This window comes from Mus musculus, chromosome 1 (genome assembly GCF_000001635.26).
Source record: "Mus musculus strain C57BL/6J chromosome 1, GRCm38.p6 C57BL/6J".
Taxonomy (NCBI): Eukaryota; Metazoa; Chordata; class Mammalia; order Rodentia; family Muridae; genus Mus; species Mus musculus.
In genome coordinates, this window is record NC_000067.6 from 88,964,141 (window position 1) to 89,036,229 (window position 72,089).

At 44.5% G+C, this 72,089-nt stretch overlaps 2 long non-coding RNA genes across 8 annotated transcripts; one reads left to right on the top strand and one right to left on the bottom strand.

The window, feature by feature from the left end:
- Positions 1-15,604: 15,604 nt before the first annotated feature.
- On the bottom strand, positions 15,605-52,038 carry Gm34194. Of its 7 annotated transcripts, none has more exons than XR_003947920.1 (10): positions 51,833-52,038; positions 50,768-50,871; positions 38,872-38,994; positions 37,056-37,276; positions 26,870-27,638; positions 25,972-26,019; positions 25,263-25,334; positions 19,814-19,984; positions 16,989-17,086; positions 15,605-16,336 (listed from the first exon to the last, which is right to left on the bottom strand). It is a non-coding gene; the product is annotated as a predicted gene, 34194 (long non-coding RNA). The 7 variants fall into 7 exon arrangements; XR_003947918.1 differs by having other exon boundaries at positions 38,872-39,003; XR_003947921.1 differs by lacking the exon at positions 50,768-50,871.
- 1700067G17Rik (RIKEN cDNA 1700067G17 gene) lies at positions 51,973-58,070 on the top strand. The gene is made up of 3 exons (NR_040471.1): positions 51,973-52,232; positions 52,406-52,509; positions 57,832-58,070. It is a non-coding gene; the product is annotated as an RIKEN cDNA 1700067G17 gene (long non-coding RNA).
- The last annotated feature ends 14,019 nt before the right edge of the window (positions 58,071-72,089 follow it).

Below are 72,089 nucleotides of genomic sequence, written 5' to 3' on the forward strand. Positions count from 1 at the left end.
CCCCAAATAATAAATAGGTCTAGTTGAAACAACAGTTACAACCTCTTTAGAGTTCTGCTGCCATCTAGACTCTGAGTTCAGCCCCATTTGTGGCTTCGCCAATATGCATTGGGCAATTCATGAATATTCATAGCTTCTCTCCACACAAACTCTGGTACCACTCCCAGAAGCAAGCACTGTACTTTCATTAAAAACAAACCTAAGAGATAGAAAGCCTAAGAGTTTACCCTCAAATCTTTGAAGGTTTCCCTGAAAAAAAAAATTAGATAAAATGGCAAAGTCTAAGGATGGCTGGATATCAGCACAGAAAAAGCAGCCCAGGATGCCCAGGAGCAGGCAAGTCCCTCCGCCCCCATAGATGCTGGCGGTAAGTCCCACCCACAGGCTTGATTGGCAGGATGAGTGGGCTGAAACTACTAATTCTACTCGAAATAGCCTTTTAATTGATGGGCCTCTGCGTCAAAGCACAAAGACGTGCTTCAAAAACAGATGACTACCGCGCATAGACGCCTGACTATTTTGTAACGCAAATGTCAGCTCAGTTTCCCTTATGCAAATTACAGGCTCTGAGGTATTTCAAATTCACGGACAGATATGACCTTTCATCATCTAAATCCTTCTTCCCGGAAGTCGGTCCCTCTGAGTGATTGGCCTCCGTTAGATTAAGATGTACTGCGAGCCTTAGTTTCCAGATGCTCATCATCCCTTAAATAACTTGTTTTTAAAGTCATCCAGAAGGCCATCTCGTGCCGTTTGTAATATATCAACCATTTACGAAACATGCTTAGTAGACACAGATATATCATCTTTTCACAGATTTTAAGAAACAAAGAATTCTTGAGTTTATACTTGGCCAACGTTTTACTATTTTAACGGTTTACAAATGACTCCAATTTCCTTCATCTGTATGACATGTGTGTGAGCATTTATCACATTCCATATTCACTTTAATATTTTTAAAATGTGTATTTATTTTTATTTTATGTCTGCATATGTCATCTGTGTACCATGTGCATGCAGTGCCCATAGAGGCAAAATAAAATAGAATAAAACAAAACAAAAACATAAACAAACAAACGAACGGTGTTGGATCCCCTGGGACTGAATCATGATCTGCTGCTATGTGGGTGCTGGGAATTGAACCCAGGTCCTCTGCAAGAATAGCAAATGCTCTTACCTGCTGAGCCACCTCTCTAGACCCCACTCCATTTTTAACAGTTTTAGCCCTACCTGTGAAATTTAATGTATCAGACAAGGATAACCGACACCTCTCTCCATTTCTTTGCCAAGTGAGAACACCCTAGTGTTGCTGTTCTTGAGATCCAGCATAGGGCAAAGCTTGGTTGCAACATGAAATCAGTAGACCCCAAGCAGACAAATCCAATTCAAATTATACTTACAACAAAAGGATGCGAGCTCAAGCCACCCGGCTGTGTGGCCAAGCTTTAAAAACCACTGGCTTTATAATCGCAAACCCAAATTTTACATAGCAGTAACTTGATTTGCCTAAGACATGTTATGAATCCTTTTATCTTCTCCCCTCCATGCCCCACCCCCACCTCAATAGTCTGTCTTTTGGAGTCTGTATTCCTGCCAGGACTGAATTCCAATCCTAATAACAGGTTATCTTACCAGAAAAGAAAAACAGATAGGGAGAGAAAGAGCCAAAACCCTACAATCAGACAAAACAATAACACATATTAATCTATGTGCACAAAACTAAAAAGTGAAATTATCAGGGGAAAAGAAACAAGAACAATTTAAAAAAAATTGCTGGGCTGAAAAAAAAAAGGAAGCTATCTAAGCAGCTATGCTTAACTTGGTGGACTGTCCTTTGCATGTCCCACGTGGCAACAAGGAATCAGAAAGAAAGAAAACAAAAGAAAATGTCTTCGGGAGTTGCAAGCAGAAGCCACTCTTCCTGTTCTCCTGCAGACAGCAGGCCCCACGCATCTGCTGCCCTAAGCCTCACCAACAGCTCTGAGACTCCAAATCTTTTTGTCAAACAATGGTTTGGTAAGAACTCTGATTCCGCTTCAGAAATGAATCCGGGAGGCTCAAAAGAGGTCAGAAACTGGCTAAACGTCACAGACACCAGACCAGTGTGTGCAGCCAGCAAGGGTTTACCAGGGAGACAAGTTCTAGATCTGTGGGTTTTAGAACCTTAGTTCTCCCACTTTGTATCAAGTAGGAAGGGCCATTGTCATTGATTAAAAGGGACAAGAACATCCTAAAACCAAACTGTGTTCCACAGCTACAAGGACTAGCTTCCTTCTCCCCTTCTATCCAGGGCCTGTGAGCAGGAGGAAGACCTATGAACGTGTTGCTGAAGACACCAGCAAACACTGTCCCTTCAGGATTGTCTTATTCTGTACTGGAATCTCTTACTCCATTGGGTTCAAATCCAGCAGGATAGGGAAACCTTCGGGAGCTGACAGAGGCCTTTCAGCAGCTAAAGGCTGCCTGCATTCCTTGGCTCATGGCCCCTGGGGATCTCTCAAGCCAGTGATATTGGCCTGAGTCCTTCTTGTAGCTTCTCACCAGACCTTCCTCAGCAATCACATCTCCTCCTTTCCTTCTGAGCTCTTTTCTGCTTCCTTTTCTCATGTTTGAGGTTCTTTATGATAACATTAAGGCCAATTAATCAAATGTAGTATCCTTATCTTAAGGCTGCCTGATGAACCACCTGCAGTTTGGCGTGGAACTTCAGTCACCCTTTGTCATGCAATGCCATGGGCAGACAAGTCAGGAATTCGGATGCCACATCTTCAAGGGGTTATTATTCTGTGTATACAAGCCAAAGAGTCCTACACAGAGACAACACACACACACACAGAGACACAATGCACCCATGCACACACACAAAATGCTCCCATGCATACACACACACAATGCACCCATGTATACATACACAATGCACCCATGCACACACATACACACACAATGCACACATGTGTGCATGCAAGCACACACACATACACACATTACACACTATTTTATTCTGTGTGCCTGTGAGATGGTAAAGGTATATCATGTTATGCATGTGGAGGTCAGAGGACAACTTGTGGAAGTCAGTTCTCTCCTTCCACCATGTGGGGGCTTGGGACTAACTCAGGCTCTACAGCAGGTACCTTTAACCAGTGAGCCATCCCTGGCCCAAAATAAGTATGTGCTGTGACACCTTCAATACAACAGAATCTTAGTTAGGGTTACTATTGTAGTGATGAAACACCATGAACAAAATCAACTTGAAGAGTGTGGGAAGCCACATGTGCCGTTGCAGGGTGGCGTTGGTTACTGCTGGCCACCACACATACATAGGCAGTAAAGTGTTTTTTGCCAAGATGAGGTTTTGAGAATTAACCAATCAGATGAAAGACAAGTTAACCAATCAGATGAGAGACAAGTTAACCAATCAGATGAGAGACAAGTTAATTAATCAGATGAGAGACATGTTAATCAATCAGATATGAGACATGCAAATGAGGTTGTAAGCATAACCCATGCATAACCAATCCGGGTGTGAGACATGCCTCTCCTAGGCCTATATAAGCAGCACCAGTTCTGGGCTTGGGGTCTCTTCGCCTCTGCAATCAAGCTCTCCCAATAAACGTGTGCAGAAGGATCCTGTTGCAGCATCATTCTTGCTGGCGAGTCAGGTGCGCGCAAGAGAAGAGAAAAGGGTTTATTTGGCTTAAAATTCCACATTGTAGTCCATCAGTGAAGGAAGCTGAGACAAAACTCAAACAGGGCTGGAACTTGGAGTAGTTCTGCTCCGAGGCTCAAAGCCTCATATTTTAAAAATTACACCAATGGCTCCCTAGGACCCCTCTCAGCTTGATTATTTATGTTAGGCAACAGAAAGATCTTCAGTGAGAACAAAATTCCATTACACATCTTGGCAAAGGGCCACTTTCATTTTTAAGGGTGTGTGTGTGTGTGTGTGTTTGTGTGTGTGTGTGTGTATGTGAGATGGATGGTTCTGGTTGTATCATGTGATGCAGTCTCTCGTGGTGTTTTGCTGTACCCGTGGGAGGACATGGGCTGTTTGGAGAGATTTTAAATAGGACTCAACAGACACTGATAGGGCGCTTATGTAGCTAGCCTTGCAACCGCTTTGTTGGTCTCGAGCCTTTGCTGATCTTTGTTGAGAGAGGTGCAACAGAGAACTTCTGGCTTTCTGGCTGATCCTGGTCACACCAGCTGACTCTTGCTGGTTTTGCCACAGAGGTCTGGCGGTTTCTGCTGGATGGTGCCAGTGCTGCTGATTCATGTTTGGTATCCTGACACTTCTGAACTGGACTGCTGCTATCCTGACAATCAGAGATTGGAATCTCCACTAAGAATTACTTCCAAACAGGTCCACACCCCCTTGTCCTATTTACTGTCGTTTCTCTTGTACCTTTGGACAGCAGGGCTAAAAGTAGGTTTTTTAAAAATCTAAGCCTCTGTGTGTGTGTGTGTGTGTGTGTGTGTGTGTGTGTGTGTGTGTGTTGATTGCTTTATGTGTGCAAATACTCTAGTAAACCAGAAGAGGGCATTGCATCCCCTGGATCAGAAGTGGTTGTGAGATACTTGATGTAGGTGCTGAGAACCAAACTCCAGTTGCTTTTAATGACTGAGCCCTATCTCCAGCCCCCTAGGTACCAGTATTCTGTTTGTTTGTTTGTTTGTTTGCTTGTTTGTTTGTTTCTTTGTTTGCTAAGACAGGGTCTCACTATGGAGCCTTGGATGTCCTGGAACTCACTATGTAGATCAGACCAGCCTCAAATTCAGAGTTCTACCTGTCTTGGCCTCCCATGTACTGAGATTAAAGGCATTCAACACCATACCCAGGTATAACATACCACTCTTAATAGGACAACATAACCCACAGGATTTGATATTTTCTGTTGCTCAGAGTGTTTAAAATGCAAACTGCAGGATCCCCTGAGCAGTGACTGTGGCTTCTTCCATAACCACGGCTCCTTGCTGCACTGTCTCGGAGACAGGCATGTGTGTCTGGTGGAAGATTTATCTTCTGTTTAATCCTCTTGTAATCTCAGTGGATAACAAGGTGCTGAGGGCCCAGTGTGACTCACACCAATTATCTTTTCTGGGTGGCCCACATCAGATCCATGAGAAGCACTTACGGGATTGTTTGAACACCATAGGCTGTGGGGCTGAAAAGACAGCTCAGTGGGTGTGAGCATTCGCTGCCCTTGCAGAGGACTTGGATTCAGTTCCAAGCGTGGCAGCTCGTGACCATTTGTAATTCCAGTTCCGAGGGGTCCATTGTCCTCCTCTGGCTTCCTTGGGCACCAGGTATACACATGATGAACATACATATATGCAGATACTAACACAAACATGTAAAATAAAAATAAGTTAATTTTAAAAAACACAAAAAGTCATAGGATGTGTTGTTGCTCAGGTGTGGGAAAGGTGGAAGACCGGGTGACTCTTATGGGAAATGGGTGGTTAGTTACCCACAGTCTGTCAGTTGTGGTGCGGTATGCCATGCCATGCAGAGACCCAAGGGGGCACCACCATCAGCAGGGTATCAGGAGGCAGAAAGAGTGGAAAATCACTTGTTTTCAAGGGAAAGACAAGCTGAAGCAAGTTAAATGTAAGCTGGTCTAACTTAAATAATTTCCTCAGGTTCCTGACGTAAGCCTTGTCCCCAGCCACCTGTTGCCTGGCCTGGGCTCAATAGAATAGGGGACATTTGCTGGACTGGGAGAAACAGACATGGATATGGTTAGGGTGGGGACTTTTGAATGCCTTGTGGGTGGAAGGCACATTCCCAAGAGAAGTGTTAGCTACGTGTTAGAACCAGCTACCTAGGAAGGAGAGCTGTTCCCAAATCAGCAAGGCCCAAAGATGTCAAGCATTATAAAATACAAAAGACAAAATATAATCTCAGCACTCTGCAAGAGGAGTTCAAGGATATCCTAGGCAACATAGTAAATTTGAGGCCAGCCTGGGCTACATGAGATCTTATCTTATAGTAGGCAAGACCCAAAACACAACGAGTATGTGCAGAGCTTCTCATTCTGAACTCACTGGCGTTCCTTTGACCCAGCCTGGCTTCCTCTGTGGCAGTTCCAGGCTCCCCAGAGCTTCCTCTGGATCTCTCAGATACAGAAAACACCTCTGGATTGGCCTCATGAGACTACATGGAAATATTCCCACCACTCCCACAGAGGATTACCGTAGGTTAGACAGGCGTGACCCCCAGTCCCAGTGTGCACCTGTACACTTCGGTATCTGCAAAGTAATCATCTCAGCTCTTTCCCCACTCCCATTTTCTGTTTCTATTTTCTATTTGTTGTGGTTCCCTTTTCAAGGCTTGCTTTTATGAATGGAGACTTTGAAGAGCTGGCTTTGCATGCTCTTTGGTACACAGCACCTATCATATTGGAATGTCTTGGTAAATTTCAGTTTTTGTTGTTGTCACTATAGACACAGAAGCAAAGCTATCAGAAACATAGGAAGTGGGAGCTGTGTGTAGCCCACCCCACTGCCCATCTGATAGCTTCCTGAACCCATCCTTGCTGACAGAGTTCACACTTGATTCAGAAACAAACAAACAAACAAACAAACAAACATGTGTGTGTGTGTGTGTGTGTGAAAATATATGAAAAGAACTATACAGAATGCATACAAGCTTGAAAACATTACAAAAGAGAAGACACCAGACACAGAAGCCCACAGTCTCTATGATTCTGTTTCAGAGGTGTCGAGGCTCTAAAGACTGGAAGTAGATATTAGCCCAGAAACTTAGGATATCCAAGATATAGGATACAATTTGCTAAACGCATGAAACTCAAGAAGAATGAAGATCAAAGTGTGGACACTTTGCCCCTTCTTAGAAATGGGAACAAAACACCCATGGAAGGAGTTACAGAGACAAAATTTGGAGCTGTGACGAAAGGATGGACCATCTAGTGATTGCCATATCCAGGGATCCATCCCATAATCAGCTTCCAAACGCTGACACCATTGCATACACTAGCAAGATTTTGCTGAAAGGACCCAGATATAGCTGTCTCTTGTGAGACTATGCAGGGGCCTAGCAAACACAGAAGTGGATGCTCACATTCGGCTATTGGATGGGTCACACGGCCCCCAATGGAGGAGCTAGAGAAAGTACCCAAGGAGCTAAAGGGAACTGCAACCCTATAGGTGGAACAACATTATGAACTAACCAGTACCCCCCGGAGCTTGTGTCTCTAGCTGCATATGTATCAAAAGATGGCCTAGTCAGCCATCACTGGAAAGAGAGGCCCATTGGACTTACAAATTTTATATGCCCCTTACAAAGGAACGCCAGGGCCAAAAAGGGGGAGTGGGTGGGTAGGGGACTGGGGGGGTGGGTATGGGGGACTTTTGGGATAGCATTGGAAATGTAAACGAGGAAAATACCTAATTTAAAAAAAAGAGAAAAAACAAAACAAAACAAAACAAACAAACAAACAAAGACTGGAAGCAAGTAGTGATTGCCAGTGGCTAGGAGTAAGGGCTGGAGAGAGCTTTGTCATTAGAGTGCAGACTTCCTTTGAGGATGGGGACATTGTTAATGGCTCCAAAGGTTGAGAAGGTATCTCTGAACCCAGCTTTGAGTGGGGGCTTTATGTCATGAGAAGAAAGAGAATCCACATGGGATGGATGCCTCTCTCTGTGTGGTAGCAGGGAGACACATGATGCAGTCCTTGGAACTGTCCTGGAACAGGGACAGACCAGGGGCTCAGAGAAATGCTCTTGATTGGCCGGGCTCAACTGTGGTACTGCAAGCACTGGGACCCAGGTAAGAGAGATGCAATGCTCCATGAGATGCAGGCACTGCTAGTGTGGTCCACCTCCGTTCAGACCTCTGTCTATTTCCAATGGACACCTCAGTAAAAGACTGAGGTTTAATTGCCCCTGGAATCCTCAAAGGGCAAGTTGCTTCCTTCCTGTCTCCTTCAGAAAGCCCCCATCACACAGCAGAAACAAAGAACAGGCTTGACTCCACCTCTGCCCCAGAAGAGAGAAGCCGACTTGGTTCCTGGGTAACAGCCGGAACCCCATTCCTGCACCATTTCCCTGGAGGCCTGTGACCCTTCTGAGATATTAATCTACCTCCAGCAATCATGGAGTAAGCAGTATCCTTGTGACCAAGATTTCAACAGACATGGTTCTCTGCAGGGTTGACACAGACCAGCCACCAGCCACCAGCTATACCAAAGGTCCCTGTTGAGGACTGAGACTGTTTTAACTGTCTGATATTCATTAAAAAATAGTTTTGTGACATTTAAATTTGGAAATAAACATTAAACTTGCAACAGGAAGGTCATAGAGGAAGAATAAAAGGTTTGCTCCCACAGGAACCCACCGGAAATGATGAAGATTCAGCCATGTGGAAGGAAAGGGACACAGACTACAGAGACCACAAGGAGCCATGTGTGGTGGAGCATGCCACAAATCCCAGAACTGGAGAGACAGCGGCTGGAGAGTTAGGAGATCAAGGTCACCTTTAGCTTTGTAGTAAGTTTGAGCCCAGGCCCCGGGCTACATGAGATCTTGTGTCAAAACAATAAACTAAGGCTTTGGAAGGAGCTGCCTTGGTTGTTTTCCTGTTGCTGTGATAAAAACAACAGAGCAAAAGCAACGTTAAGGGAGAAAGGCTTTGTTTGGTTCCCACTCCCAGATTACAGTCCGTTGTCATCTCTGAGCCCGTCAGGGTAGCAGGAACTGAGAGCACTTGATCCACAGTCAAGGGCAGAGAGCAGTGAATTAACTAACACAAGTACTTCACATAGTGAGCAGGTCTCTCACATCAATTAGCATAATTAAGATAATCCCTCGAAGACATACTTAGAGTCCCTTCTCCTATGCTAGGTTACATTGACAACAAAACTACCACAGAAACCCCAGGAATCACTTGCCCACCTGCAAAGGGACACACACACACACATGCACCACCCTCACTCATACACAATCACACACATTCATACACATCCAAATTCACACACATCTGTATACACACACACACATATCACACACATTCATATACATTAATACACACACACATTCACACACATCTGTACACACACACATTCACACACATTCATACACATTTACACACACATACATACATACTCACATCTGTACACACACACATTCACACACATTCATACACATTTACACACACATACATACATACATACTCACATCTGTACACACACACATTCACACACATTCATACACATTTACACACACATACATACACACACACATCTGTACACACACACATTCACACACATTCATACACATTTACACACACATACATACACATACACACACATCTGTACACACACACATTCACACACATTCATACACATTTACACACACATACACACATCTGTACACACACACACATTCACACACATTCATGCACATTTACACACACACACACACACACACACACACACACACTCCCATAATGCCTAAGGACCAGCCACTGGGAGAAATCCGCATGTTCAATGGGATCTGAAATCTCTGCAGACGTCGTTATCCTTTGGGATTTTTGGCTCTGAGTCTGCACTATTTTCTGCAATGAAGAAGTATTATTTTCCAAATAAGAAGCTGGTGCTTGCTTTTTAACATACTTCTAAGTTCACACTGCTCATGAAGCACTGTAAGAGGAAGTTCTCAAAGGCAAAGCCTTCTGACTCCCTCTCAGAGTTTTAAGCTTCCCCAGGCATGCCTGAAACGGTCCAGACTACCATGGAGTGTTTCCCTGGCATCTTTAGGTGGCGACTATTCTGAGTTCTCAGGCAGTAATTGGTTCTCTTAGTGGCTCCACTGTTAGTTTAACACCTGTGGCTCTGACTGAAATGGCTGCCAGTCTTTTGCCAAAAGTGACAGTTTTCAGCTCGTTGAGAGGAGTCTAGGGAAATGCGTGCCTTGGAGTTTGAAACTTCAGCAAAGCTCGGCGAGTTTCTACACTGGAGAATGAAGAACTAGCTTTGTAATTTGCACTGAGGTACTTGAAGTTCAAGGTGTTTTCTTGTGGAGATTGTCAGGGCTTCTGGGCCTGTGAACATTGCAGATGTCTTCTGCTTTGTCTCCAGTCGCATGGTGTGGAAAAGAGCCCAGGCGCTCCCATTGCCAGCTTCACCACACCGAAGCTGAAAGGAGAGGGCCTTGACTGGCAAGGGGATGTTTCTCTCAAAGCTTTCTCTTCTTTCCAGTTTTAATTTTTTAAAACAAATGTGTGTATGGTGTATGTGGTTGTGGTTGTAGGTATGTTTTGCATATATATTTGTGTGTGTAAAATATGTGGTTGTATGTATGTTTTGCATATATATACATACATATGCAAATATGAGTGTGGTTGTGTGTATGTTTTGCATGTGTGTATATGGTATATGTGGTAGTATGTGGTAGTATGTATATTTTGCATGTGTGTATATAGTATATGTGGTTGTATGTATGTTTTGCATGTATGTGGGGGGCACACATGAATATAGTGTACATGGATTCATATGTATATGCATGTGTGTACAAGCAGAGGCCCAAAGTTGATGTCCAGTGTCTTCCTTCATTGCTTCCCCCACTTTCCCTTGAGGCAGGGCCTGCTAATTGAACCCAAATCTCACCAATCAGTTTGTCCTCCCTAACTTGCCTGTCAGGAGACTCTCATGTCTATTCTAGGATTACAGATGGACTTCCACACCTGCTTAGCATTTATATGGGTGCTGTGAATCTGAACTCTGGTCCTCATGTTTTTATAACGAAGGGTTTGCTCACTGAGCCATCTCCTCATCCCTAAAACTGTGTACATTTCCATGAAGACATAAAGCTACCCACTTATTCCATTTGGATAAAGAATTTCCCTCTTGAGGCTTTCTGGGCTTCCCATCCACTTCTCTTCTCCATAGTAGATGTCCCAACCACACTGGCTTCATTTCCTAGCATATGGCACTGGCACAGCTTGTACAATGCTCTTTGGGTTTCTACCTTCATGGCTGGGATAGGCCAGTATCTTGATGTCCCCTCCTGACTCAGGATGGAGGCTCAATTGAATCAGGGTGGACAGAGCTTTATGCCTGGCTTTGTCTTGCTCTAACCAAATGCCCATAACTGGGTAATATAAGAAGCAAGAACTCTGAAGGCATGACACAGGCATCTGCTCTTTCTCCTTCAAATGCCTCTCTGCTGCACTGTAACTCTATGGACACACCTCATGCTGAGATAGGGCAAGCTGATAGAACCCTGGGGTGACCAATGTTGGCCTGAAACAGGTATGCATGTAGTGCAAGTGTAATCCTTTGTAGGGGAAAGGAAGCCATTTTCATTCACCAAAATCCCCAGTTCTAATTTTCCCTTGAGCCATTTGGAATTCAAGCACTGTAACAGTTAATGCTGATCGTCAACTTGACAGAATCCAGAATCACCTGATAGCTGGGTCTTTAGGCATGTCTATGGGTGCTCATCTTGATTATATTAATGGAAGTGGGAAGACCTGCCCACTGTGGGTGGCACCATTCCCTGCCTGGGATCTTGGACTGATAAAGAGAGCTGAGGAGCAAACATTGCTCTCTTTCCTGAGCAAGCTCCTGCCACCTTGAGCTCCCTTCCACGATGGATCCCAGCACTCAACAAGCAGAAACATGATTTTTCTCTATTGGCAACCTGGCCAGCTAGGGGAACTGACTGGTGAACTCTAGGTTCAACTGATAGATCCTGGCTTAGTGAATAAGAAGGATAGAAATGGATGACACTGGATATAAATTTTGGGCCTTGACTTATGAGTTAAAATAAGTCCTTTCTCTCTTAAGTTGATTTTTCCAGGGTATTTTATCACAACAATGGGGAAAGAATCAGGCCAAGCACCTTCCTTGTTAGCACAATTTCCACAAAGAGGCTAATCTAGAACTGACTGGCAGCCTCTGAAGTATCTTAAATACTTGTAAAAATGAAACTGGCATTTTTATGGCCTGATTTTTCTTCTCAATAATGATTAACATTCATTTAAACCGAAGTCGAAGTTCAAATACCTGCAACCTGTACATGGAGCAAATGCCCTACCTCCCCCACATCTTATTGCAACCGATGTCATAAGAGCAGTGACCATGAGGAATCCTCTCCCCGGAGCCTCATTCTAGAACAATGACTCCCACGAAGGTCCAAACTCAGTCCTAAAATTAGAATTAGGCATGTTGAATTAGATCAAGGTTTGGCAAAGAAGTGATTCCTGCCTCCCTATTTCAACTCTCCAAACAAACAAAGAAGCCACCCAAGGCATGTGACTCCTTCTTGCTAAGACTGCCCGACTCCGTTGCTGGCCATGTTTGTGAATCAGAGGTAGCATCCGATCCTCAGCCAGCTGGGTTTTCCCAATGCAACACCCACGACCCGTCTTAATGATTAGCCATTATCCATTCCCCTCCTCCTCTCACCACCAGCTCTCTTTAGTGAGGTCCAGAGTTATCCCACGGATGCTGGCATTGAGGCGGATGACGTGAAAGCCAGATGAGAAGAACAGCCCTGAAGAGAAGGAAGTGAATTGGTTTGACAACACAGGACATCAGTGCACATGTGGTACAGGGACATCATTATGTCATAACACCCCCAAGGGAAGTGTGCAAAGGGATCAGAGAGCAGAAATACATGGCTGAAGAGACACACGTGTCTCTTCCATGGCATGTGTCTATTCCCTGATGCTAGAATGAGCTAGTTTCTGAGCACGTCCATGCGTACGTCTCATGGCTAGGGAGTTCTAATGCACTCACAAGCCTTTGTGACTCTTTCACGCGTGCTTGTTGTGAGCAGAATTTAGATGGGGACTGTCAGGTTGGGTGAGCAAGCTCCATGGTACAGAGATACCATAAGGAATGGCTGGGGATGGGGAGACGGCTCAGCTAATGAATGAAACACTTGTTGCCTAAGTATGAAGTCCTGAGTTCAAATCTCCAGCATACAAAAATTAAAAGCCAAGTGTTCTAATTTGCATTGTATTGCTGTGAAACACACCATGACCATAAACTACTTGGGGAAAAAAAGAGTTTATTTCATCGTTATAGGTTTTAGGGAAATTGGAACAGGAATTCAAGCAGGAACCGAAACAGAGGCCATGGAGAAACACTGGCTGCTTCCTGGCTGGCCCTCTAAGGCTCACTCTGCTTGATTTCTTACAGCATTCAGGACGACCAACTCAAGGGTGACGCCACCCACAATGGACTGGAACTTCCCATGTTGAATACAAATCAAGAAAACGTTCTATAGCCCTACCCTCAGGCCAATATTGTGGGAAGCCGCCCCCACATTCGCCGTTACAAGATGGCGCTGACAGCTGTGTTCTAAGTGGTAAACAAATAATCTGCGCATGTGCCAAAGGTAGTTCTCCACCCCATGTGCTCTGCCTTCCCCGTGACTACAACTCGGCCATGGGCTGCAGCCAATCAGGGAGTGATACGTCCTAGGCGAAGGATAACTCTCTTTAATAGGGACGGGGTTTCGCTTTCGCTTGGGCTTTGGGCTTGGGGCTTGGGGCTTTGGGCGCTCTGGCTCTCTTGCTCCTAAAGATGTAAACAATAGAGCTCTCGCTCTGGCGCTCTGGCGCTCTGGCGCTCTGGCGCTCTGGCTCCTAAAGATGTAAGCAATGGGGGGTTTGAGGCTTGCACGCTTGCTCCTGAAGATGTAAGCAATAAAGTTTTGCCGCAGAAGATTCTGGTTTGTGGTGTTCTTCCTGGCCGGTCGCGAGAACGCGTGTAAGACAATATGATGGAAGCAATTTCTCAAAAGTATGTGGCTGGCACACTAGACCTGGTGCAGATGTCGTTGGAGACTCAGCTTTCTGGCATCCCCCTTGGGAAATGTCTCAGTTAGGGTTTTATCGCTGTGAAGAGTCACCATGACCAAGGCAACTCTTATAAAGGAAAATATTTAATTGGGGCTGGCTCACAGTTTCCAGATGTTTAATCCATTGTCATCATGGTGGGAAGCATGGCAGCATGCAGGCAGACATGGTGCTGGAGGGGACAAGAGTTTTACATCTTGATGCACAGGCAGCAGAAAGGGGACTGTCTGCTACACTGAGCATTGCTTGATCATATATAAGACCTCAAAACCCAACTCCATAGGAACTTACTTCCTCCAATAAGGCCACACCTCCTAATAGTGCCATTCCCTATGGCCAAGTATTCACACACATGACTCTATAGGGGCCATAACGATTTAAACCACCACAGAAAAACTAACTAGCACACCAGGCAAGAGAACAGATAGATACCTATAATTCCAGGGCTGGGGAGGTAGAGACAGGCAGATCCTAGGAATTCACTGGCTATCTGGAACAGGAATATCCTTATCTCAAAATGTAAGATGCAGAGCAACTGAGAAGACACTTACCATCTACCTGTGGCCTACACACATATGTGCACCCTTGTACACATGCATACACATCATATGTGTACACACTCACAAAGACCAAAGAGATTATAACCAAAGTTATTTACTTCCAAGGTTCCACCTTGAATTAGCTGACTTCCAATTACCTCTGTCTTCTATATATTCATTCATTCATTCATTCATTCATTCATTCATTATTCAAGTGGTTTCTTGAGTATTTACTATGTGCCAGATGACATTTTACCAATAACTTTTCTCCAGGAACTTATTACATTCTGAAAAGGAATATCTTACAGAGAATAAACTATCACATAAAATTAAGTTCAATTTATTGGGCAAAGTCATAGCATAAAGTCAAATGCAGAAAAAGCTGTCATTCCTCATCTTTCCAGATAATAACTGGAAACCTGAATCTGAAAAAATGTTTGCTCCCTTTTGTCTAGCAATATTTACATTTTCCCACAATAGAAGTCATCTTTAGCAACACTAATAACCTTGATGGATTGGGGATGTTAACATTATTTTACTTTGTCTTTCAGTTATTATGCAAATGATTTCCCTTTGCTCACACGCCTCACTGAAGACAGTGTGACTGATCTGGATCTGAGGAGACTGGGTGAGAAAGTCTTCTATGGTTCGAATAAGGGTCCCCAAAAGGCCTAGGTGTTAAAGATGTGGCCATAGCCACAGTGGAGCCATAGTGCTCCACTAGGAGCTGGGACCTGGAATGAAGTATTGAGTCATCTGGAGTGCACCGTCAAGGTCAACTGCTTTTGTTTGTTTTAGATCCAGAGTTTCAGTGCTGGGGGAAAAAGTTCTCTTTGGGGTCAGGGAGATAGCTAAGAGTTCAGAACCCATGTAAAAATGCTGGCGATGGTACTGGGGAGGTGGCTCAGAGGTTAAGAGCACTTGCTGCTCTTCCAGAGGACCTGAGTTCAGTTCCCAGCAATCACATCAAGTAGTACATAACTATCTGTCAGCTCTAGCTCCGGGGGATTTGGCATGTACAGTTCTACTGACATCTTCATTCATGTGCACGTATGTACTTGCAGACACATGCGTGTGTACACACGTGTGCACACATATACCTATACATAATTTAAAACAACAAAAATTAATCTAAAAAATAAAAAATGCTGGACATGGTGGTGTCCACTATCACCCAAGAGATTCATACTTAGCCCTGGATATATTGAATATTATACAAATCACAAACATTTGGTAATAATAAATCATAAAGAAATTTATTCATGTTGCACCACTCCTTTCATACAAATTGAGTTTTACCATTTGTCAACAAGGAAAAGAACTACATACAAATGAGATGAAAATGCTTATTTATTTTTACATAACAAAATTAAGTCTTGGCTGAATGATTGACACTATAGGACACAGGGCCTCTTCAACGTTTTTCAGTTGATAGGTACTTTGATTTTATAACTGTCAGTACTGAGAATGGTTCCTTGCATAAATATGAAGCACACAATTGCAGAAGTATGTAATGGTCTCATCAGGAATTGCTGGGAATTCTGTTTTACATGGCCCTAATTAGCTGAATGATATTTTCAATGAAATTAAAGTCAGAAATCAAATGGCAATTTTTAAAAATCAAGGTGGCTAACACAATGCAGTTGGAAGATGCACTAACTCAATACTTAGACACCGAGGAATAAGCGCATGGAAATATTAACGTCTTTGCCTTCTGTAGCTAAAGCATTATGCTTCTGTGTGAGCAGAAAACTTTGTATATTCAGTAAAAACATGGCACCTCACGGCATGCCATACTCACCAATCTCGGCAGAGGTTCTTCAGGCGTGCCGGCATGCGCAGGGCTAGGTGTGCATATTCAGAACCAAGGCTTCTGTGAGGTCCTATGATGTACTGTGATGAGGCGGTCCAGAGACACCCTGGATTCACTGTGTGCTTCATTTGGAAAAGGTCAGTGTATTTTCTGTTACTAGAAGAAAATATTTGAGACTGTAATTGATTAAGAGCAGATGCCATTTGGCTGATAATTCAGGAGGCTGGAAAGCCTGAGGGATGGTGCTGGCATCTGCTTATTATCAGGCAAGGACTCCTTGCTGTATCGCAAGCGGGGCAGAGGATTACATGATGAGACTGGGCAAGTACAGACACACTCACGCCTCTCTCCCTCTTCTTTCATAATGACCGTATCTAGACTCTCCCTTCACTCCAAATACTGTCAATATCTGAATTTTGGGATAAAGTTTCAACATGAGTTAGAATCATAGGCACTGGAGCAATGGTTACTAATTATAACCCTCTGTCCAATGAATGGGCACTTGGCTCAATAGGTCCCAGCACCCATATAGTAGGTTTTCATCCTAATGGAAGACTGTGGCAGGATTGGCTGGTCAGTCTCACAGAAGGTTTCTCAGGCAATGAAGACCGTGTCAGTAGCCAGCAGTCAAACTCGCTGCCATGTTCTGCTGAGAATAAACTATTGCTGGGTGACCTAACATAGAGCATGCACCTGTAATCCTGGGACGATCATAAACTCAAGGTCAAACATGGCTACACTGAGCGGCTCTGTCCCAGGAAAAAAAAAAAAAAGCCAATGAGATGGTTCAGTGCGTAAATGCACTTACTACTAAACTCCATGATCTGCGTCTGAAGGACCCGTGTGGTAGAAGAGAACTGCCTCACCCAAGTTGTCCTCTGACCTTCCCACATGGCATGTGTGTACCTGCAAATAAACAAATAATAAATACAAAGCAAATAAATAAGCAAGAGACACGATAAATGGTAAATTCATAATAATGATAAAGTTTTTAAAATCTGTGTGACAAACAAATGAACAAAAGATGTTTCTTTAGGAAGAACATTAGGATGAAGGTTGAGACCAAGTATCTCCTCAGTACAGATAGTGATGTTAGTACCTGCATCCATTCAAGTCTCAGCCTGAGGCCCTAAGCTCTTCCATAGTGGGCTGATGATGTTGGTGGGGGTTGGAGGTTGTGCCTGCCCTGTGCTGCTTGAAGTTATCTGTGTTGTGTGTCTGTAAGATGAACTGAGAGAGTCTAGACATAAACCAAGGGAAAGGAAGATCTGCCTCACTCTTTCTTAATCCCTTCCAGCCGTCTTTCTTCTGACTTCGCCTTTTCTTCCTGTTTCTCTTCACTCATATTCACATCCTTTCTCACCCGGATTTTATTCATCTGTTCCCTAGGAGTCATGGAGAACATTTGACATCACTGTGTGTTCTGAATTCACAGTGTTATAAGGTATAGGCCCCAACCTTCCCTCCTCCTCTATGAGAGTGAATCTGCACTGTCTCACCCATCAGAGGAAAGAATGGTACCCCAAAACAGTCTGTGCTCGAGCAACTTGAGGTTCTAAGAGTGTTATGGATATAGGGATATGGGGTTTCCTTGTCTAATGTGTATCCTGATCCATGGAACAGACTCATGTATATTAGGTAAAAGTGTGCTGAGCTGATACAGAACAGTTACAAATAAAAACAAAGCACAAAACTCTAAGCTTCTCTGGTGATTTTAAGACTTGCCATCCAGGATTTTCCAGTAGATGAAGAATATATAGTGATTTGCTTTGATAGATGCATGATGAAGACATATATATTCTGAGGAAATGGAAATAAATGCATATTTTCAGTGTCTGGACAGTCATGTTACAACTCCCATTTAATGATTCAGAGCCAACATGAGCATATTCAGAGACTGGCAAAAGCTTTTTCTTTCAAAATGTAATGGACGGTCTTGTAGAATACTAAGCTGTTTAATTATGTATCCCTAGCCTTAGAGTAAAAAAAAAAAAAAAATCCATCATCAAACAAGCATGAGATAATAAAACATTCAAAATATCTCAAAGAAATAAGTGGATATTCTGCATTATGCCATTCTGGTGGGAAACTCACCACCAGGGATCTCAAAGGGATGTATCTGGCATGAGGTTAGCTGGAGGCCATCAAGAAACTTGCACGTAAGCATCAATCAGCAAGCTGTGGTTAAGACTGGCTGAAGGTCACACTACAAATGAGCTGGGAACCGGGAAAAAATGATAACTTGCTCACTATTAATATCATAATCACTATGGTGTTGAGAGAGAAGTGGGAATGGATCTGTTTCTGCAAAGCTCACCAGGTCAGAAGAGATCTACAGTGCTGGCTGCTATAAGAACCAATGAGAAAACATCTGTGAGGATGGAGAGAGCCATGCAGACACAGGATTAAGAGAGCTCACTGCAAATCCACCAGGGATTTCACTAGATCCTGAGATTACTATCTGTACATCCAGGAATGTGACTACAAGCCCCTCACTGAGGCCTTTCCAGGTATTCTTTTTGTTTTACAATGGGAGAACATTCTGACAAAAGCAACTTAAAGGAGAAAGGGTCTGTTCCAGCTCACAGTTAAAAGCACCTAGGATGTCAAGGAAGTCCAGGCAGCAGGAACTTGAAGGAGCTAGACATATCACATCCACAATCAGGAAAAACTCAATTCTCTTTTTCTAAGATCCAGGATTCCAGTCGGGGAGTGGTCCCACCCATGGTGGGTGGTTCCTCCCATCTCAATGAGTGTGATCAATATAATCCAGACCAGAGGGTCATCTACTAGGTGATTCCAGATCCTGCCAACTTGACAACTAATATTAATCATTAGAGACTTTAGATAGAATGAGGTCCCCAGCAATTTTTTTTTGTACTGTCTGTCAGGTTTTATTAAGACCCGAGTAACAGAAACCCCTGTTCAGTTTGGCATGAAGAATCTATACTATTTAATGACTTACACTAGGAACAATGCTGTTCTGACTTTAGTTTGGTTTTAGTTTAGTTTAGCCATCTTTTTCTACTTTTTCTTGCACGTTGACTTCTTCCTTGGGTACTCTGCCCTCATTATGTAAAATAGATGTCCTTAAGATCCAAGATGGCTGCCATCAGGCGACAAGATGACCACCTTCGAGATCTAAAATGGCCTTTGGGAAATAAGATGATTGATCTCATGCAATAGGATGTCAATCCCCATGAGACCCTCATAAGATAATTGCCAGTGACAATAGGGAATAAAGTTTCTTCACCCATGTTTAAAAGAAAAGGGACTTGTTTTTCTCAAGAGCAACATGCTCCTTATACAACTGCCCATCAGAAGCCTGAATGAGTCCCCAAACTAATTGAGTAGTTACTGATATGACCTGCCTAAAACTTTCTGTAGGCATGTTAGGAATAACTGAGAGGATTGACCTCTCGTGTGGTCAGCAACAGTATCAGAAGTCTTTGAAATCTTTACTGAATAATTTCATTCATGAACCTTGTTAAGTCTCCTAGCAGACCTTTATCATAAATACTATCATCGTTTCTATCTTACACTTGAGCAAACCTGGGATCAGATACTCCATTCATTTTCCAAAGGTCCCAAAAAGAAAAGTGTGATTATGTTGGAGAACATAAGACTACGTACCTCTAGGTTTCCACCCATCCTTCCCATTGGAAGAAGAGATCCTTTCTGAGCATTCCCTTGGTATGGTGCCTCTGAGGCTCCACAGGCCTCCAAGACCAGGGCTCCTCAGCAGACATTCTTTGAAATCCACCACTGGAATTTCAGGAAGCCTCCACCATCCAACTCTGTTCTCTGGTAAGACAAAGAGACAGAGGTAGGCTCACTGCTGAAGGACCTGGAGCTCCTCCTCAGTTGACTTTGGCCTGAGGACCCCCAAGCTTAGGATGTTTCTACTACCATCCTCTCAGGTTCCTAGACATGAGATACCTCCTCAGTTAACTCTCCAGTCAGTCCCGAGACTCTGTAACAGGTCTCTCTGCACTACCCTTGAGTCCATTCACTCATTGCATCTCTTGTGACAGAGGAATCAGAAATGTCAACACTAGACAAAATAACAAGGCAATGGTCATAGCTAGGAATTCCTTGCCACCTGCCTAATACCAGCTCTCTGTGATTCCCTGCTTGCCTTCATGCTTCCTTCACCCCATGCTAGAAAGTAGTTGCTAGCATTAGCTCTGTTTCAGAAGAAACTGAGGCAGACTGAGGCTGAGGGATCCCCTCAGGGTCTGACACAGGTAAGTGAAAAAGCCAGGCCCTTAGCCTAATCAGAATCGCTGCTCCCTTGTACTGAGTTTAGAGAGCTTCCTCCAGCCTTTTGGAGACATGCAGGGGACCCCTAGTCTGATATTCTCAAGTACACTGGCCTGTGTCTGCTCTGCAGACTCTACAGTACCTTAATATGTTAGCAATGCTGATGCTTATTGGTGCTGTCATGCATCCGGTGAGATGCCAGACCCTGCCTTCCACAAACACTGTATGGTGATACATAGTCCTCACATGGCCCATGGTCTTCAAACGTGTCTTCTCTCACAGCAGTACAACAGCCTGACTACAAAGCCCTGACATTCAATTAGCCATCCATATGTTGTTAGACATCAAAGCAGCTAATTCTTTGCCATAACAAATGGCGCCACAAAGAGCATTTCCGTGTATACAGCGTTCTGCGTGGCAGTCAAATTAAAATTACCTGCAAGCGTAGAGATAAGGACAGAGGCCTAAGTGAGTGCATTGTGCAGCCTTGGGGCTGCCTGCCTGTCTGTCATGTGAGGTGACAAAGGATGGTCTCACATCCTCTGCTTGGCCAGTGCATGCCTCTATCTGCTTCCTACTGTCCCAAGATATGACACATACAGGCACCTGGACACACAGCCCCTGAAGCCTGCTTCCCAGTCTGCCTCACCCTGCAGCATACTGTCCTTTCCTGTGACCTCTGAACTGCCCCTGGTAGAAGACCATCAGAGGCCTAGCACAAGGTAACTAGCACACACACACACACACACACACACACACTTCCCATCTTAATCAAAGCGATGCTCATGCTGCCTCTGCTTCTGTTTCTATTAAGTAAAATGTATTTTATGTGTATGGCTGTTTTGCCTGCATGTATATCTGCACATCATGTATGTGCCTAGTGCCCTTGGAGACCAGAATGGGGGGTCTTATACCCCTCCTTGAAACTGGAGTTACAGATGATAGTGAGTTACCATATGGACACTAAAAATCAAACCAGGTCTTCTGGAAGACCAAACCCTCAGCTCCTCCTGCACCAAGCCTGCCTGGATGCTGCCATGCTCCCACCTTGATGATAATGGACTGAACCTCTCTGAACCTGCAAGCCAGACCCAATTAAATATTGTCATTTATAAGACTTTCCTTGGACATGGTGTCTGTTCACAGCAGTAAACCCTAACTAAGACAAGCAACAAGTGCTCTAAACCACTGATCCATCTCTCCAGCCTTGGCTGCCTCTTCTAAGATGAATATGGGACCTAGTGCGTAGCCATCTACTAAATGGGTAAGTGTAGAGTGATTTAAGTAGTCTGTGATTAATAACTAATGTTGAAAATCGGTATGGTGAGGGTTACTCTTTAACCAGCTATTACCCAAATAAAAGACACAGAGGCCTTGAGGATTGTAATAAGCTTTAACTCACTGAAGTGGTGCCGATATCAACCCTAAGCTACTTTCTCTGCATTCATGCCTTGAACTCCACGTACGACTTCCCAAATTTGTGCTGCTTCTGATTCTTCAAGCTAGCACTCATGGCCACATGCTCATGGTCCGTATTACCCCACGGTGACTTTCTTCTTCCTCTTCCTTTGCTCTCTCTTGTAGTCCCTACCTGAGATGCCAAGCCTGGGAACCTTTGCCCCGCCTACCTCTCCTCTGCCCAGCTATAGGCTGTCAGCAACTTTTATTAACCAATCAGGGATAACGGGAGAACAAGGTTTATACAACAAAGGCTGGTGTGAGTGAGATTCTGTTCATCTTAAGGAAACCAGATCTTGAGGTACAGATTTTAGCCTTTGAATGCACAGCAACAGACCAAACCCCAATAAGTATACGTGAATGAACCCTCAGACTATCAATGACTTACCAGTATACCTACCTCAGACAGACGGGCAAAGGACTAGCTTGCACAGACTAAAAAGCCATTCAGCTAGGGACAGTTGTAAGGTGAGTCCTGTGGCCAAGGACTCAACCCCCAACCATTCTTTTTCCTATCTTCTCTCTCGGTTTTCATCTTCTCAGATGTGGCATACTCTATTCTTCACAATGTAGCTGATTTTAACACAAATCTTTATCAGAATGCTTCTGTCTTTCAATTGCCATGTAGAATTGAGTCTCCAGAGTACATAGCATCGTATATTCATCTGGGATATAACTGGTATCCAAGTTGACTCCCAGAAAAACTGTCACACTTAAGTCTTAAAAGTCTGCACCCAAAGGTCTCTTTGTAATGTTCTTTGCTCAAACTGTATGTGTATTTGGACACGTGAACACATGTGTGTACATACATAGAAACTTCTATGTCAAATGATAAGAAAGAGGAAAGAGAGAGTTCTGCTGTTGTTAAGCATGTGTCACAGACACAGATGAGCTAAATTAGCCACCTAAGGAAGTGGTCTAAGCCTCAGACTTTACATGTATTTCTAAGACTCCATTAGGATCACAAACAGAAGAGGAAATCAACTACAGTGGTGTGTGGAGAGCTGTTTGATTTGGAAATTAGGCTCCTTAGATGACCTTAAAGGATAATTGTCCAGACCAAGGGAAAACAGTCTTATGACATCTGAAGCATGCATTGTGTCTACATTCACCCATCCTGCCCTGAAGGGTTACTTTAAAACAGAGAACATGAAGAGCCATCTCAGTTCCCATCCCACCAGCTATGGTCTATTTTAGGCTACAAGAGTCTTTAACCCAGGCTTACATAAGAGAATATCAAAGTCAAGCGCTCTCTCTCTCTCTCTCTCTCTCTCTCTCTCTCTCTGTGTGTGTGTGTGTGTGTGTGTGTGCACGCACATATGAATTCATGCATGTACACATGTGTGCACATCTATATAACATATGTTTATATGTATGTAGAGACCAAGGATCAAGTTCAGGCATTTTTCTTCAAGTTCTCTTTCCCCTTGCTTTAGGGGACAGAGTCTCTCACTAGCCTGGATCTCACTAAGTAGCAGGCTAGACTAGTTGGCCAGAGAGTCCCAGGGATTCTCCTGTCTTTGTCTTCCCTGATGTGGAGTTACAGTGTATTCCGCCATGCCTGGCTTTTTTCTTGGGTTCTGGGACTCAAATTCAAATCTTCATGCTCACAAGGCAAACCCTTCACCCACTGAGTCATCCCTCCATCCCTATAGCTTGTTTCTTATTCTCTGTGAGGCCATTCATCCTTCGGGTCAAGTTTCCCTAAAGTTCACACCAGACATAGACAATGACCTTGACAGTGCAAGCATAGAGAGTTCAGTGTAGCCACTGAAGTAGCTAGTGCACTTGAAGTGTCCTTTAAGCCTCCTGTGTCATCCCATACACAGATTCTTACAGCAAAGTAAAGAATCTTTCACTGGTCCTCATAGCACCCAATTCCTATAAAACAAACTGGCAGAGCCACAGTTTGGTGACCATTAAGAGTAGTCATTAGTCTGCAGCTTTCAACTAAGGAGACTTGTCCTTGCAATGGCTCTTTTTGCTAATGGGGAATATTTGTATTCAGGAACTGAATGCTTGCTTTTTGAGATTGTTTCCTGGAGCCTCTGACTTGGCCTTGACTCTGAGGAGAAGAGGAAAACACATTCTTCACTGAGTTGCAGGCTGGGCCCTGTGTGTCATCATCCCTAGTATCAAATGTGGCCTTTTATCTGGGGCTTGGGCAAAAGGAGAAGGAACTGACTGCTCCCTCCTCTGGGTCCTTGACACTCTTTGGTCCCACACTGTGTTCATGCATACCCAGCCTTCAGTATGAGTGTGAACCAACTCCCCAGCCCCCAAAGGCAAAGCTCAGGGAAAGACAAGGCACACTAGGGATGTTCTGAAATAGGCAGGGACTTGATCTCTTTCTCACTTTCCCTTCTCTGTGTGTATTTGGGGTGGGGGGTGTCCTGGCCCTGTAAAACCACTGGACTCAGGAAGATAGCTGACTCATGATCCAGGAATTTTTCTCTGTTCCTGGAATACCCACAGAGAAAAGGAAACTAGAATCTGGCATCTTTCTGAGAGCCAGGGGCAAGCAGGGGAGCCAAGCAATGGTCCTCCTTCCAGGACTGCACATGTGTTTGCCTCCTGGGGGTGTGGCTGTTCATTCTGCCTGAACATGCTGGGCAAGAATAAAGCATAATGCAATCAGCATATGTGTCTAATATGGACTCCTGGAGAGAGGGCTTGTGAACAGGGAGTGATTTTTGGTACTGAATCCAAAAGGTAAGTAGTACTTACCTTTTAAACAAGATGTCAGTAGGTTGGTGCAATCATCTGAATAGGAATGGCCCCCATAGGCTCATATATTTGAATGCTTAGTTGCTAGGGAGTGGCACTATTTTTAATTTTTATTTATGTATATTTTTATGTGTATGAGTACTCTGTCTGTCTGAATGCTTAAATGCAAGAAGACGCCATTAGATCCCATTATAGATGGTCATGAGCTGTTGTGTGGTTGCTGGGAACTAAAGGAGCAAGCAGCCAGTGCTCTTAACCACTGAGCCATCTCTCCAGCCCTGAGTGGCACCATTTCAAATGACTAGAAGGTGTGGTCTTTCTGGGGGAGGTGTATCACTGGAAGTGGGCTTTGAGTTTCAGAATCCCATGCCAGGCTCAGAAGCTCTCCTTCTCTCTGCCTGTGAATCCCGATGCAGCTCTCAACTACTTCTCCAGCACCACGTCTGCCTGCATGGCTCTGTACTCCATCATGATGATAATGGACTAAGCCTCTCAAACTGTAAGCCAGCCCCCAATTAAACATTTTCATTTTTAAGAGTTGTCCTGGTCAAAGTGTCTCTTCACAGCAATAGAACAGGAGCAAAGACAAGATGCAGGCCCATTTTCCTGCATATCAATATCCCATATCACTCACCAAGACAACTGTCCAAGATCAGCAAACAGCCTGTGCTTTGTTAAAGAAGGAGGAGACCTTCATGAGCAGCCTCTGCAAAGGGATGGATCAGACCTCAGAACACTGCACTGGTGAGATTCCGTTTTTAAAAAAGAATTATACACGTAGACTGGCATAAATGTGCGCAGAGATAGAGTCTAAATCGGACAGAGAAAACCTCCAAAAGGAGAAGCCATGGCTTTGCATTACAAGTGGTGAGGCTGGGACTTGGGACACGGGACACAGAACTGGTAAATTGTTCCTTGTATTTCAAACTTCCATACAGACAGAAGATTCTATGATAATTACATACAATTTTAATAAACTGAGTCTCAGAGTGATGTCCTTTATGAATCATTCAAATGCTAAAATGGTTTTCAAATGCTACTAATTAAATGCTATTATAACACAAAGGCAGAGTTATACACACAAGAATATGGACATAGGTCACCTACAAACCATCCAGAGTGTAATGATCAAAGTTAAAACAACTCATTCTCCCTACCCCCAAAAAAGGCCAATATGACATTTTGAAATGCATAATACCCAGATCGTGTTGTGACCGTCTGGCCACTGAGGTCTTCCAAAGATGCTACAGAAGGGGCTCATGGGGGCACTTTGAACTTTCCTAGGTGAGGTGACATTATGTGATTCCTCAAGCCTGGTTAGACTGTGGGGACAAATTACTCACCAGCTCTTGCTGACTTGTCTCAGCCTGAAGGACCAAGGGTGACACCAGCTGAATTAGTAAAATGTGGGGAAAAAAAAAACACATTAAGTTCCAAGTTTTCCTTTCCCACCCCAACTCCCAGAATGACGACTCCAAGACTACTTAGGTGTGGTAAGTTCTTCCTGGAGAAATTGCTTTGTCAGAGGACATGAGAATTTTCTATGTTGGCAGATCTTTCCATGGGATTGAAAGTTGAATCCCCCCCCCCCCACCCAAAGGTGTATGTGTGAGGCTTTAGACTGTTCACATCCTGGTTTAAATATGCGGTAGTATCTTAACTTATTTAACCATTTAAACTATTCTGTCTACCACTTGGTTAGTTACCTCTCTTCAGTCCCAGCTTGCTTCTTCCTTCTCATCTCCCCAATGTCTCCCTGAGTTCATCTACTGCTGGTTTACGTCCATCTCCTCTCTGCTCTCTTGAATCCCTCTTTTATATGACACTATTACCCAGAGTCTTTTCTCTTCCTCCCAGGAAGCTCATTGGCCATCGGCTTTTTTGATTGACAGGTGATGCTTATAAGAAGTTCTCTCTACAGTCAAATTTCTTGTTACAGTGATCAAACACCCGAGAAAAAGGTGTGGAAAAGGGGTTTATTTTGTCTTTTGCTCCATCATATCGTGGAAAGCATGGTGGCACATCTTCATCTATAGTCAGGAAGCAGAGAGTGGCAAGAAGTGGGGCTGAACAGGACAGCCCCACAGCCTGCCATCGGTGGTCCACTCCCTCCAGCAAGGCTCTACCTCCTAAAGGTTCCACAACTTTCCAACCAGTACAACAATCTGGAGACCAGCTATCCAAACACATGAGCCTGGGGGGAGGCATTTCACATCAAGCCACAAAATTAGAGAAATTTACCTTTGCTGCAAGTCCTTTCCAAGGTGGAACTCCTTCCCGTGTCCATTTTCCTCTTGGTGAGCATGCTGGAGACCATCATGTCTCCCACAGAGCAGAAGTGAGCTTGAGGAAGGCAAAGCCCTCTTGCTGGCCTTGAGCAGCACGTCCAGAAAGCTTCACAGCTGACAGAAGAGTGCTGGCTGCTTCTGGTTCCGTCTTTATAGAAGCCATGTAGCTGCTTTTGGGGGGTGCTGTTGCCTTTACTCAGCTGAGGTAACTGGAGCCTCCATAAGAGACATGATCTGCCTTGGTTTGTGCCACTGGGACCAACGTGGGTTCTTAGCAGCCTACTACCACATATTTAAGCCACGATGTGAACAGTCTGAAGCCTCACACATACACCTTTCGGTGGGAGGATTCAACTTTCAATCCCATGGAAAGATCTGCCAACATAGGAAATTCTCATGTCCTCTGACAAAGCAATTTCTCCAGGAAGAACTTTCCACATAAATGCAGTCAAGTATGAAAGGATATATGAATGCCTATATGTGTCCCAGAATCATTTGCATCAAATGGACATTAAAGATGGTCCCTCTTGGAGTACATTCTATAGGCTTGGGCTTCCTCTAAAAGGTGGTACAAAAGACAGCAGCCACTGGAAAGGAAGACCTACCATACTCTCTGCCCTGTTACATCTTCTTGTTTTCAGCCACTGTTTTCAGATTGCCTGCTTAATTCAGCTGACTCCCACTCTTCTGCATCGTCTATGGACTGAGAGTTGCTTTGCTATCTGAAGAGTGAGAAATTCAGAGAACAGTGAGCGGAACATGTTCCCAGGGATGGATGAATGAAATTCACGTGAGAGCTGTAGCTGGGTTATGGATTCTCATATTAGAACAGACTCATACAGATCCTGTAACTTAAACCTCTGCCCGGCTCATGGCTTCTTTCTGCAGACTCCAACTCTGACCCTCAGTTTGGACCTGTCTACATGAGTCATGGTGCTGGTTTGGAACGTTGGTGAGGAAGGCACATGAGAACACCTCTGGCTGTGCCTGACACATAGTGGGTGTGTCTGGTTTGATTGGATGTGAATAGTACAGAATGTTAGCTGAGGACAGAGCCTGCATACTCTCCGGTATTCGGTCCTTGTCATCTACTGCAATCATTCCCCATAGTGCTGTCTAATATTCCACCATTTAGAATCTATAACGCACTTGCCTGAATATTTAATCTGTTTCTGTGACAATGCATGCAACCATAACTGCACACAGGCATAGGTACACACACACACACCCACACACACACACACACACACACACACACACACACACACATTACTTTCTTGCACATCATATGTTTGGGTTTTTTTCAAGTGTTCTTGCTTCAGGAGTGCAAATAGTCAATCAAAAGAAAGAATAAGCTTTTGGTGGGGTAACTCAGCTAGGTGTTTCTGCCAAACCTAATGACCTGTGTTCAGTCCCTGAGACCCATGTGATAAAAGGAGAGAACCAATTCCTGCAAATTATTCCCTGATCTTCACATACATGCTGTGGCAGATACATGTCCCCTAAACAAATAATTGAATGTAATAAAGAATGTCAGTTTTTTGGAGATGGTGGGGGGCATCTCCTGGATAACATGCTAGTACGACAGTGATGTTCTAAGACACCTGACCGAAGAGCAAAAATCTCAGCAAAGAAGGGAGTTTTGCTGGGGCTGGGGGATCACAATGGCTGAGAGACACTGGGGAGGCAGCACCCTCCAGCCTAGCCCAGTGGTCCCCACTTGCAGCCTCGTTAGTGCCCCGTGGTGCCTAAGTGAATGCCTTACAAATGTAGGACTTCATTTCCACCTTCTATCTTAAGTTGCACCTCCTCCTGTTGAGAGCTCTAGGGCCACACCACACCAGTATAGATCTCAAGGGACTGGTCTTGAAGCCCCACTTCAGGACCCAGCTAGTCTCCACTCAGAAAAGTTCTTGAGGGAGCCACTGTGGTCTGTGTGGGGAGAATCCTAGTGCCCTGTCACCATGGGGTTCCCTCATGAAAGGTCTTAGAGGTAACTCTGGTGTCATAGAGACAACAAATTTGCCTTACTACTTGTCATGACTGAACCCAAGTCTGAGCCCCAGCATCCACATAAATCTAGACACAGTAACATTCATTTGTAATTCCAGCATCCCTAAGATGAAGAGGAGGTGGTAACAATAGAACCCACAGAAGCTCACAGACCAGCATCAGCGAACAAGAGACCCCACCCCAAACAAGGTCAAGGTGGAAGACTACAAGTCCTTCCAGGGTTGTTCTAGATGTGGAGAAAGAGACATCTGGCTAGGCCTGTCTCAGAGTGGAAGAATGCAGTACTTTTCAGCTTATGTTTCTGAGAACGTAAAAAGAGGATTTGGTCCATGACTCTATCATGGGTCAGTCAATTGAGCAACTCTTTCCATAGGTGCCAAAACCAGACCTAAAATGAGAAGAATGAGGCTTCTATATTTTCTTGTACATCCATGGTTCCTATTATGCTGCTTGTCTGTATCCCTATCTGTCCTAGTTAGCACTAACTGTCACTTTGACATGGCCTTCAGTCATCTGAGAAGGGAGTCTCAGTCAAGAGATTGGCCAGAACAGATCATCCTTGCTATTTATTATAGTGATGAAAATCTGAACTAAACATATCCAGATGCTGATGGTACCCAAATATCAGTCTGCCTACATTGTCAGAGATAATCAAAAGTTACTATTTCTAAAATTGAACTCTTCTTTCTTTCTTTCTTTCTTTCTTTCTTTCTTTCTTTCTTTCTTTCTTTCTTTCTTCCTTTCTTTTTTCTGACAGGGTTTCCCAGGGTAGCCTGGAACTCATGCTGGCCTCAAAATTATAGCAACCCTCCTGCTTCAGCATCCCTGAGTATTAGGATTACAGGCCTGAATCACCACATCCAACTTTTTCTTTACACTCCCCCCACCAGTTATATTTGTTTATTTATTTTGTGTGTGCATATGAGCTTGCCTGAGACCAAGGTGTGAAGGCCGGAGGACAACCTGGGGGCAGGTTTTCTCATTCTACCATGCGGGCTCTGAGCATCAAACTCAGGTTGTCAAGCTTGGCAGCATGATTCTTACTTGCTAACCTATGAACACACGCGTGTGCACACACGCGCGTGCACGCGCGCGCGCGCGCACACACACACACACACAAAACCCTCGGGCAGGAGGGCTCTCCGATAAAGAGTATCTCATATCATCTTCTTGAAGAGGGATGGCCTTTGTAGCTATAGAGACAGTTTCAAAGCTTGATACCTATCTTAAGCTACTAGTAAATAATACTTTCTAAAAATTTTTATTTAATGTGTGTGTTTGTGCATATATGCGTGTGCATGCCTGTGTGTGTGCACATGGGAGAGACTTTCAGAAGTCAGTTCTTTCTTTCTACCTTGTCTTTGAAGCAGATATTCTCTCTCTCTCTCTCTCTCTCTCTCTTTCTCTCTCTCTCTCTCTCTTTCCCTCCTTCCCTCTCTCTCCCCTCTCCCCTCCCCCCTCTCCCTCTCCCTCTCCCCTCTCCTCTACTCTCTCTTTCTCTCCTTTCTGCTGTTGTGCTGTATATAAGAGCTTCTGTCCAGCAAATTAGGGCTCAAGCCTCAGTCCTCGGGCCTGCGTGGAAAATGATTTTTCTTCTTCCTACCTCCCACCCCCACTGAGCATAATATTTGATGGACAGTTTCTTCGACAACTAATCGATCAGTAGTGCCAGGTGTGCCAGGTGTCGGGGTTTCCATCTGAAGCTGAAGGGGATTGGGAGTGCGCACAGGCTTTGCAGCGCCCCCCTGGCTGCCTTCAGTTCTCTTCCTTTCCCTGCCTTGGGGCTGTTCCGGAATGTGAAGCTGAACTCCATTGCAAGCCTGAAGGCTTTCTTCTGCCCACTCAGACCATGGTGGCCTCTCTTCAGCTCTCCCCCAAATCTCAGAGTCCTAATTCATTCTCCTTGCCTGACTCAACTTCCACTATGGGCCCCGCCCTATTTCTTTCATCCTTTGCTAAGAATGTTTCAGTAAGGAAGTGCTTTGAAATATAATCTGACCTACCCTCCCAGATCAGGCAGTGGGAGCTTAAATATAGAACACGTCCTGGGGATGGATATTTTTATAAGCATCAGAAATGTTAATTTGCATTCTTTGGAGACCTCAGAACCACCATCCGCTGTGTGGATTTGTGGACTCCACTCCATGCTTTGGACCAGCTCCTGCCCCTCTTCATCTGAAGGGGAGGCCTCTTGGCTTTGCACCAGGACAGGATGTTTCTCATTTCCAGACAGATGCAGATCAAAACTCCAACCGCTGGCATGTCAACTATGCCCTCATTTTAAAGTCCCTATTACCATCCAATTGGGACTTGGTGAGAGACATTATTTAGCTTCCTAGCAGCTCGGTGGAAACTATGTGGAACTAAGAAACTCAAGCCCCTACCTTAAACTTCAGCAAAAACTCGTTCCTCCCCATTGCCCCATCTCTTCCCCCTTTAGAACAAAACATCTTTTCTTTTTTTCTGTCATATAGGAGCTCTGAGGGCCCTGAATTCTAAAACGAGGAATCAAAGGAGTGTGACTTTGCTGCCTTTTGGTCTCTCTGTGTTTTCGTCATTCTCCTTAAAGCACCATCACAGATAAACCATAATGGCGTTAAAAGTAATTCTAAAGGAAGATGATAGTGTACCATTCAGTATTCTCAAGCTACCACAAAAGATCCAGGGTGCTGGCTTAATTTGCATGACTCCAACCCAAAATATTAGTTGTTCTTTTCCAGAGGAGCAGAGCCTCGATTTGACACAGCACCTTAAGATCCCAGGAAAGCGTGGAGATATGGCATAGTGGTAAAGTACTTGCCAAACATGGACAAGGCCTTGAGTCCAATCCCTAGCAGCACAAGAAATCAAAGCACACCCTTCCCCCAACCCCAAATACATAGCATTGTATCTGCAGACATCTAAAACACCCAAACCTCACTGTGTTAAAAACTAATAATCATCAGGCACCCAGCATGGTGCCAAGCCTCATAAACAGGCCACAGACACCTGCACCTCTGAAAGAGAAAGAGGAAAAAAGGCAAGTGGGGAGGGGGGCAGCATTAGCATATCTCTGGTGTTGATTTGGAAATCCTGGCTGCGGGTTGCAGCAGATGCCCGAGCAGCATAAATCCAAGTAGCGTCTGGCTGGGAAGATGCTTCCCGAGGAAGGACGCTCAACAAAAAAAGCACCTGATTTAAGCTCTCTTTGGGATAAACGGTTGGAGGTTACAATTCTGTAGCAGAACCATAGATCAACTAGATCTGGAAACCGAGGTGGAGTGGTGGCGGAGGGGGGCTGTAAACACCCACGGATTGGTCTATCTGACTCGCTGATTCTGGAGCCTGTATTGCTCAGATGAGCTCAGGAGAGTTGTCCTGAGAGCTATGGAAACATCCGATCATTAAGAATTTATTTTTAAAGCATTAGTAAGAAAACAAGTTGCTTTCTAGTGAGGGCCCAGCTGGTTTTGTTAGTGCTATATATCTGGAGAGCTTAGAGCTACCCAAGCTACAAGCTTTAGCCATTGGCTGTTGCTACCGAACTAACCATCAATGCTCAGTGACTTTAATCACCTGTTAAGTTACCAAGAGTCTACTAAAATCTCAGCTCTATTTTAGATTTCTTGCGGTCAACTAATGGGTCAACTGTAAACTGACAGGGTTGCTCTCCTGAAAATGAGAACTCTCCAACACAGAGGGGAAGCGCCAGCTGTCTCCCAAGGTTTAACTCACGATTCTTCCACTCATTTCTGCCACACTCTGCTTTCTCAGGCGAGGGATCAGAAAAGCGCAGACTTGGAAGATGGAGAGGCAGACTCTGCCCCTCCCAGAGAGAAAGCTCCTACGTCACATAGCAAAGGCCTGCTGGTGCAGCAAGCAGCTAAACACAGCACTCACTGCTTTTATTGTTCTCATAGGACCTCCTCCTGAAGTGAATATCGTTACTTTAATAACTATTTAATGGCTGAGGAGATGGTTCCATGGGTAAAGTGCTTGCTGGAAAACAGGACCAAAGTTTGGATCCTCACTGTCCACATAAAAGTTGACATGCCTCTGTAACCCCAGCACCAGGGTTGGGGCAGAGACAGGAAGAGCGCAAGGACTCACTGGCCAATCAGTGGGGTAGAAGTGGTGGACTTCATCTTCAAGGGGAGAACTTGTCACAAAAACTGAGGTGCAGAGTAATACAGGAAGACACTAGATATCATCCTCAGGCTTCTGCATGCACATACATACATGGGTACATGCACCTGTGCATATATGTGAACACACAAACACCACACACCCCCATACAGATACATACATACACACATACATACATACATTGGTACATGCACCTATGAGTATATGTGAACACACTCACACATACACCACACCACACACACTGTATACATCCCACATACACACATACTACATCCCCCCACATATACCATACACATACACACCACACATACCATATATATACATGTATAACACACCCACACAATACACCATACACACATCCATACACCACACATACACAACTTAAAAATAGCTAGAGAGATATAGAAGGAAAGTATAAGTTTAGGTAACTTATAAAGAATCAGTGTGGGGCTGGAGAGATGGCTCAGCGGTTAAGAGCACTAACTGCTCTTCCAGAGGTCCTGAGTTCAATTCCCAGCAACCACATGGTGGCTCACAACCATCTGTAATGAGATCTGATACTCTCTTCTGGTGCGTCTAAAAACAGCCACAGTGTACTCATATAAATGAAATAAATAATAAATCTTTTAAAAAAAGAAACCAGTGTTCATGGAAGCTGAAGGCCAGAAAAGCCAACGTCAAGCAGCGGATCTGATGTCTGGAGCAGCTGCTTCCCGCTTCTTCACAGAAAGTTTCCTTATGAAAGATACAGACCCAAAGCCTGAGGGCTCCACACTTCCAACCCAATGGCTTCCGGAAGCCCGACCACCAGCAGCACTGCACTGCAGATATGGGAGAATCAGTCAAACCACAGCCTGTGCTGAGTGGGCGGAGTTTATTCTGCATAAGCGTGCTATTATACACGGATCATGAGGCGACAGCTTCTTACCTGCTTCAGCTACGGTGACTGTCCGAGGGAGTGTTATTCTCCGTTTGGCATAAATCCATGTGTCTATAAATTTGCCCTTAGCTGACATGAGGTAATTCAGAGTCTATATTTATCCTCCATGATATGAATATTCATAATTTTACTGTAGACATTTCAATGCACTTAATTACAGGCTGTGGCCCCAGGCCCCACCAGGGGGTTTTATATAACACATGGTATGTGCACTGAATATCTTTTTTAAACCTTTAAACTCAGAAATCTTAAACACAGATGCCTTAAGGTTTTCGGCTAACGAGTCTTGTATAAATTTATTGACATATAAACTATAAATAATATTTGAAATGGGTATCTTTAAAAATCTCTAGGAACATCTTCAATGCCAATCCCTACTTTCCCTGGTACTTAAAAATATACAGCCAACAACTCAATCCTATCCTCTCTCCAAAGCCCTACTGACATTCATTGGGCCATCAAAAAGAAGGAGGCATGACATAAAAGCAGAACCAGTTGGAAAGAAGTGGGGGCGATAAAAAGAATGGGTGAGGGACAGGGTATATGTGATCAAAACATATTACATATGTGTATGTATATGTATATATGTGTTGAAGATTAGGGAAATTAATTATGTATAAGTAACACACAGTAACTTTTAAAATGAAAGGAAAAATGGGTAGAACTTAGTTTCCCTCCTCTTGCACATGAACTGGACCCATGAACTTACTTCAACTGAGTATAACACAATAGGAGAAGTGGTCGGTCAGTTACAAGGTTAGGTTATAGCCAGGCAGCATTCTCTAACATCGATGATGCTCTTTTCTGCCCTGGGAAAAGGCTGCTGCTATGTGATAAGCTGCCCAGCTGAGGTCATGAAGGGAGCCTTCACCATCTATCACTGGGGAATGCAGGCCCTGGGGTCAACAGCCCCCAAGGACCTCAGGCTTATCCATGATCATGTGAGTTTACAAGTGGATCCTTCAACCTCAGCTGAGCCTTTAAAGGAAATTCCAGCCCAGGGCTGGAAGCCTTTTGAGATAATAGATAATAGATGTTTGTTGTTTTAAGGTATTGAATTTGGGATATTAATTCATGTGTGTTCATGTGTACAAATGCACATCTGTGTTTGAATCAATCTGCACATTTGTTTGGATGTTGAGGCCGGAGATTAGCCTTCGGTGCTATTCTTAAGGGGACCTCCACCTTGTTTTTAAACTGTCTCCCACTGTCTTGCCACTCAGCAAATACTCTAGGCTCTTCAGTGAGCCCCAGGAATCTTCCTGTCCCTGTCTCCACAAATCTGGAATTACAAGTATACACCACTATGCCCAGGATTTTACATTAGGTCCAGGGCTCAGGCTTAGGGAGGTTCCCCTGCTCCCAAGGCAGGCTCTGTACTGAATGAGCAGTCCCCCAACACCAGCTCTCAGTGCTCGGTGTTTTGGTGGTGGTGGTGGTAGTGTTTGTTTGTCTGTTGTTTGTTTGTTTTACCATAGTCCCCAACCTTTTTTCTCAACACCCTTTCAAGTAAAGCCTCTTTTGTTTCAGATGTCTTTGCTATTTACCTTCCTTTTGGTGAGGGAGGAGCCAAGTGGATCTATTTGGTATTGCTTTCACACCACTAAACACAGGCTGGCTCAAGAACAATGGCCATAGAGTCAAGGATGGAGTGGGAGGAAGGGAAACTCTTATACAGGCAGGCCCAGCTAAGCCAAGAAGGTTTGAGCTCAGTATTAACAAATAACTTGCAGTGCTTCAACATGTCCAAAGCTCAAAGAGGCAGCCTAGAGTCCTTCCTCTCCTTCTCTCCAGGTGAATACCAGGACTCCTAGCTCTAGTCTCTAACACACCCCTCCCTCCATCCTCAGTTACTGTCAGCTCAACATGTCCTCCCATTTTCTCTACCTGCCCTCATGAGTACATTCTAAACTCTAAGTGTTGGGAATAAGTGGAAAGGGGACAGTTTAGAGTCCATCTTTCCCCCAATATCTTAAATGAATCTTTACACCTATGGTTAGTTTTAACTGTCAACTTGACAGAACCTATGACCACTTGAGAAGAGAGCCTCAAGGAGGGAGGGATTGCCTAGATCAGATTTGCCTATTGGTGTGTCCGAGAGAGGTTGTCTTGATTCTATTCATTGATGTGGGAAGACCCAGCCCACTGTGGGTGGCACATTCCCCAGGCTTGGGTTCTGAATGAGTAAAGGAAGAGAGCAGAGGAGTAAACATCCCGTGCTCATAACTGTGTATGTGACTATCCGACTCAAGTGCCTGTCTCGCTGTCTTCTCAATGGTAGATGGTAATTTTGTAATTTACGCCAAATAAATTCCTTCCTTCTGATTTTAAAAGATTTGTTTGTTTTTATATTATGGATCTGAGTATTTTATCTGTATATGTTACATACTGTACACCATGTAAATAATGCCTTATGCTCACAGACATCAGAAAGAGTTTCAGATTCTCTGGAAATGGAGTTCCAGATAGTTGGGAGCCACCATATGGGTGCTGGGAACTGGACGCAGGTCTTCTGCAAGAGCAACAAATATCCTCTACCACTGACCTGTCTGTACATTCCCAACTCTTACTTTCTTAAATTTTCTTTTGCCAGAATATTTCATCATAGTGATAACACAGAAAATGGGACATCTTCCAAACGCACACACACATACATACACACACAGAGACACACATGCACACACACACACATGCTCACACAGACATATAGATCACACACAGGTACACATATACACATACACACACATGCATATACTCATATACACTCACACAATACACACACATACCTACACACATACCACATACACCACATATACATATATACACAGATACACATACATGCACATACACGTACACACATATGCAAATGTACACATACATATACATAAATACACACAGACCCACAGACATAAGAACCAATGGTTCATAGTGAGATTTCTACTCCTCCTCAGTTCCTTCAATAAGGTAACATAGGTGTCTTAGTTAGGGTTTTACTGCTGTGAACAGACACCATGACCAAGGCAAGTCTTATAAGGACAACATTTAATTGGGGCTGGCTTACAGGTTCTGAGGTTCAGTTCATTATCAAGGCAAGAGCATGGCAGCATCCAGACAGGCATGGTGCAGGCAGAGCTGAGAGTTCTACATCTTCATCTGAAGGCTGCTAGTGGGAGACTCAGTTCCAGACAGCTAGGGTGAAGATCTTAAGCCCACAAGATGCTGATGGGTCCTGTGGGTTGGCTCCTCTTAGGATTCATTACTTTTAGCTCAACACAGGCTGTGCTGATAATGACAGAAATATATCCATTAGTGTTAGGGGACCCCACTCCCCAAATCACTCTGAAACGTGGGTGGACTCTCAGTAAGGTTGGAATTGTGACGTCTACAGAAGTTGGTGGTTTGGGAAGGGGATCAGATGATTTGTAAGGAAGAGATGCAATGAGGCTAGGCGCTGCCTGGCGACAGATTTGAGGGAGACCTCAGGAAGAGGAAAGAGACATGTTAGAAAGATAGTATCATGTCCTGCCTCTTGCATGTCTCCCTTTGTCTCTGGATCAGTCCTGAATCAGAACCAATATCCCTACAAGTTAATGAGTGTTGTAAAATGTGGTGTGTTTCCCTGATGTCCTGGTTTCCCCCCCCCCCCCCCTGAGGAAGAAATAGATTTTATGTTCAAGGTTAAGAAAGAAATGTTGAAATACTGTATGACTGAATCAACAAGACACTATTGAGACCTAGGCAGTTGGGAGTGACCTGTTTGCCAACCAGAAATTCTTTTTGTTCTATCTGAGAATGGAGGGGAAGCTTTTTCTTGTAGTCCTCAGGTCTGATTGTGTGCTGGGACTCTCTGAAAAAAAAGTCAGAAGGATGTCTGAAACACTGTTTAAGCCATGGGAACTCACCCGCACTTCTCAGTAGGGTATATCTTATGTCACTGGGACTGAAGAGATGGCTAAGTCGAGACCCCTTTGAGGGTCAAATGACCCCTTCACAGATATTTACTTTATGATTCATAACAGTGGTGAAAGAAATTACAGCTATGAAGTAGCAACAAAAATAATTTTATGGTTGGGGTCACAGCATCAGGTCACACCTGATCCCTGGCATTGTCAAAAGAGGGAAAAAGCCAGCAAGCTTTTCAGTACCAACACCCATTCCAAAGGCAGAGACCCCATCCCTTCTCCCATGGGAGTGGCCCATCATGGGAAAAGTATTGTCACCTGCAACATAGAAGCAATGCAGGGGCTGCCGGGTAGACTGGTGTGGTCATCCAGCAGAACCCTTTTTAGAGAAAGGATTAACGGACAAGCCTTTGGGGAGGAACTTTCCCCAAAGGAAGAGAGCCAGGAAGGTCAGAGGAGGTCTTACTCATCAGGGGAAGCTGAGGCCAGGCTTCGTGACCCTGATCCAACCCACACATTCAGCCAGAATTCTGGAGAGAGAAGACTGAGCCAAGACAAAAAGAGATGTACTCATCATAGAACAGTTTAGACTTGAGGTGCAAGGAGGAGAAATGGCCTGGCACCCAGGAACCTCAACACTCTTGGGGTCAGCATACCAGGCTGGCTGAGCAGCAAGAGTCAAAGCAGTGGGCAATGCCTGGCACAGGAAATAAGGTAAGACATAGGAAATAAGGGTCCTCTGGAAATAAGAGTCTCTTGGCATTTCTGGGCTGGGAACATCAGATACTGGGAATGGCCAAAAGGTGTGGGCGTTAGTCAGACCAGGACTTAGCTTTTAAGTTACATAAAGCTGCAGGGGGCATCCACAGTGATGAGATCCCAGGATCCCCCTCGTGATAGTGTTTACAGTGGGTCCTCCATGCCCGGAAGCTTCCTCTCCTTTACTTAAGAGTTCAGTAATCAGAACATACATACCTTCTCTGTAGCAACACTGATACTGTCTGAGACACTTCTCATAAATGTCCCCTCCTGTAGACTTTTTTATCCACAACATCTGAGTTTTTGTAGCAGTAGATAGCTTCCTCAAAGTAAGACCTCCTGAGGAAACTCAAAGAACAAAACAAAAAATGCCAAGTTGCCATGATGGTAGACAAGACAAGATGGGTCTGTGCCCAGCCCAGCCTCTGTCTCAAGTCTGGCCTAAGAATTCTACAGCAAAGACAGGGGAGGGGGTGGAAACTTTGAAACACAAATATGCTTGTGATTGTTACTTTCAATTACCAACTGGACATGATCTAGAACCTCCTGGGACAGAAGTCTCAGTGAGGGAGTATCTAGACCAGATTGGTCTGTGGACATGTCTACTACTGGCAGCAGGGTAGAGAGGTAATGGTGGAATCTTATTTATTTATGCTAATTGGTTTGACAGGATCCAGCCCACTGTGGGTGGTGTCATTTCTTAGGCTCCGTGCTAAGTGTAGAGAAGGGGCTGAGTACTGGTAAGCATGCATACATGCATGCATTTCTCTCTGCCCTTGACTGTGGACATGATATGAACAGCTGCTTCAATTCCCTGCCTTGATGGACTGTTATCTGGGATTGTAAACTAAAACTCTTTCTCCCTTATGTGGCTTCTGTTGGGTATTATATCATAGCAGGAGAACGAAAGTTAGACAAAGATCATGCTGGGAGAGTGGAAGCAGACAAAAGTTGTCCCTGAGACTTTACTCTTCTGTAGCATTTGAGAAAAACAAAAACAAAAACAAAACAAAAAAACCAACCTCTGTGGTAAGAAAGAAGGCCCCACGGAAAAGGTTCAAGACAAGCTCACATCAGATCATCTGCTAGCTTAGGATGCAGTGATGGAGGGCAAAGCTACTCAACCCTGGAATGTCTTGTTTCCCCAGCCAGTGTGTCAGCCTCTAGCCAGCTCTGACACTTCATGAATATTCATGAGCATTGTCTTAGTGCATTCAGAGTATCCTGGAGTTTGAGCTCTGCCTCTACATTTCCCTGTGTCTTCACCCTACCACCCCCCCCCCCCCGAAGTCAAGTTAAATAAGGATGTAGCCCTTACACTTTTCAAAAATATTGAATTTAATTCTATTATTATCTTACCCTTCCCTCCCCAAAGTACAGATTTCTATCGGGTTATTCCTAACTATATCTGGTAGCAATGTCACAATGTCCCTGATGGAAATGTCAGATGGAGTCCTCTATCTCCGGTACATACCGGCATTGTAGCACCGGCCAGATCTGACTCCCAGGAGTGAGGAATCACACTAGTTTCTGAATGGAGAGTCAGTACAGAAGATCACAGTAGAAACTCAGAGCGACACATGCCTAGTTGGACCACAGCTCTGTTGCTTTGGCCTAGGGAAAAGTACTCATTTGGGTAACTTAGGTTTTCTGGGGGTTTACTAGGGGATCATACTCATGACAGCTTCCAATCTGTGCCAGAACCCACAGCTTAAAGCAGCTCAAATTTGACCTCTTATGAGTCTGAAGTTGAAAGTCTAGCTAAAGCAAAGATGTCAGAAGGGCTTGTCACTCCTGAAGGCTGCAAAAGATAATATGGTTCCCTGACTTCCCAAAGCTTGGAAAGGTGTCTTAGGGTTTTACTGCTGTAAACAGACACCACGACCAAGACAGCTGTTATAAAGACAGCATTTAATTGAGGCTGGCTTACAGGTTCAGAGGTTCAGTCCATTATCATCCATACAGGGAGTAAGGCAGCACCCAGGCAAGCATGATGCAGAAGATGCTGAGAGTTCTACATCTTCATCTTCAGGCTGCTAGCAGAATATTGGCTTTCAGGCAGCTAGGATGAGGGTTTTATAGTTCACACCCACAGTGACACACCTACTCCAACAAGGTCATACCTTCTAATAGTGCCACTCCCTGGACCTGGCATATACAAACCATCACAAACGGCCACAGCTGTCCTTGGCTATGCTGGTTCCTTGCTCTCCAAAGCCTTTGGGGCCACAGAACCCATCTCATAGCATTCTGAGTTCTACCTGCAGCTCCCACTTATAAGTACCCTAGTATTACCTTGGGTCTGTCCGGAAAATCCAGAGTCATGTCTCTATTTTAAGGCTGATGAGCACACCAATCCCACCTTTACCCTTAATCCCTTCTTACCATGCAAAGCATGTGATCACAAGTTCTAGAGATTAAGATTATTCATTTTTCAGACCACATCACCTTCATTCTCTCTCTGTGCTTGCAGCTGTGGATGTGACTGGCTGTATAGTTTGATGAATAAGGAGCATACAGTGCTGGCCATGTGCCTAGTGCTTCCTCTAACAACAAGAATCACCAAGATACACAGTGTTCTGCAAGACCTGCATGCTTTCTCTTGCTGTGATGAAATATCCAAATATCCCCAAAGCCAGTTGGGGAGAGAAGAAAAGGCTGTATTTGACTTATACATCCTGATCATAGCCCATCTTTGATTGAATCCAAGGCAGAAACTCAAGACAGGAATCTGGAGGCAGGAAGCAGAGGCCATGGAGGAACTTTGCTTGCTGGCTTGTTTTCCCAATGGCTTACCCAGCCTGCTTTTTATACACCTCGGGACCACAAGCACCAACCACACTGGGATGAGCCCTCTCACTTCAATCAGTAACCAAAAAAATGCTCCCACCAACTGTGTTACAGACCAATCTGTTGGAGCCATTTTCTTAATTGAAGTTCCCTCTTCCCAGATGAACCTGGCTTGTGTCAAGTTGACATAAAACTAACCAGCACACCCCAGAAAGATTCTGGCTAATGCTGCCACACAGGCTGTCATCCTTAAGTCATAGCAATCATCTGCCAAGTTTCAGCTAACCTCTCTTGTACCTTGTGTAGAATAAAAATAGCCAAGACTCAGCGCCCAAACTCCTGTGACTTTTCACTCCAGCCACAGGGAGGGAGGATGTATAGCCATGCTCCTACTAGAACTCAGAGTCCATGAGAGCAGTAACATTCCCTTGATACTGAAATCAAGTTTCAAAGCACCCAAGAGCAGCAGACTCCCTTTCTGGGGAATACAGAATAAATTAGCCTCACTCTCAGGAGACAGCTGTGTGGCACATCTCTCTACCCGACATGGATATGAGTTGCCCCTTCGTCATTCTCCACATGTCTCTTTGTGACAGTCATCTCCATGGTTCTGGGAGCTTTTCCTCAAGCTGTCCTTGTCCTTCAGATCCTCAGCAATCCTGAAGTGACACCTAACTTCCGAGTATCCTTTCTACTGAAGGTGGATATACACTGTCCTTAACCATCTACTGCACAAGGGCAGAGGGGCTGTGAACATGAGCGCAGCTCCTCGGTGTTCTGAATCAGCATAGCTGCACAATTTGGACAATATTAAATATGAAGGAAGACTATGCACTACGAGATCCGGGGCTCAGAGACAGCTGCTTCTTCCAACAGGCGCTGCAGTGCAAGTCAGGCATGGTGAGCACATCTAGACCCCAGCAATGGGGAAGTAGGGGCAGGATGACCTAGAGTCCAACGGCATCATCATCCTCTGATGTATGGTGCGTTCAAAGCCAACCTGAGCTATATGAGACCCTTACTTAAGAAAAACACCACCACCACCAAAACCCAACAAAATAGCAAATTTTCATTAATATTCCTGTGGCTCACAACCATCTGTAATGGGATCCAATGCATTCTTCTAGTGTGTAGACAGCTGCAGTACTCATATACATAAAAAAATCTTGAGAAAAAGACACCTAATAGAATACAAATTTCTATTTTTTTTAAAGATTTATTTATTTAACGTATGTGAGTGATCTATTTCATGTACACCTGCATACCAGAAGAGGGCATCAGATCTTACAGATGGTTGTGAGCCACCATGTGGTTGCTGAGAACTGAACTCGGGACCTCTGGAAGAGCAGCCAGTGCTCTTAACTGCTGAGACATCTCTCCAGCCCTGAATACAAATTTCTAAAAAGTGATTAATTATATGTGGTATCTTCTTTATGATGAAGCAGTGGTTGGGAAAGGTTTAACATTTTTTCCAACCTTTAGTAGTCTACCCCAAATTTCTTTGTGACTTTGTGTAGCTTAATGACTGGATGTTTCTAATCCTTCCCACTGCTAGCAAACGGTCCCCTCTGGTACTCCTGAGGTACCATCTTTTAAAATCTATATTTCATCTCTGCTTCCCCAAACAAAACTGGGGAAGTGGCTCATGTGGCCACTTTTCCTGGTTCTCACATGTCAGCAGGCCTTTAGGTCTGGTCTTTCTTCTCCCCTATCCTGTCACTCTCAGTCTCCTTCCTCTATCCCAGTTCCTAGCCCACACAAATCTCAAAGTCCCACCTCAATGAACCTGCCCAGCCATTGGCTGTTGGCTCTTTATTGATCAATCAAAAACCAATTGGAGACAAGGACCTTCAGCATTTGGACATGCAGATTCCTGATTTGGGGGGCCAGATTAATTCAAAGCATGAGAACCAATTCCCAGCAACTTTGAACTTCACAATGCTGTTCTCAGCTCTTATCGTTAGACATCATCTTCAGAGTCTAAAATTTAGTTTCGCCATTTTCCATCATTCCTATAACGTTGTCGTATTCACAGATGGTACCCTTGGCACTTTCAATGAGGCCTCGTTCACAGACTGGCAAACTTCCATTTCCCGTCTCCATGTATACTGTCAACTCATTAACATTGAACTCATAGCCAACAACACCTATCTCTCACCCGAAGCCTACTACACACATCTATTTTCTCCTGAGGACACATCACAGGCTTCTCCCACCAGACAGCTCCTCAGGACTGCATGTGGGGTCAATTCAAATACAGAGATCAGCAACAAAACACTCAAAACTTCAGAGAATGTGGCACAAATAAGGAACGACTAATTGGCAGTATTGAGAGTTGCAGCAAGATACAGAGTCACCTTGTTTGACCTCGGAGCAAAGCATGTTGGAAAATCAAAGGTTGGCTGTTCTACACACCCTCTGAGAACAACTAACGAACGAACAACTGCAGCTATTGACTTTGGAGTCTGGAGAGTGTTTTAATAAATAGATGAGTTTGCAAAAGCAAGGAATATGGAATGAGGGTTAGTGCTATCAGATGCTACCTCAAGAGTGGGCTGTGGGTCATGTCAACTGATACATGGCTCATAGGGTATCCAGGTATAGCCTCTCCAAGGTGGTGGTCTCAGGGAATTGGACTGCTTAGTTCTGATTTTCTTTTTTCAAATTAGGTGTGTTCCTATGTCCAATATCTACAATTACATCAAATATCACTATGTATTCTTAGCAAAACTAAGGACTGGGAGAACTCTGAAGTATGTTTTGTGGGAGAATCTTAGTAACAAACTACCTGGTGAACTGGAGAGATGACAGCTGAGAGGGCAGGGCATTTGCTGCCCAAGTGTGAGGACCAGAGTTCAGATCCCCAAGAGCCATGCATGTCAGAAAAACATAGCACCCACAGACATAGCAGCCCATCTGTAATCCCAGCATATGAGAGAGAGAGAGAGAGAGAGAGAGAGAGATTAGCCAAACCAGTGAGCTCCTACTTTATCAAGGGACCCGGCCTCAAAATATAAAGAAAAAATGATGAAGAAATCCATCATCAATCTTGAGCCTCCATGTACCACACATATGCATACACATACACACACACACACACACACACACACACACACACACAGAGGCCAGAAAGAAAGGACCATAAAATACAAATTTTTTTCCAAACCATTTATGAGTGTATAAATTAATTACATCACAAGCAGGTCCTAAAAAGTTCTCTGAGGGCAGCATTTAATTAAAAAAAAAAATTACTCTTCTAGCCAGGCAGTGGTGGCGCATGCCTTTAATTCCAGCACTTGGGAGGCAGAGGCAGGCGGATTTCTGAGTTCGAGGCCAGCCTGGTCTACAGAGTGAGTTCCAGGACAGCTGGGGCTATACAGAGAAACCCTGTCTCATAAAACAAACAAACAAACAAACAAACAAAAATTACTCTTCTGTGAAGAGACACCATGATCATGGCAACTTTTTATAAACTTTTACATTTAATTGGGGCTGGCTTACAGTTTCAGAGGTTTAGTCCATTATGAATCATCATGTCAAGGAGCATGGCAGCATGCAGTCAGACATGGTGCTAAAAATGGAGCTGAAAGTTCTATATCCAGTTCCTCAGGCAGCAGCAGGAAGTCCCAGTAGGTAGGGAGACACTGAGACTGTCTTGGGCTTTTGAAACCCCAAAGCCCAGCCCTAGTGACATACTTCCTCTAACGAGGCCACGCCCACTCCAACAAGGCCACACCTCCTAATCCCTCTCAAATAGTGCTACTCCCTAATAACCAAGCATTCAAATATATGAGTCGGGGGGGGGGTGTCATTCTTATTCAACCACCACAATTGGCAAGAATCCATTTAGGAAATAAGCCCACCCCTACATCCTTCCCCTAGCTTACACAAACCTAAGTTCTTCCCAATTAGAAAGTTGTTGCCATACAATCCATTTACAAAAAGGACCAAATAGTTTAACACCTCACTTAGATACTCCCAATTATGCTAGAACATTGGACCTAGCCCAGAATGGTCTAGGAAAACTGGGACTCCCTACCTATGGAGGTACCGTACGAAAATGTAAACCCAGCAACATCTTCAAGGCTGGTTTGGTTGTAATGAATTGTATCTTGCCAATTATGATACAAATTGCTTCCAGAGGACACAAGCTGAACTCTTGCCTATAAAGGCACATTGAGCAGATCTTAATTGGCTCACAAACTCCTGCAAACTATCTGAGAGATCTGTCAACCTGGGCAGCTTACTCTTGTAAGAAACTAATGATGTGTCCACAGTGATTAACGACCACTGTGCTGGGGGGGGGGGGGGATGAGGCATTCAGAAGTGACTTTTGCAGCAGTCTATTTGAATGTGTTACCCTTGACTCTTTCCCTAACTTGACCACATCTGGGCCTTATTTCCTATTGTCATTCTGTCTTCTAAAGGGTTAGGTTTGAACTTTAACCCCTCACCTCTAGAGATGTAACAACTCTAAGCAGGTATATCAAGGCAGAAACAGGAGATCCTTTCTCCATTTCTATGCTCAGCTCTCTCAAAACCAACTCAATCAACTTCCAAGACTCTTGATCAACAGCAAGATGGAGTCTTTCTGGCATTCCAGATACTTAAAGGCACAGTTTTATTTCAGATGGTCTGTCCATCCCTCCTCTGCATGTAGACACAGCCTACATTATTTTGTCCTGCTTGCCAAAGATGCTGATGTTATCACAATACTGCTTGGTGTCTTTCGTGGGGTTGTGCTGGAATCTGAGTCCCTTGGCATTGCCTGCAGTACATCCTGTGTTTACATGTGCACAATGTATGTGTGTGCAAGGCTTCCTGAGGACAAGTGATTCAGGCATTCCCCAGACTCTCAGAGGGATCACTCAAGACTGGAGAAAGGTCATGGGGGTCTGGAGAGAGGGCTCAGCCATTAAGAGTACGTGTTGTCTATCATGAGGAGCAGAGGTTGCACACTAGTACCCATGTCAGGAAGCTCTCAAATGTCTGCAACTCCAGCTCTCCCATGCGCACACACACACACACACACACACACTATTTTTTTTAAATAGAGAAAAGTCAAAACACTTATGCCTGCTTCAAAAGGAATATCATTCCATGGGCAGATGGATATGTCTAGGCTATATTTTATATGCACATAAAAACTGTGGCCTGTCCCCAAAATGTCAGAGCCAATCTCTACCTTCATGTTCCTCTGACATGTCTCATGTACTCAAGCCTCTTCATGTATACAGGCCTCCCCCTAACTCTTTTCGGTATCTGACTCCGTCCCTACTGGGACTTAAAGGATCCCAAACTCCTCTTCCTTGGGCCCTTTCACGAGCTTAGTACATCTCCCATTCCAGAAAATCCTCCCTACCCTTACCCTGCTCAGGTATTGAAATAAATTAACGCCACCTCCTCTGTGTTTCGGAAAATTGAAGACTCCATCTTCTACTATCTGCATGGGTGAAGAATATTGTGTGGCGAGAAGTGGGGAAATGGACATTCTACAAAAATAAAACCAAAACTGCATTTCCAAGATGTCCCTCTTAAGATTTAATGGCACTTAAAACTGACTTTAAAGTTCCCACAGCCTTGCACAGGATAAATGTTCATGAAAGGACCTGGTCACTAGGACAGTTGGGAGACTGTGCTGGCCCTGGGTTAAACCACAGCAGAGCTTCTGAAAACAGGTCCTTCAATCTGTGATCCTCAGTCATGACACCAAATTCTTTGAAAAAGCTCAGAGTAAGTGAAGTATATGCTTGGGGGTGGGGGGCTCAGTGTCCTCATAACTCTGTACCTGGGGGTGACTCTCTCAACTCCTTGACCTGGTTTTCTCTGTAAATATTCAAATAAGCAGCAAGCTTTAATGGCTATTTTATTGGGTTCTTACATCTACACATTTCTCCATCCAAATCTCTTCTAACTCCTCAATACTAGTTGAGAAAGAAGGTTAGAGGGGAAAGGGGTGTAGATTCCTTTAGACAACTTCCTGCTGATGAGGGGCGTCGAGTTCCATGGGGAAGTCCAATATTGGTCCTCAGGATGGCTGCAACCAACAAACAGCAAAAGTGATTGGCAGCAGCAACTGGCAAAAGCAGCAGCAGGAACCAGCAGACGCAGCAGCCTCCACCGCCTCTGGGCCTCAGAGCCGCTGGCACTTTTATACCCTCTCAAGCGTCCCCCGCAATCCAAACATAAACTATCTTCAGCTGGCAGAATCTTGCCCCTTCCAGGGCAGGAAACAACCATAGTCAGCTGCTGTGATCATCTGAAGCAGTCCATAGTCCACATCTGGGACTAAAACAAATATATTTACATAGCATAACTGGTTGTTTTTTGTTTTTTGTTTTTTAAGAAAACAAAATCGGCCAGGCAGTGGTGGCGCACGCCTTTAATCCCAGCACTTGGGAGGTAGAGGCAGGCGGATTTCTGAGTTTGAGGCCAGCCTGGTCTGCAGAATGAGTTCCAGGACAGCCAGGGCTATACAGAAAAACCCTGTCTTAAAAAACAAAACAAAACAAAACAAAACAAAACAAAACAGAAACCAAAATTCTCACTGCAGATCTCTAAGTTCAATGAGAGACCCTGTCTCAAAAGATAAAGTGAAGGGTATGGGTGGGGGGACCTCAGTATCAACCTCTGGCCTCCTCACGCATACACACACACACACACACACACACACACACACACACACACACACACACACACGTGTTCACGCGTGCGCGTGAGTGCGCTCTTGCACCCAAATGCTCACGTATATGCCATACACCCCCTCCCCACCCCTCAGAGTTCAGGAGTCTTGGGTACTGTCCTTCAATGTTGACTTTTGTTCTCTATGGAATCTCCTGTTTATAAAGAATGCACCCAGAACAAGGCTGTGTTTTTAATGATCTCCTCCCCCAGCATTTGACCCTGCAGACAGCATTCTGGTTTGTTTAGTTTTTTGGTTTTTTTTTTTTCCTACCCAAAAGCAGTGCCTGTGCATAATTCTCCGTGTCCTTCACCTCTCTGTGTGAGTTGCCTGAGGAGCAGGGATTATGGGCTCATTGAACACTGCCCTTTTAAGGTTGTCTCAAATCTACAAGGATTTGGCCCATTTTCTGCAGGGGAACTCTGGCTTGCAGGCTCTGCTTAGTTTTCTTTTGTTAAAGAATGTAATGAGAGCAAGCCTCCAGAGCTTGGAGACAGATAAACCAAGAGCTGGTGAAACCCCTTTGATGCTTTTGGTCCAAGCCAGCAAGCCCTCCCTGCAGGAGGAGTTCCACGGGTACCCAGGGACATGACCGCACTCTGGGAACAGGGTCTGTGTGGCTTTTAGGTCGCTCTCTGTTTCAGGATATGCAGCAAGACTTCCGGCCCCTCTGTGGAGGCTGGCCTTCTTACTTACTGCACTGCCTCTATTTTGTCTACACTGCTGACCACAAGGCAGATGGCTGACCCATCTCCAGACTTGTCTCTCTTCTGTTCGACTGCATATTTCATCTGTGTGGTGTCTAGAAGCTATCCTGTACTCCTGTGACCATCCTGTGACCTCCTCTTAAAAATAACCAATTTGTGCCTCTTTTTGAACCTCGAAGTGCTTCACAATCAAATGCCAGATAAATCCCACAATGTCCCATTCAAAGTGGCACAAAAGGGCAGGAGGCAAGCTTTCTTGGTGGTTACAATAAAAGTCTCGACCATGTGATTTTCTACTTTGGGTTACCCGAGTCAAAGACACTTCTCAGAAAAAGCAGAAATGCTTGCCAGACTCACTAGGGTAAGTATTTCTGCCTTGTCAATGGCAAGATTTTGGAAATACAGAACAGCTTCACAACCAAGACCATCAAACTTTGTTTGAAGACTGAAGCCTAGCTCTTGAGTAGCTGCTTTAGGGACAGGGCAGGAGAAGAGAGAGGGGAGGGACACACACTCCATCTCACGAAACTCGGAGCAGTGCAAAAAACTGATGTCACATCTTCTACTTCTTTTTCTGTTTCTTATTGGGATGCTAGAGACCAAGCCTCGGGTCTCCCGGACATTAAGCGGCACTACCCTACACCTCAGCTCTCTTTTGACTTTTTCTGGTTCTTAGTCAAGATCTCAGAAAGCTGCCCCAGTTGCCTTCAAATTCCTGGTACATTCAGCCCAGGCAGGCCTTGAACTTGTGATCTTCCTACATCAGCCTCTAAAGTGGCTGAGATGTCAGGTCTCTATCCCAAGGCCTAGCTCTTAACTCCTTATTATAGATAAGGAAAGTGAGGCTCAAAGAGGTCCCATACCTTGCCCAAGGTCACCCCAAGCAGTAGAATCAAGATTCAATATTGCGTGTAGACTATGCTAACCGTTTCCTAAGGCCTTTTCAGTGGGACCAGTTACCAGAAGCAGAATCCCAGAATCCCAGCCTCTGGCTATGTGAACTCGCGGGTGACCTAGAAAATGGAGTACCATGCCAGAGAGAAAAGAAGGCCCCATGAAAGAAACAACAGAAGCCTATCCTCAGAAATGGCCCCCGCTCAGCCCTCAAAGCACCTGATTGGCTCTCCATTCCTCTGATAACTATGATGCCTGAGGAGGCTCATCCCAGAGGCATTAGGACTTCCAAAGCCAGCCAGGGTGAAAAAGGAAGCAGATACAGGGCCCAGGCCACAGTGGAAGAGAGGGCAGCCTCAAAGTAGGTGTCTTTTGTGTTCTGAGAACGGTGGAGTTACATTGGATTCATGGATAGAATATGGCAGAAAGTGTCTTCGGGGAGGAACAGGGTGGGAGGTATTATGTGACTTTTTCTGTTCATGTGGGGAGACATGAACCCCAGGTAGGGTACCATCGACAGAGCAGAGAAGCAATTCCACCCAAGCTTTAGGTGGGTGAACCAGTGGGCTTCCTGTGCTTTACTTACAAGAGCATGCTCCTTATAGAAGCATAGATGACTCAAAGCCAGCCCCAGCACGGGACTCGCCAGAGGGGCATCTTTGGAACGCCATGTACAGCTCTGGCTCCTGCAAAGAGTCTCCTCTCTCAAGCAATTTCTAATAGTATATTGCCCCGGGGAGAGCCTTATGAGTCCTGTAACTTTCTCTCTCCATCTAGGAGAGGGTGCATTGAAAGGTCTTTCCTTCAAAGAGAGGGTGCAATTGGGAGGTGACACCTACTACACAAATGGAATCAAGTCAGAATAGAGGTGAGGCCAGGGGACCCAATGTGGTATTCAGAAAATCAGAGCCTAAATCAGAGATTAGCACGCTCTGTAGACAGAGTGGGGGACTGGGCACTGGACTAAAATTAACAGGCAGAGGAGAGCACCTGGCAGGAAGCCCCCACTCCAAGACACCTTTAGCATAGCCAAAATTACCTCAAAAACACAGAGGATCTCCCTAGCACTGCGCCTGGTCAGCCAGACAAGGTCAGACAGGCATCCCAGAAAACATGTGGAAAACACTGACCAATCAGCACCGACTGGAGGAGAAACAAGAAAAATAAGTTGAAATCTACCATAACCAGAAAACACACTAAGGATCTAGCAATAACAATAGAGGTGCTTTATTAAGAAAATATGTTTCTCCTGGCTGTGAGTTCAGGATATGATGATCTAGGGAGGGTTGTATCAGGGAATAAAATGGAAACCAGAAGAGGAGACCTGGTATGGACCTTCAGCCTATGGGCAAACACAGTTGAGTGCACACCTCATGTATATACCATATACAGACACACATAAAATCAAATTGAAAGGTTTAATTAGATTCCATATATAAAAACGAAGTGAAGGCAAAAGCTTAATTCTCAGGCACAGACAGACTCTCTGGAGGATAGGGAGGAAATAGTTAAAGGAGGGGGGTTGGAGGGGAAGACAGCAGGTAAACAGGCTATTGTATGCTCTGAAAACGCCTTCTCAGCCATCACACACCTGCTCAGGATCAGCACAGGCAGCCGTTAAACTTGGACCATTTTGGAGAGAAACACAAGGGAGCCAACTACCGTCCCCTCCCAGACCTCCAATTAAGCGTGGCATCTGCTGAGTCATGAGGTCAGAGCACTCCTCCAAGCAAAAGTGCAGACACCGCCCAAAGTACCTGCGTGCCTGGGAGCTGTGGAAACTAGGAGAGGCACGGGGCGGTTTCTGTGACCAAGCCTGGGCAGGATATAAAAACTCAGCACAGAAGCAGGTCTAACGCGCAGGCAAGGAAGCTTCTGGAAGCCGGATAGGAAAGACATTTCTCCGAGTTGCATTAAGGAAAAACCAACCCCTACCCTCACCCTTGCCCCTGTCTGTCTCTGTCTCTCTAATTTCTGACAATAAAACATTTTCTCTGATTCGACAAGTTTTCTCCCTTCTTTACAGTTCTGCCTGGCTTTCTTTTGCTATGATAAAAACCAAAACTAAAAGCAACTTGGAAGTGAAAGGGTCTGTTCCCCTTACCTCTCTGCGGTTCCCAGTTTTGCTTCTGATTTCAAAGCGGTTACTCCACCCCCAACCTGAAACTCAGTGTTCCGATGTTCCTTCTCTGTTCCTGAATAAGGAAGCCTCGTGGTGCCAAGTCTAGGTGTGGACTCTTAACTGAGGCCATTTTGTTCTAGTGACCCTGGAGGGCGAACTCCATCTTTAACTCAAAAAACATCTGTCTTTCTTCGTCTCCCTTTTGGTTTCGACCTCCTGAAGTGCACGAGGTCTCCCCCTCTCCGGGCTGCTCACACCTCTTCCCTTCCTTTCCCCTCCATCTCTTTTTCAGACCATTGGCTTCTATCTCAGTAGCGGGGATGTTTCTCAGGCTCCTGGTCTACTCAGCCAGCAGCGCTCCATTTCTTCAGCATCAGATATGGTACTCACTGCCTTCCCATGCCCACGGTCCTCAACTCCAGCTCCTTGGCGGCTTTCCCACTCAGGAACCCTCTGTGGGTTCCCTCCCCTCCTCAGCAAACACTCTTGTTTTTTGTTTTTTGTTTTTTGTTTTTTCTGAAATTGCAGGTGACTTTCTATCCCTAATTCTTAGAGGCAGCAGGCTCTGGTGGTTCACTGTCAAGAAACTAGATGGATTCTGACACATGTGATCTAAGTTCCTTCCTTTAAGTGCCTTCTGGACTCCGTGAAATTTAAAGGCAAGTAAAACAAATAAATTTTCCCAGGCCACCTCAGACATATGTATCCTGTAGAGACCAGTGAGGGAGATGGAGCCTCGCTATAGTGACCCAGGGCATCGTCTAATAGAGATTTTTTGTGCTGGATTTCTTCTCACGCCCACAGCCAGCGCTAGAACACAATAACCAAAATATCTTGATTCATCCAAAAATAATCTTCACCTCAAAAGCCATTTTTAATTGGCAGATAAAATTGTATAAATTATCATGTACTGCATGCCATTCCAAAGTATATACACATTGTGCAATGAATAATTTGGTTAATTAATGTATGTGTTGTTTTGCATAGTTAGTATTTGAAGTGAGACTATATAAACTCTTAGCATTTTCTGAGAACATAATATGTATATTAACTATTACTATACTGGTGCTGTAGCGTGTGGTAAGTCTCTTGAAGTTACTCTTTATGTCCAATCATGTTTGTCTTCCTCCACTGACACTCCCCAAAGTTCCTCCTTCAACAATCCAGTCACCGTTCTACTCTTTCTCTGTCTCTCTCTGTCTCTGTCTCTCTCTATATGTGTGTGCATGTGCGTGTGTGTGTGTGTGTGTGTGTGTATTGAACTCATATTTTTTAGATTCCACACATCACTGAGGTCATGATGTATTTGCCTTTCTTTGTCTAACCTCTTCATATACCATAATGTCAGGTTCATTTAAATTGTCTCAAATGTTAGGATTGCCTTTCTTAGGGCTGAATAGTATATTCAATTGTGTATATATGTCCTGTTTTCCTTATGCATATTGCATTGATGGACACAGGTTGGTTGCACAACCAGTGTGAATAGTGAACAGTACTGCAGTGACCTCTCTCTCTCTCTCTCTCTCTCTCTCTTTCTCTCTCTCTCTCTTTCTCTCTCTCTCTGGGTGTGTGTGTGTCTGTGTGTGTGTGTGTGTGTTATTAATAGATGATATGATGGTTCTATATTTCGTTTTCTAGGGATAATTTCCCAATGCAAAATTATCTTAACTTATGAAAAGCAACTAATGAATATAATACTATGTTTCTTTACTGTAAGGGAAAGACCTGCACACTTTTGTATAAGTTGCTTTTTCTGTTTTCATCTGATGTCATATGTCCTAGTCAACTTTAATTGTCCAAACTTGACATAGCCTAGAGTCACCAGAGGTAGGAGACTCAACTGTTCCAATCAGGGATATTGTACTTGCTTGCAAGCATATCTGTGGAGGATTGTCTTGATTGCTAATTGGCTCACTGTGGGTAGCACCATTCCCTAGGCAGATGGTCCTGGGCTGTACAAGAAAGCTAGCTAAGCACAGCCTGCTGATGAACCAGCAAGCAGCAGCCCTCCATGGTTTCTGCTTCAAGTTCATGCTTGAGTTCTCACCCTGACTTCCTTTAATGATGGACTGAGGTCTGGAAATGTAAGTCGAATAAAACCTTCCTACTCTAAGCTGCTAAAGAATGCAACTAAAACAGCATATACAGTATGCCTTATATCCCTTACCATTTCATAGTGTGCCGCCCTTTGTCACAGGTACACCACTCTGTCAGAACCCACCAATTCCAAAGACCCATCTCATACTGACAACCAAAAGCTTTCTCAAGGCGAGTTTCTGGGTTGATTGGTGGGTTTAACATCAGTTTCGTTTGCATTGTGCTTGCAAAGATCCATCATTATCTCAATAGTGTCTTAAATATCCTTGAAACACAAATTAAGAATTTTATTTAAAAAATGCTTCGGAGATGCTTATTTGCCTAAATAAACTTTTTAAAGAAAAAGATGTACTTATTTATTTTATGTAGCTGTCTTCAGACACACCAGAACATGACATCAGATCCCCTTACAGATGGTTGTGGTTGCTGAGAATTGAACTCAGGACCTCTGGAAGAGCAGTCAGTGCTCTTAACTGTTGAGCCATCTCTCCTGCCCAACTTTCATTGTTTATTGATTTATTTAATACTGCCAAGAGAACTCACCTTGAAATGTAAGGGATTTATGGCAGGACCTTCCATTTTCTATATGTTCCTACTATCTGCTTTTTGCAACTAAGTATAATGTTAGTATAATTTTAATTAATAGCCATAAGAAAATATTACTACAATGAGGTCCTCATGATAACCAACAAGTCTGTCTCTGAAATATGGAGAAATTACATGATAGGGTGAACTGTGAGTTTAAATTACAGGGTGAATGGCATGTGCTTGGAATATACTAGCTCACAAAGGTGGAGAATCTTAAGAGCTTTGACCTTCTGTATGTGGCTGCTCGGTAGACCAGGAAGAGAAGCAGACATGTTGGATTGGGTTTTGGTGCACTGTGGGAAGGATCACATGTCAACCAGAGAGAAGAAATCCCCTGGAACAGGCTCAGTTGGAGATGCTGGAGTGGTCCTGTGTGGAGCCTTTGGCTTCCTGTTTAACTTCAATTTGGGATTCAAAGCCCAGGTGTGAGTGCCAACTAGTCTCAGAGACTCACAGAGGCACAGCTGGTGCAACCCGTATATGGGGTCTGGGGGGTGGAGGGGAGAAAGAAGTCTACTCAGGTTTTGCTCAAGACTCCTGCCTGTCCCCTTCCCTGTCTCTGTCTTCTGCTGATTTGCTCAAGGTCACAAGGACTCCCACAGTTCCCTGGGCCCTGGCTTCCTTGCTTATACCTAGAGAAAAATTAAGCCCTGAGCTTTGCATCGATTGAGTGAGCCCCGAAACCATCCCTGTGGCTGACATATACTGCTAATGAGGTTTGTCCAGAACAGATCTTTCTGGCAAGTGGGTCTAGGATCAACAAATATCAATTAAGGAGCACCCTTAAACCCAAGGGGGACCAATCCCAATCAATCTCTTTTCTTAATAATTTATTTAATTTTATTTTTTATATGCATTGGTGTGAAGGTGTCAGATCCTCTGGAACTGGAGTTACAGATGGTTGTGAGCTGCCATGTGAGTGCTGGGAATTGAACTCAGGTCCTCTGAAAGAGCAGCCAGTGCTCATAACCATTGAGCCATCTCTCCAGCCCCCAATCCCAATCAGTTTTTATGCATCATCAGCTGCAATGGAGGGGATATCCACACTCCCTTCCAGGCTGCTCTTCCCATAGACAGGAGTAAAAAGCCAACATGTACTGAGCTTATTGGACACAAAGCTAGAGGCTTTCACCAATCCATTCAGCCCTGACAATAATCCCTTTAGAGATTGGTACATCACAAAGAAGGAGGCACCAGCTCCAGGAATTTGAGTCATTTGCTCAGATCACAGGGACCAATCGCATCAATGCTTCTAACACCAACTTCCTACCCAGTCCCAAGTGGGTTGTCCCTGGCTCAAGGCCAGTCAAGTTTACCATGGAAAGCACCTCCAGAGCCTGTGCCCCTGAAGTCATTGTTTGTGGTTTAAGTCATCTACAGGACATCTACATGCATGCATGGTTTAGACTGAAATCAGCAGGAAAATCAGACTCATGTTCCCTTTCCAGTTAGGCATTTTATAGCTGTTGGGTTTTTGGGTTGCGATATCAGATGCTGAAACCGGCTTACTCAGGGCTGATGCAACACTCAGTACCCAGGTGCACCGGATTTTTTTTTCATGACATCAGATCTCTGTGCTTGTCCCATGTGAGCAATCAAGATGCTATGAAGCAGAAGTTTGAATGTAACTCAAAAAGCAGAGGACACAAAATGAAAATGGAAAACATGATCTTCAGGGGAGCTGCAGAGGTCTCCACATCTCCTCCTGGCCCTGTGGCAATGCCAAGGTTGGGTCTGTGTAGCCTGGTTGAGTATAACATGGGGATGAGGGTTTTCTCTTTGCTCTGAAAGAGCAAAGGCTATGGTGGCCAATGTCATTGTGAGACTTAAGGAAAAACTTCTCCCTTCCCAGCAGACTTCGAGAAAGGGAAAATCCCACACTCCTTCCAAACTCTGAGATTTCTGCTCATTTATTACTGGTATTTTGGATCTGCCCCGATGGTCCCTGATTGCAATTCTAATTAGGGAAAAGGGGTCCAAGTGTGTAGGAGCTGGAGGTGGAAGCAGGTGTCTATCCTGTTCAGACACACACACACATACACACACACACACACACACACACACACACACACACACACACACACTAAGGTAGATGATCTCCATGGTCCAGCTGGAGGAGGCTCAGAGCAGGACTGCCCAGAATGTCTGGCTGGCCAGATAGGAAAGCTGGACACAGCCTTCATTCTTTGCATTCAAGCCAGAAAGGACTTTCTGCCCATGACAAAAAGAAGGTGTCAGCTGTTCCACAGACCTAAATATCTCAGCCACAAATGAACAAAGAGGAACAGAAAGACTTCAAGTTCTAACATTTTATAAAGATGCATTGTTCTTCCAAAAAGTTGCAGAGGACCTTCCTGGCTGAGCTACTCCAGATCTGAATGAACTTCACTGACTGCGAAAATACCCACGGGATAACTGCTTTCCTACGACAAAGCCCAAGATGTGAAGAGAACAAGCTAAAATTATTTTTCAAAATGGCACTGCAGTTTGGCACCAGGGAGGGTATTGTACAGTCGGGAGGGAGCTTGCAGGTTTGGTCCTGTTTTTAATCCCAAGAATAAGGTGAAGCATGAGAGACTGAGATGGCTGGGGGTAATGACATCAAATGTAATAAAATACAATACAAAGATATTTCTCATCTTCCTTTCTCTTCCCTTACAGTGATTTACTTGCTATTTAACGTCCTTTTAAGACTTAAAATTTAAGTTAGCAAGCCTTGTTATGTTCTGCAATTCATTACAAACACAAATAGAGTGTGTTGGGCTCACTCGTGGAGCCTCCAAAATGGCACCCTTTGTGTACTGTAGCGTGCATGCTCCTTGGTTTGGTTCTGCCAGGAACCCTAGCCTTAGGCACTCCTGGCGCATGTCTCCTCACAGGTAGCTCTTAGCTCACTGCTCAGAGCAGGAGGACTGAAAGAGACGTCTGGCCTTCCTTCCAAATGCTCACTTTCACTGCCTGTGGCTGCTGAACCAGGCCGGCACTGTGACTTAAACGGGTCCCGGTGCTGATTCTCCTCTTTCCTCCGTAGTTAACACTCAGGATAAGGACTTCATGTGGCATCCATACGTACACATCATTGCCTGTGGCTCGTTTTCATCTGCTTGTGTGTGTGTGTGTGTGTGTGTGTGTGTGTGTGTGTATTTAAACCTAAACTCCACCTATAAAGAGAGGGCATGCTGTTTGTCTTTCTTCCTGTATTTCCTCCTCTTGACACCCCCCCCAACTCTCCCTTTACTAGGCTCCATATGCTTCTATTTTTGTGTCATACATCTTTTGATCTTGTTTTTGCATAGGCTAGGAAGGACTCCACATGAATCCTTCTGCGTCTGGCTTATTTCAGCTAACAGGACAACCTCCAGTTCCATCCATGTGCGTGCAAATTACATCATTTCATTCTTTACCAATGAAGAGACCGTTTTTATATATCCCTCTTTCCACTGTCGTCTGTCGGTTGATGGATGTCCAGGCTGATTCCATATCTTGTCTGTAGTGAACGGTCTTGCAATAAAGACGAGTGTACAGGTGTCTGCGGACATGTTGACTTGGATTCCTTTGGGTGTTATTCCCAGGGGTGGTACACCCAGATGTATGGTGGCCCAGAGAGAACATTTTCCCCAGGAGATCCAGAAGTCCTTGTGTTGGAAGCAAGTTCTGGATGCCATGAGAAACTTGGCCTCTGGGGAACACCACTGCCCCCCGCTGAGCTTCTATCTGCCACTCAGCCACAGATGTGACACACTTACCCAGTGTGAGTCACCATAAATAATGACAGGCCAATATAATTATAGGGTTGTCTTTTAAAAAAAAAATGTTTGTGTCATTTGTGACATGGAAAAATGGATGTCAACTTTTAAAACATGAACTTTCCTTTTATTAAAACTTCCTAATGTTAAGCATATTTCATTTCGGCAATTAAGAACTCGTGTTTTGTCTCTAGACAAATTGTGTTAGAGACTGAAGCCGACATCATAATTGATGATGGCCTTGCTTTATCACTGTAAATTATATTTATTTGTTTAATATTTAATAGTAACAGATTTGCTGAACTCAAAGCTTCACATAGTCCTAAAATGAAAAATAGGCAAATTTCTCCCCTCCTCCCCTGCTGGCTTCTTGCTTCTGACTCATTTCCCCAAAAGGATGGCTGGTATCGATGCCTTAACTACTCCTGAGACTGCTTCAGACACATCTACAGCTTAAATTGTGCCCCATAACAAACATATCCCCCTGGCCTAACCCCTTGGTAGCCTGGTGACTAGGGCCTCACTTGGAAAGAGTCTGTCTGCCATGTAACTAAAGACCTCTGGCTAAGGTCACTAGGACAGGCCCTAAGGACAGGTGCCCTTTAAGAGGAGAGAGATGGAAAAAGATAGGAGAACCTGGGAAGAGAGCTGTGTGGAGTCTGGCCAAATTCTGAGAGACATGACACCGCCAGGAACCAGGAAGACTCTGGTGTGCCCAGAAGCCGAGCATGCAAATGTAGGATTTTTGTTAGAACCCGCAGGGAGCAGGGACCTGCTAGCACCTTGATTTAGGTGCCTGGTCTACAGAATGTGAAAAGCGAAATTCAAGTTGCTGTTGTTTGAGTTTGTGGTGGCGGTGTCAGTCACTGTAGGGAACTGCCCAGCTCCTAAGAACTCTGCATTCACTCTGTGTGGTGTCCTTCTTACAAGGACCTACCTCGCTGGGCGTGGTGGCATACTCCTTTAATCCCAGCACAGGGGAATTTCTGAGTTCGAGGCCAGCCTGGTCTACAGAGTGAGTTCCAGGACAGCCAGGGCTACACAGAGAAACCCTGTCTCGAAAACAAAACAAAACAAAACAAAACAAAACAAACAAACAAACAGAAAACCCCAAGGATTTACCTCTTGGTGGAGTTGCCTCGGTGTCTGTCACTGCCACTTCCAGTGCCGGAGGGCTCAACACGCAGAGATGAGCGTCACTCCTGGCCCAAGTTCTCATGGCTACCTCAGAGTGCCTGCCTGTATGGGACTTTTTTTAACTTAAATTTTTTGGATATGAGTACTATATTTACATCGTTTTCCACCCTTTCTCTCCCCTGGAACTCTTCTCATGCTCCCTCAATTTCTTCTCAAATTTAGGACCTTTCTTCTTTAGTTGTTACATATAAATCAGCCTGCTTAGTCCAGGTATTTGTTTGTAGTTGTATTTGATTAGGGCTGATCACTTAGAATTGGAGAACCTATACCACATGGAATAGGACAGTGTACTTACTCGGAGACACACAGCATACTCCTTGATAACATTTGCCTTTACCAGTTATTCTAAGAATCTTTTAAAAATTAATTACAATTATAAGAGTATTTTAATTGTGTGTGTGTGTGTGCACGCGAACCTGAACTGTTGGATCCCCTAGAGCTGGAGTTGCAGGTGGTTGTGAGCAGCCTGATGTGAGAGCTGGTAACTGCATCCTCTGGAAGAGCAGCGGACATTTAACTGCTGGGCCATCTCTCCAGCCCCTGTTATGATCTTAATTGTACAAAGTGATGGTGTCCAGTGTGATCACACAACATACATCTGCAGTATGCCATGGTCAAACCAGGATACTTAAAGCTTCCATCTCCTTAAACACTTTAAAGGTATTATTAGCACTTAATAATTGTATATACTTATTGGATGCAGAGTTTTGACTTATTTACTAGCCTGCTGTCACAAAAAATCAAAATCCAGAATGGTTGTTAAACCATCGAAAAAGTGGATGAAAAATATTTTCTGCTCTTTGATAATGCTAGGGCGTAATTATATGTTTCCGGAATTGCAGCTTCAGGGAGCTTTGAAACACATAATTTAGCCTGCTTCTGCTGAGCAAAGTATTCTATTGGAGCAAACAGTATGGGGGCTTTTATACTCAGTTCATCCAGAAGGTAGAGGCATAATTTATGCTTTCAGAGGGAGGGAGAGAGAATGTGCCCAAAGTGGTCAATTTTAATTTCTGTATTTTCTAATTTTTAACATTGAGGTTAAGCTCTAGTTACTGTGGAAAGTAAATGTGTGTTTCTTAGAGCCAAAGGCAGAAAACTATGGGCTCTGGAGCCCTTTCGTCTGGGGATGGTGGGAATGTGGAGGGAAGAGTGAGCAGACAGTTGGGGCTGCAGGTCCCTCAGGACTGTGGAGAGTGGAAAGGGGAAATGAGCCTGGGAAGGCAGGCATTAGGAAGAACAAATGTCTTAACATCTAACAGCCAGCACTGTGTCCTGATGCTTGTCAGCTGGACATAGTTCAGGCGAGATTAACATAAACAGAACATTTTGCCAAATACCTTAACATACATCATCCGGTCTCACTGGGGAGGCAGTAGTCTGAACAAATGTTACCTCATTACTCCAAGTTTCAAAAAAATGTAGCCCATGTTGCTTGGAGCTTTTGAGATTTCAAATTCAGCCATCTTTTTCACAAAATAATATCTTCTACTTTTCAAAATGAAGCTTCAGGCTGTGATCAGGATCCAGGCATGCCCGATGCCCTAGTGTCAACCCCCACGGCACATAAACTGGGATTGATGGGAGACACCTGTAATCTTAGCACTCGGGAAGATCAGGAGGTCATCCTATACAGCACATGGAGCTGGAGGCTGGAACAGGCCACCAAGCCAGTTCCATTTAGGATAAGAATTACAATAAGAACCATTTCAAAGTCAGAGAGTAAATGGAATGAGAAGTGCAAGGTCAAGGTCACCAAGAAGATTGTCACAGGGTAGTTCTTAATAGTACACACCCTGGAGGCTGGGCTGTGGGTGGGGATTTCAGACATTGACTGGGCTGCGTAAAGCAAGGTACACCTCTACTCGGTGGCCTCACTCACAGATCAACATCCGAGTGAAGACAGCATGTCTACTCCACCTCAGAGCTAACTCCAAACTGCAGTCCAAATATTTTCAAAGGAGGGGCTAGGGAGACAACATGGTTGGTAAGGAGCTCACAGTACAGGTACGAGGGCCCGAATGCAATTCCTAGTACCCATATTAAAACTGAAGGTGGTCTGTAATCCTAGCCCTGGGAAGGTAGAGACAGATGGATCCCCAGGACTCGCTGACCAGCCAGTCTAGGAGAATCAGATCTGGGTTCAATGAGAGACTCTATCTCATAGAGATAAAGAGGTGAAAACACTTGATAATAACTCTGGTGTCCAAGTGAGCACAGGGGCGCCAGCACACATGCACACACACAATATCCCTAGTAGACTATTTTACAGGAGATGGGGTTTGAACTGAGCACATCACTGAATTTAAACTGGCTTCAAGAGCACAGTTCACCTTCTGCAGAGGTATCAGGAACTGAGAAGTCCCAGGTCCTTCCAAAGCCGATCTGTACCTTACAGGACTATGGGGATGCCTCCAAAGGCTGAAGAGAAAGAATGGCTTTCACTCTGCTATGCAGGGCTCCCTGGCCCTGGCTAAAGCCTCTGTCTGTTCCCACAGACCCCCAGTCCCTCTCTCCTGAAGCACCACCAGCCAGCAGTTGCTGACAAGGCCAACACACTCTGTGTGCCCTGTGTGCCATGCTGCACGCTGTGTTTGCATATTTTATTTCTGGTTTCAGGCTGAATAAGGATTCCAGTCCTAAGCAATAGAAACTACATAAATTATTAGCCAGGCTGTGTTGGCTTTGTGCTCAGGTGAACCTTGCCCCACTTTTAGCAGCTACCTCCACTGCTCTGTAACAATAAGCAGAGGACTGATATCAAGCCAGGTGGGAAGAGGACAGGCTGGCCCACACTCTTGGTGTATTTCCCCCAGATGGAGAATGCTTTGTCTATGGGCTGCTAAGTGGTACTATAGGTATATTTATCCACATAGATATTAATCTCTAAAGAAGGGAGAAAAATTGGGAATTGATCTAAATGTTTTCAAGGATACATAGATAATAAATCCAGGCGTTTGATCTCAATACCTAGGAGACAAAGGCAGGGACAAATAGATTCCTTCTGAGTTCAAGGCCAACCTAACCTACAGAATAAATCTAAATCAGCCTGGGCTACACAGAGAAACTCTGTCTCCATTAATAATAATAATAATTGTTTTGAATTGTTTTAAATTATCAAAATGAAGGTGGTTATGAGTTCTATGGTTGTGATGGTATTACAGATCTTCATGATAAAGATTCTCTGGAAAGATGTGACCACAGGTAACCAGTCACACGGCAGAATGCAGGCTAAAGTAAGTGGGTTATCCTAAGTTAAGGTTCAGTCAGAGAGGAGCCTAGCTATATGGCCATATATTTGTAAATGTATATTGAGTCTGAGCCTTATTTCTGGGAGGAAAAGCTAGGCCCCAACTTCATCACGGTACAGAGACTGCTGCAGCCCTGACAAAGCCTGGACATGAGGCTGCAGGCTCCCAGCCATGCCACAGAACTAACTTTCCTGGGCTACATGAAGCCTTCTGCAAGCTCCACACCCACTCCACATGGTGCCATAGTCTAGGGACCAAGCATGCAAGCGTATGTGCCTGTGAGTGATGTCTTACATTCAAGCCAGGACATACAACAATGTATTTGTTTTATAACTTGTTTCTGTGTTTGTGTTGTTATATAAAGGTGCATATTTCTCCTAACATGCTTATGTTTTATATCTTTACATTTGAAAAAAATATTTTAATAGTTGATATATGTTTCTCATAGGTAAATACTGTAATACTCGATACAGAAAAAGTATATATCTCCACCTGCAGAGAGTTCACAGTCTACAAATACAAATGCAATCTACACAATGAATGCACCCATGTGTATATATGCAGACATTATATTCATACTTTTGTATTTATGAATTTGTGTGGGCTTCCTGTAGTGGTTTAAATGAAATGTTCCCCCATACTCAAGCATTTGAATACTTGGTCCCCACTTAGTGTCTGTTTGGGGAGAGTCAGGAGATGTGAACTTGTGTGGGGAAAGTATGTCACTGGAAAGTATGTTAGAGGTCTGAAAAGTACCTTCTCTTTGCTTTCTATTTGTGCTTTGCAAAGTGAACCCCAGCTCCCTGCTTGCTGCCCCAGATGTTGCAACATCTGTCTGCTTATTGCCATGCCCACCCCCAAAGATAGTCATGAACTCAAACCGTCTGGAGCTGTAAGCCCCAAATAAATCCTTCCTTCTTTCTTTTTTTCTTAAGATTTATTTATTTTAGCCAGGCGGTGGTGGCGCACACCTTTAATCCCAGCACTCAGGAGGCAGAGGCAGGCGGATTTCTGAGTTCGAGGCCAGCCTGGTCTACAGAATGAGTTCCAGGACAGCCAGGGCTACACAGAGAAACCCTGTCTCGAAAAACCAAAAAAAAAAAAATTATTTATTTTATATATGTTAGTACACTGTCACTGTCTTCAGACACACACCAGAAGAGGGCATCAAATCCCATTACAGATGATTGTGAGCCACAATGTGGTTCCTGGGAATTGAACTCAAGACCTTTGGAAGAGCAGTCAGTGCTCTTAACCGCTGAGCCATCTCTCCATTCCAAATCCTTCCTTCTCTAATACTGAGTTGAGCTGGTCATGGCATTTTATCACAGCACTAGAAACCTTAAATAAGACACTTGTCTGTGTGGTAGTTTGAGCGAATGTGTGTGTCCCTGTACCCTTATGTTAGAACTCAAATGCCAAGGTGATGGTGTTAAAAAGCCAGGCTATCAGGAAGTGAGGAACCATGAAGCTTTATCCCCACAGGACTAGGATTATAACAAGTGACTTCCTCTCTCTGTGGCCTCCATCTTCCTCCTTCCACTCTGTGATGACTCAGCAGAAAGGCACCATCTTAGAAGCAAAAAGCAGCCCTTGGCAGACACAGATCCCTAGCACCTTTGTCTTGGATTTCCGAGCCTCCAGAATTATGAGAAATAAATTTTGATTATTTATCCATTACCCAATTTTAACCATTTTGATATAGCAGCCTTAACTAAGATAACATATATGCTTTAAAGGTTATCAGAATCAAAATTGAGCCACTTGTGTCCAGTGCTAACGAAATACCTGGATTAATACATAAATAAAAGCTCCAAGATTATGCAGAGGGTCACCTGGTATTTGTAGCAGTTTCCTGCGAGACTAAGACTTTCCTCCGTGGAGGGAAGCTCCTGTTAGAGAGGGCCTGAAACAAAGGCTATTCTAAGGGGAGGGTGAAACAGCACAGCCTGGAGAGAAAGAAATGCCTTTAGCTCAGGAAGAAAATAACTAGAAAGCTTAAGGAAGTTCCTGAAACTGACCAGAGTCTTCCCCAAGCATATCTAAGTTGTAAGGACTGCTGAGAGACACCCTCAGGGTGCCTGAGCTACCTGGAAGAAGCAGAGACCAGCTGAGCCATCAGAGAAGAACACCCCCAACATGTAAAGCTCCCTGCCGTCGTCGCTCAGTGTGCTCCAGGTTCCAGATTTTTTCCACCCATGGGGGGAGGGGGTGGCTTTTAGTGATGCAGTTGTCTTTGAGTCATTCATTTCTGCTTCCTTTAAGCAACCTCTCCACTATATTCTGTAAATATCCACACTAAAACTCAAAGGCTCACCAAACCGGACTTTAGTGGTATCTGTACTTTAGGCTGCTGTAGGTTTCCTATCTGGGCCGAGCAGTTATCGCTAAGAGGATAGCTGTGCCCCACATCTGTGTGTTAAGTCAGAGAGCAGGAACGTCCCCAAGAGACTCTGCCAGAGGCACAGTCTTGCACAGCAGCTCTGTGGAGTTGTCTTCCTGGGAATGGCCTGCTCAGTCTTGGACCAAAGCCACCCTTGCTACTGATCCCTAAAGCTGAGCATTATTGTTTCAAAACAATTTATGTCCTCCTCATTTCTCCCTCAGACGCCACTTGTCTCTCCGAATACATCCATAATTTACCATGGTGCTCATATATTCTGACTACAGCATGCATACAGAATTATGTTTATTATCTTCATAGATCCATTCATGTGTGCACATGTGTGACAATGTGGAGTTTCTTGGGAGACCACACAAGGTGAGAAGGGAAGGTGAGGAATGGCCCTGGAGCAAAATCCCTCACACTGTTGCTTCCCCGGAGAGGAAGAGGGCTCCGCCCAGGCCGAGCTGCTTGGTCTCATGGCTGAGCCCTCGAGCTTCCTGTGATCAAGAGGTAATGAGAGCAGAATAGGATGGAACAAAGGGCTCCACACGTGGACAAACTACCAGAGACTGGAGCAAGAGGTGACAGAGACAAGCCACAAATGTCACATATGTAAAATGTATTCTGGGCTTACAGGGAAGCCCACCAAGCTTGTTAAAGGGGACAGAAAAATGGGTATAGCCTAAAAGGCTTAAGAAGGACTTCTTTGTGGACTGCTGGGAGAGGCAAGCAAGCACCAGAGACAGGCAGACACGTGGAGACCAGAACTCTGAACCTGGAAGTTCAGGTGAAAAGCCTATCCTGGAAGAGGAGGAAGGTAAAGATTCGGCAGAGGCTCACATCCCTGAATACCCAAGAATGGCAAGCTGGTACCACAGCCCCATCCAAGGATACCTCAGTGCAGGAAAGTTAGTGCAGGACTCATTGTCCCATGTTGCCAGAGGTGAGGAGGAAGGGAGCCCTGAGGCTTTAGCCACAGTGGCAGGAAGCTTCTGAATGAAGACAAACAACCACAATGACACCCCCATTGAAAAAGCCTTACCTATTGCTGGGTATTTAGTACCTGAAGCCTGAAGTCCCCCTCTTGGGGGGACTTTGCAGAATTATTACTGCCACCACCAGGGCCTTATCAGGATGAGGTGGCACCCGTCTCCACTGGCTTTAGTTGCCACCACAAAATATTCCAGGCCAGACAGCTTAAAACGGCAAACAGTTCTTACCTTATGGTTTTGCAGCCTGGAAATAGGAAAGCAAAGTTGGAGGCTGAGTTGGTTCTTCTGCAAGCTCTCCCTCTAGCTTGAGGCGGCCATCTTTCCATAACTTCTGTGTGTCCCAGTATTTGCTTTTCATAAGGATACTCTGATGGTTTGTATATGCTTGGTCCAGGGAGTGGCACTATTAGAAGGTGTGGCCTTGTTGGAGTAGGTGTGTCATTGTAGGTGTGGCCCTGTTGAAATGGGTGTGGCCTTGTTGGAGTGTGTCACTCTGGGTGTGAACTATAAGACCCTCATCCTAGCTGCCTGGAAGCCAGTATTCTGCTAGGAGCCTTCAGATGAAGATGTAGAACTCTCAGCACTGCCTGCACCATGCCTGCCTAGATATTGCCCTGCTCCCACCTTGATGATAATGGACTGAACCTCTAAACCTGTAAGCCAGCCCCAAATGTATGTTGTCCTTTATAAGACTTGCCTTGGTCATGGTGTCCATTCACAGCAGTAAAACCCTAACTAAGATAGATCCTCAACCTCACTTTACCATAGGCACCAGCTGTGCATGTGCTTGTACGTTCACAGATGCATGCACGCAAATATGTGTGTGGTTACATATGGAAGCCAGAGGACAAACTTGGGTGTCTTTCCTCAAGTATCATTTATTGGTTGATTAATTGATTGATTGACTGACACAGTATCTTTCACAAGCTTATCGTGTAGGTTAGGCTGGCCAGAAAGCACCAGGCATCTTCCTTCCTTCACCTCTCAGTTGTACGGTTATAAGCACGCACCACTATACCAAATCTTTTTTTTAATGTGAATTCTGGGAACCCCCTCTGAGAAACATCTCTCCCCATATGCAATCAGATCCCGAGCAACTGGGGTTCAGTGGACAAATAAGAAGACTCAGTTCACCCAGAACCATGAGCAGCATCTCCATGGATGTGGGCACATCACCTGGAGGTAGCTTCATCCTTCTGTCCTGGATAAGCTGAGGCGCCACTGGCTCCAAGTCCCCTCCAATCTGGAGACTGGTGGCACTTTGTCACAGGGGAATGGTGGAGAGACTTACATGCATGCTTCGTGATACTCTTCTCTCTGCTATCTGTCTCCACAAGACCACGGATGGACAGAAGACTCGCTAATGTCGTATGCTTGACAGGAGACTAAGAAACATGCTTTATTTCCCTGAAGCTGAACAATTGCACCATCCTCACTGAGAGCTCCGGTGCACAGGGCGTGGGCGCCTGTAATCTCCGTAGCCTCTCATCAGCCAGCACGCAGCAGAATTGCTAGCCTTCTCTCTGTTCCTGAAGTTGAAAGCTGGCTGGGTGGTGTGGCTGCTAGTCGTTACTCACCCTGCATCTCAATCAGGTCTCTGTTGCTATGATAAAACACCAGGGCCATTTACAGGTTGCAGGGAGGAAAGGGTTTATTTCAGCTTACAACTACCAGGTCATCCTCTCTCACTAAGAGAGTCAGAGCAGCAACTCAAGCAGGAACCTGGAGGCAGGAACTGAAGCAAAGGTCATGATACAGTATAGCTTCCTATCTTGCTCTCCATGGCTTCCTTGGGCTGCTTTCTTATACCATCTTGGTATAAGGCAGGACACATCTGCCAACAGGTGTCCTCACCTATAGTGGGCTGGCCCCTTCCATATCAGTCACCAATCAAGAAAATTCCCGATAAGCTAATCTGGTGGGGGCATTTTCTCGATTGGAGGTTCCCTCTTCCCATACAATGATAGCTTGCATCAAACGGATACAAAACTAGCCTGCAGACCTTGGCAGTGTTCATGATGGGTTTTGGCCTCGGCATGTTTATGTCCAGTCTAGCTGTATCCAAGTCAGGCCTGAGAAGACTTACTGGAAGGTGGTCAGTGTTGATTCTCGACATGATGGGATTTGGAATCATTTAGGAGACACACCTAGAGGCATGTCTCTTATTTTACCCCAATATATACCTGTCATGTCACCTCACTTCTGCATTTTTCGGTTGTGTTTATTTGAGACAGGGTCTCTCTCATATGTATACCAGGCTGGCCTTGAATTCACAGTGTGGTCCATGCCTGGGTCATGCAGTGCTGTGGATGGAACCTGGGGCTTCGTGTTACTAGGCAACCACTCTACCAACTGAGCTGCACTCCCAGCCCTCACTTCTGCTTCTGCTGCTTCTCCTTCCTTTCCTTTTATACCTGGCTTCTCAACTCCTTCCTCTGGCCAGACTCTCCTTATACAGACAGAGCACCTGCTTGTTGGCACTGGTCGCTTTGGTGTATCATACACTAGCGAGTCCCCTTCAGAGGCAGGGCCTCCTTGTGGGTGTAAGCTCAGGCAGTCTGTGCTGGGCCAGTGCTCCACACACACTATCTCCAGCCTCCTCAGAGCTTCCGTGGTAGGCCTGCTACGAATAGGGAGGGCTCCATCCAGAAAGCAGGACTTTCTAAGAATCACACTGTCTTATCCCCACCCACCAAACATCACTATGTGCTAGCATTTCTGTCCAGAAAAGACCAAGGCCTCCTCTGCACAGAGAGAAGACATTCTTCCCCCTTGCAGTCTGTTGGAGGACACCCAGCCATCGATCTGTGCAAGTGTTTCCAGGCAATTTGCCTCAAACATGGGTGTTTGCAGCAAGTCTGGGACGCATTTATATACCAAAAAGATGGGTTCGGCCTCTCAGGTATCTGATAAAGAAACCTTCGGGTGGGGGTGGGGCTCTGAGATCAAGCAGTTCCTGCTGGCTAACACTTCCACTCTTTGGGAACTTCTTCCTTTGATTGCTGAAGGTTTTATTGTTTGTTTTGGTGACTGCCATTCTGCCTTGATTTATACTAATCCTTAGAGTATACACCAACTCGCTGTCTCACTTCTCAAACATGTTTTCGATAACCATAGGACTGTTAGGACCCTCTCTCCCAGATGTTCTTTTCACTGACAAGGTAAATACAGATGGTTCAAAACCAAGTTTTTAATGACATTTTTTTCAGGGAGGAGAGTCATTTACTGCTCATCATTTTGATTATTAAAAAAACAAAACAAAACAAAAAAAACCTTCCTTTCAGGGTTTGAAGGTCATTAAAATGAATGTGTATGCTTGTGCGTTCTGTTCTGCTTGCTTTCCTAGGAGAAAAGGCACAGGCAGGCTGGAATCCAGTTCATGGGTGGGGTGAGATTCAGTGAAAGATCCAATCTGTGGAAAATCAGACTGAAAGAGAAGGAGCAGGACACTCAGTATCGTCCTCTGACCTCAGAGTGCACCCACAAGGCACACGCTTGTGCATAGACCATACACAATGTATCACGCACATGTGGCACTCACACGTAACTTTGGAAGAGAGAAGCACTCGCCAGATTTTGAGTGGATTGGAGGTGTTCAGCTGGCTGAAAGCTGAGACACAGAGTCAAGTCTTTGCTTATCCTCGTGAACGGGAATAAGTTCCAGATGGGTCCAAAATTCCAATACATAGAACAAAGGCATAAAAATAATAGAAAAAATATGAGTGAGAGGCTTATGTGACAGCAGGGAACAAGGCCTTCTACCGTGACACAGAAGGGAGTCAGGAAGTCACTGTGTTTGGACTAGGGCACTGGTTAAGTCCAAGGACAGCTCCTCTGTGCATAAGTCTCTAAAAGTCACAAATAAAGGTAAAGGATTGTTAAGCTAAATGTCTCACCTTTCTATGTGCTGTTACAAAGACAGAAACATGTAAAGCTACCAGTAGAAAATTATTAGTGAACCTTAGTGAAATATCAGCTGAGAGTCACGGGACCGTGTCCCTGTGGAACTGCTGAGTCATCGGTATTTGGGAAGGTGGTAAATGAATATATGCATGAGAAATAAAACGTGCTTCACCTGTGTTTGCTTGCCTTCCCTTCAGCACAAAATCATATTACCTTAAATTTTTTTGCATGTAAGTTTATTTCACTGACACATTGGCTTTTTTTTTAACATTTATTTATTTATTTATTTATTTATTCATTCATTTGCTTGTTTTTGAGAAAGAGAGAGAGAGCATCAGATGACGACTCGTAAGAGTTATTTTTTTTCTCCTGCTGTGTGGAACTCTGAGTGTACAAATTTCAGATTTTTTTTTCAAAAATAAAAAAGAATAAAGCTAGAAAACATAAAGTCAGTCGTTCATGTATTTTTCCAAAAAAATTTTTTTCTTCTAAAATATCCAAGATGGTCCATCAAAAATAAAACACATGATTTTAATAAATGACTTTAAAGATCTTGGCACCCAGGAAGCTGAGGCAGGAGAATGGCAAGGCTTACTGCAGAGCGAGATGCTGTCTCAGAAAATAAGAGAGGGAGGGGAGGGAAGAAGGACAGTAAAAGAATTTAAAATATAAAGTTACATATACACAGTGAAATTTTACAGCTGTGTTCATTAATCAAACCATATTAAGTATTTTTAATAATAATAATATTTTCAAACCTAGCATCCATTGTCCCTGTTGCAGACAGAGGCAATGGAATGGCACTTCATACCCTCGAACCTTAGGAGTGTGTGTGTAAGTGTGTGTGTACATATATAAAATGCTGCATACAATATATTAAAATGATAGCATTCCTATAGAGTAATGTGCATATGTGTGTATACAATTCTATACATGTTCAGAAGTCATTTTAATCTTACAAAGAGAAATAGCATCTACACATAGAACATGATATATACAGAAGTTATTCTAATCTTTCTAGAGAGGGAGGCACACACCTACATATGGAAAGGGGAAAGCATGCATTATTCATAGTGCAACATGTTCCTCGGCTGCCATGTGCAATCACGAATGTTACTAATCTGGAAAACTCTCCAAAGTCAAGAATTCGAACACTAAAAGAAGCCAAAAAAGTGGGGGAGGCACTCCACTCAACCAAGAAATCACACTTCTCATGCCAAAACATATTGAATTCTTACTCCTAAGGGTGGGGCTTCCCATCACAGCTCTTCCACTCACAGAGCTCCTCAGTCAGCAGACAGGTCCTCCTCAGCCTCGGCAGCACGAAAGACACCATCCTGGGGTTGGGACAAGCTCAACTTTGGTTTCAAGGACAGGAACTGAGAGGGGAGAGCTGATCTCCAGGAACGAAAGTGGTATCATTCAGGGTGTGTATCCAATATACTCATACAGGGTCAGTTTTGAACAAGGCATGAACTTCCACAGCATTTAAAGTCTAGTTATTTTTCCTTTTCTTTTTTTCTTTAGACAAGGTCTCACTCTGTAGCCCAGGCCATCATAGAACATACTACATAGCCAGAGGGGCCTGCCTCAGTCATCCAACTGCTACCTGGTATTACAGGTGTGTCACTAGGCCCAGCTCAAAAGCCACTGCATAATAAAAACAAGTAGCAAACAAAAAATTCAAAAAGGGAATAAGAGTGTGCTAGACAATATATCTGTAACATCTATGATAAAAGGAGATACAAACCACAAGACCATTGTCGTGTCTGTCTGGTGTTTTTGTTTGTTCATTTGTTTTTAAGACTTCAAAAAGTGTCCCCAAGAGCTTCTTGGGGTTTTAGCTAAAATCTATTGTAAAAGTGTTCCCAGAGAAAGATGTAAAATGATCACACCAAACAGTAAAAAACCACCTCTCTCTCTCTCCCTGCTTCCCCTCCCCCCTCTCTCACACACACACACACACACATTTTACACACACATCAAACACCACCCCACCCCACCCACCCACACGCCACATCACACTATTCAAACATATGCACAGCCCCAGTTTTCCAGATAAAAGGGCTCATGGTGAAC